This window comes from Malus domestica, chromosome 16, assembly GCF_042453785.1.
Source record: "Malus domestica chromosome 16, GDT2T_hap1".
Taxonomy (NCBI): Eukaryota; Viridiplantae; Streptophyta; class Magnoliopsida; order Rosales; family Rosaceae; genus Malus; species Malus domestica.
Window position 1 is genome coordinate 45,612 of NC_091676.1, and position 56,222 is coordinate 101,833.

The 56,222-nt window shown below is 39.7% G+C and overlaps 6 protein-coding genes and 2 long non-coding RNA genes across 11 annotated transcripts; 1 reads left to right on the forward strand and 7 right to left on the reverse strand.

The window, feature by feature from the left end:
• Nucleotides 1–6,398: 6,398 nt before the first annotated feature.
• Nucleotides 6,399–8,944, reverse strand: LOC114822020 (uncharacterized). Its single transcript, XM_029095893.2, has 3 exons — nucleotides 7,890–8,944; nucleotides 7,328–7,803; nucleotides 6,399–7,247 (listed from the first exon to the last, which is right to left on the reverse strand). Exons 1-3 carry the CDS (start codon nucleotides 8,878–8,880, stop codon nucleotides 6,594–6,596), a joined length of 2,121 nt encoding a protein of 706 aa, XP_028951726.2. The 5' UTR covers nucleotides 8,881–8,944; the 3' UTR covers nucleotides 6,399–6,593.
• Nucleotides 8,945–9,695: 751 nt separating this feature from the next.
• Nucleotides 9,696–10,172, reverse strand: LOC139192890 (uncharacterized). The gene is made up of 2 exons (XR_011577428.1): nucleotides 10,068–10,172; nucleotides 9,696–9,892 (listed from the first exon to the last, which is right to left on the reverse strand). It is a non-coding gene; the product is annotated as an uncharacterized lncRNA (long non-coding RNA).
• Nucleotides 10,173–14,514: 4,342 nt separating this feature from the next.
• On the reverse strand, nucleotides 14,515–16,495 carry LOC103419792 (uncharacterized). The gene is made up of 6 exons (XM_008357886.4): nucleotides 15,970–16,495; nucleotides 15,802–15,880; nucleotides 15,639–15,698; nucleotides 15,092–15,213; nucleotides 14,916–14,987; nucleotides 14,515–14,816 (listed from the first exon to the last, which is right to left on the reverse strand). The coding sequence occupies exons 1-6, from the start codon at nucleotides 16,428–16,430 to the stop codon at nucleotides 14,714–14,716; spliced, it is 897 nt and encodes a 298-aa protein (XP_008356108.3). The 5' UTR covers nucleotides 16,431–16,495; the 3' UTR covers nucleotides 14,515–14,713.
• Nucleotides 16,496–25,361: 8,866 nt separating this feature from the next.
• Nucleotides 25,362–25,769, reverse strand: LOC139192738 (uncharacterized). The gene has a single exon (XM_070815387.1). The coding sequence runs from the start codon at nucleotides 25,767–25,769 to the stop codon at nucleotides 25,362–25,364; it is 408 nt and encodes a 135-aa protein (XP_070671488.1).
• Nucleotides 25,770–34,549: 8,780 nt separating this feature from the next.
• Nucleotides 34,550–39,124, reverse strand: LOC103403377 (pyruvate kinase, cytosolic isozyme). 2 transcript variants are annotated; one of them, XM_070815769.1, is made up of 4 exons: nucleotides 37,803–39,124; nucleotides 37,311–37,685; nucleotides 35,776–36,237; nucleotides 34,550–35,630 (listed from the first exon to the last, which is right to left on the reverse strand). In XM_070815769.1, the coding sequence occupies exons 2-4, from the start codon at nucleotides 37,566–37,568 to the stop codon at nucleotides 34,818–34,820; spliced, it is 1,533 nt and encodes a 510-aa protein (XP_070671870.1). In that variant the 5' UTR covers nucleotides 37,569–37,685; nucleotides 37,803–39,124; the 3' UTR covers nucleotides 34,550–34,817. The 2 variants fall into 2 exon arrangements, with proteins under 2 accessions (XP_070671870.1, XP_028951278.2); XM_029095445.2 differs by having other exon boundaries at nucleotides 37,311–37,690; nucleotides 37,803–38,043.
• Nucleotides 39,125–39,211: 87 nt separating this feature from the next.
• On the reverse strand, nucleotides 39,212–42,284 carry LOC103403378 (lipoyl synthase, chloroplastic-like). 2 transcript variants are annotated; one of them, XR_011577429.1, is made up of 7 exons: nucleotides 42,166–42,284; nucleotides 41,416–42,027; nucleotides 40,989–41,146; nucleotides 40,225–40,396; nucleotides 39,809–39,919; nucleotides 39,518–39,681; nucleotides 39,212–39,426 (listed from the first exon to the last, which is right to left on the reverse strand). XR_011577429.1 is itself a non-coding variant. In XM_070815770.1 (6 exons), exons 1-6 carry the CDS (start codon nucleotides 42,175–42,177, stop codon nucleotides 39,595–39,597), a joined length of 1,152 nt encoding a protein of 383 aa, XP_070671871.1. In that variant the 5' UTR covers nucleotides 42,178–42,284; the 3' UTR covers nucleotides 39,212–39,594. The 2 variants fall into 2 exon arrangements, 1 of the variants encoding a protein (XP_070671871.1); XM_070815770.1 differs by having other exon boundaries at nucleotides 39,212–39,681.
• Nucleotides 42,285–43,069: 785 nt separating this feature from the next.
• Nucleotides 43,070–46,930, reverse strand: LOC103403379 (uncharacterized). Of its 2 annotated transcripts, XR_524153.4 has the most exons (7): nucleotides 45,955–46,541; nucleotides 45,697–45,795; nucleotides 45,213–45,390; nucleotides 44,709–44,806; nucleotides 44,230–44,615; nucleotides 43,894–43,955; nucleotides 43,070–43,733 (listed from the first exon to the last, which is right to left on the reverse strand). XR_524153.4 is itself a non-coding variant. In XM_008342191.4 (6 exons), exons 1-6 carry the CDS (start codon nucleotides 46,432–46,434, stop codon nucleotides 43,619–43,621), a joined length of 1,032 nt encoding a protein of 343 aa, XP_008340413.1. In that variant the 5' UTR covers nucleotides 46,435–46,930; the 3' UTR covers nucleotides 43,070–43,618. The 2 variants fall into 2 exon arrangements, 1 of the variants encoding a protein (XP_008340413.1); XM_008342191.4 differs by lacking the exon at nucleotides 44,230–44,615 and having other exon boundaries at nucleotides 45,955–46,930.
• A 4,744-nt stretch (nucleotides 46,931–51,674) lies between these two features.
• Nucleotides 51,675–54,020, forward strand: LOC139193182 (uncharacterized). The gene is made up of 4 exons (XR_011577588.1): nucleotides 51,675–51,924; nucleotides 52,101–52,238; nucleotides 52,858–52,915; nucleotides 53,736–54,020. It is a non-coding gene; the product is annotated as an uncharacterized lncRNA (long non-coding RNA).
• Nucleotides 54,021–56,222: the final 2,202 nt, after the last annotated feature.

The window sequence follows — 56,222 nt, forward strand, 5'->3', positions numbered from 1 at the left end:
GAAGCAACCAAGCGAAGGTCACAAAACCTGACACTTTCTGTTGTACCAAAGTCTTCGCTGATTTTGTGCATCAACATTTGGCGCCGTCTGTGGGAAACGACACTTATTCCTACTCTCTTCAGCTGTGTCAAGCTGGTTTCTATCATTCGTACACTTTCTTTTGATCAGGCATCCCTCTCCAGCATGGGAAGCGAAGGAAGCCACAGCACACAGAATGACACCCCCCTTGCACATAGTGCGAAACAACGAAAGAAGGAAGGAAAACGAGTTCTTCTTCAAGCTAAAGTCGATGAGTTGGAAGCTCAGAACAACAAGATAGCAATGAGGAATGAGGTCCTCCAGGAGCAATATGAGAAGCTCTTCGAGACACTCCACGAAGCTAGGCAAGCTCAGACACGCGAGCTTGTTGCCCCCGTGGAAGTCAACCATCAACTGGGTGCCCTCCAACATGGAGGGTCACATGCATTCGACATAGATATCCCTGATAGGGAACAGATTACCCCTCGACTTGATAATCAACATGAGGCTTCTCTTAACCCAGTTGCTTCGACCCGAACCATGAGAAGTGGAGGGAGACACCTCTTTACTGAAGGGGCAGAAGGATCGAAAGCCGTCTTTCGCGATTGTCGGGATTTCCTGAAGCAACGTCGAGAGAATTCCATCCATATAAGCTCAAAGATTAATGACCCAAGGATTTCTGAGAGACTCGGTCCCCTGCCACGGCCCAAGCCGGCCACCAATTTGGGGAAGGGGCAACAAGTCCCAGAGAGACATGAGGGTACAGGGGACTCAGAGGTGTTCCGACAGACATACCCTGGAAGCCAGTACAGCGAGTCCAGGGAAAAATCACATGCCCTTGATCAAACCTTCCTAATTCCAAGAGGAGATGGAGATTTACGAAAGAAAGCTCCAGTGACACATAACTCCGCTCAGGACCCCCTTGTCCTACAACTTCTTGAGGAAGTAAACAAGTTGAAGGCTGAACGTCAGGCTGAAATACCTGATTGGAACCAACCCAGGCCTGACCCTCTTACAAGGAGGATCCTCAACACCCCCCTTCAAGCAAAGACAAAGCAAAAGCTTGGCTTGCAACTTTATACTGGAAAAGAGGACCCGATTGAGCACCTTAACCTCTTTGAGTCCACCATGGCATACCGGATGCACACCGACGAAGAGCGATGTCTTCTCTTCCCCTCCACCCTCTCTGGTGGAGCTCTAAATTGGTATTGTCGTCTTACACCTGAGACGGTAGACTCATTTGAGGAATTGAGGAAACTATTTGTTTCCCAACACATTTTCCAAACCGATCGCTTGCACTCTGCAGATGACTTGTACACTATCCGCCAGAAGCCAGACGAGTCATTACGTATGTATGCTGGCCGCTTCAGCCATGAATACTCCCGGTGTGCCGAGGCAGATGACAAGACTGCCCTCAAAGCCTTCACGGCAGGCCTACGTGATTGTTTCTTTAAATACATGATCAATGCCAATACTTGGAAGACTTACTCTGAGGTGATGGCGCAGGCTTATAACCATGCCTCCGCCGAGGCAAAGACATATCAGGAGAAACCCCCTACAACCATCCTTTATCAACAAGTGGGAGGTGGAAGCCAGACTCACCTAAATGAGAAGACCTCGACTTCCCAAACAGCAGTGGCACCTCCCCATGCCTTGCATAATGCTTCACCGAATCAACAGACATATCAATTTCAAGGCAAGAGGAAGGATTTCCATCCTCACCACTCTCCTTTCAGTAAAAAGAGTAAGGGACACTATCCCGATAACCAAGGGTATCGCCACAATAACGCTCGCCCCCAGGCAGTCAATGCAGTGGGTCAAACCCGCGTCAAGATACCCCCTACCCCAAGGTATGAGACATACACGCCCTTGAATGCCACATGCGCGGCCATTTACCCCAGCATAGCTCACCTGATACCAAAACCAAAGCCGAGGCACCCAGATTACACGCCCCCGAATAACGCGGGCACGTTTTGTTGCTACTATGAGCATAACGGCCATGATAGCGAGAAATGTATCATCCTCCGTGATCGTATTGAAGCTTTGGCACGAGAAGGAAAAATTGATCAATTCCTTCTTCACCCTCAAAGGGATAACCGTAACCAACGCCAGGTGAATGTCATATATTCCATAAGCGGCGGCACACCCATATCTGAATCTTCCAATAGGGCCATGAAAAACAGTGAACGAAGTCTGAGGCCTGGTCACCAAGTGTTTCACGTGGAAGACATCAGGGGAGGGAAGTATCAAAAACCTAACTGGGATCCGATATGTTTCTACCCTGAGGAAGAAAGAGGCATCATCTACCCTCATAACGACCCATTGATCGTGGAGGCTCACATAGCCAACTTTGATGTTCGACGAATCCTCGTAGACACAGGGGCTTCGGTCAATATCATGTTTGCCGAAGCTTTCAGGGCGCTCAGTGTAGCTGAACACTTGCTCGATCGCTCGATTTCTCCTCTGATAAGCTTCTCCGGTGATATCGTGCAACCCTTAGGGAGCATACATTTACCCTTTACTATTGGTACAGGCCCTTACACGGCTACCATTACCACTAACTTCCTAGTGGTTGACTGCCCAACGGCATACAATGTCATCTTTGGGCGCACAGGCATCAATGATCTCAAGGCTATGGTATCCACGCATATGCTGTTGATGAAATTTCCAACCCCCCATGGCAACGGCTACATCAGAGGAGATCAGCTTAGTGCACGATCATGTTACAACACTTCAGTTAAGCAACAACACTTGCCCGGACCCAAGGAAACCCTGTCTGTACATGACCAAGTCACAAAGACCAGCCTAGATGAAGCGAACTTGGATCTTCCTGATAGCAACAATCAACCCGATGATCCTCGAGATGACTCTTTCACCCAGCAAGCCCAACCTGCTGAAGAGTTGGAGAAGGTACCTATCTCAAGAGATTATCCAGATCGCATGGTGAAGATTGGCACCACATTGTCACCACCCCTTCGGTTAGCATTGATATCTTTTTTGAAAGAGAACACTGAAGTCTTCGCCTGGTCATACGAGGACATGCCAGGCATCTCTCCCGATGTCATCTGTCATCGTTTGAGTATTGACCCCAAGATCAAGCCGGTGAGACAGAAGCGAAGATCTTATGACGCTGAACGATACGAGGCAATGAAAGCAGAAGTTGAAAAACTCAAAGGCATAGGCTTTGTCCGCGAAGTCAATTACCCGACATGGGTAGCAAATGTGGTCCTTGTTAAGAAAAATCCGACCAAAGAAAGTCTTTTGCTTCAAAAGGTCTTGTGGAGAATGTGTGTTGACTACACCGACCTAAACAAAGGGTGTCCGAAAGATAGCTTCCCTCTTCCTCTTATTGACAGACTTATAGACTCTACGGCCGGGTGTGAACTCCTGAGCTTCATGGATGCTTACTCAGGATACAACCAAATCCTCATGAACCCTTCGGATCAAGAACACACAGCCTTCACTACCGACAGAGGACTATACTGCTATAAAGTCATGCCTTTCGGCCTAAAGAATGCAGGAGCAACTTATCAGAGACTAGTCAACTCAATGTTCGCCGAGCAGATTGGGAAGAGCATGGAAGTTTACGTTAATGATATGTTAGTCAAGAGCAAACATGCTGACCAACACATCACCAACCTATCTGAAACTTTCACTATTTTGAAGAGGTATCGAATGAGGTTAAACCCCAACAAATGTGCCTTCGGCGTAGGCTCTGGCAAATTCTTAGGTTTCATGATTAGCCAACGAGGCATTGAAGCTAATCCCGAGAAAATCAAAGCAATCCTCGACATGAAGGAACCGGTAACTTCAAAGGACATCCAGAGCCTTACTGGCAAGGTGGCAGCCTTAACCAGGTTCATTTCTAAGGCCACAGACAAATGTGCTCCCTTTTTTAAAGCACTTAAGGGAAGTAGGAAGTACATTACATGGACTGATGAATGTGCCGAGGCATTCAAAAACCTCAAGGAGTACATGAGTAAAGCCCCTCTACTCTCCAAGCCCGAGGTAGGAGACATTCTCATTATCTACCTATCGGTATCAGCTTCAGCCGTAAGTTCCGTTCTCATTCGAAAGGATGGGAATATTGAGCGACCTGTCTACTATGCTAGCAAAGCCCTACAAGATGCGGAGACACGATACTCCAACATTGAGAAATTAGCTCTAGCATTGGTCATGTCTGCTCGGAAACTTCGCCCTTATTTCCAAGCACACGCCATCATCGTGCTTACCAATCACCCTCTTCGACAGATACTCCAGAGTCCTGACACGTCTGGGCGAATGATCAAATGGGCGATAGCATTGGGTGAGTTTGACATCTCCTACCAACCAAAACCAGCCGAAAAAGGTCAAGCAGTAGCAGATTTCATTGCCGACTTCACATATCCGGTTGACATTGCTTCTACACCTGAAGCAGTGGCTTCATTACCCCCGGAAGCTCAGAAGGTAGAATTAACGACCTCAGCATGGAGTCTGTATGTTGATGGCTCATCCAACCAACAGGGCTGTGGAGCGGGACTAGTCTTGACTACGCCCGACAAAGTAGCAATGGAGTATGCTCTTCGTTTCAAATTCAAGGCATCAAACAATGAGGCCGAGTATGAAGCCCTTCTAGCAGGATTACGTTTGGCCAAACACCTCGGGGTTAAACAAATTGATATTTTCAGTGACTCCCAATTAGTGGTCAACCAGGTTACCAACAACTTTGATGCTAAGGACAGCTCCATGGCAGCATATCTTGCGCAAACACAACTTTTGCTCAAGCACTTCCACTACCAGATCACCCAAGTTCCTCGAGCGGCAAACAGTCATGCAGACGCCCTGGCTCGCCTCGCCTCAGCTGTGGAAGACAAGATTGGAAGAAAAATTCATGTTGAACTGTTGGCAACACCAAGCACCATGGCCGCAGAAGTATGCAACTTACAACAGGGGGATAGTTGGATCACCCCGATCTATAATTTCCTTGCTCATGGCACCCTCCCAAATGATAAAGTCCAGGCTAAGCAAATTCGATACAAGTCTACCCGCTACCTGATCATCAATGATCAACTCTATAAGCGAGATTTTAGCCTGCCATACTTAAGGTGTCTTACGCCTGCCGAGGCGGAAATCGTCCTTCGGGAAATACATGAGGGAGTCTGTGGAGATCATGCTGGATCTCGGTCCCTAGCACACAAGACTTTTCGCCAAGGATATTACTGGCCAACACTCCACCAGGATGCCATCAAAGTATCCCGCTCATGTGACAAATGTCAACGATATGCAACTATTCCTCATTCCCCTCCAGAGCCTCTTACTCCTATGATCAGCCCTTGGCCCTTCGCCCAGTGGGGACTTGATTTGATCGGCCCAATGCCGGCAGGGAAGGGCAAAGTCTGTTACGCAGTCGTTGCAGTGGACTACTTCACAAAGTGGGCCGAAGTAGAACCCTTGGCAACCATTACTGAGGCAAAGATAGAAGACTTCGTGTGGAAGAACATCCTTTGTAGATTCGGCATTCCCAATGCGATAGTCACTGACAATGGGCGACAGTTTGACAACAAGAAGTTCAGGTTGTTCTGCTCTAAGTTCAACATCAACTTATGCTTTGCCTCTCCAGCTCATCCCCAGTCTAATGGACAAGTTGAGGCCATCAACAAAATAATCAAGCGCACTTTGAAAACCAGCTTGGACAAAGCTAAAGGCTGTTGGCCAGAATTTGTACCCCAAGTTCTTTGGTCATATCGCACTTCATATCGGACTTCAATAGGAGAAACTCCATTCTCACTTGCCTTTGGCACAGAGGCGGTTGTCCCTGTTGAGCTCGAGCAAGCAACATTCCGAGTCCAGAACTACATTCAAAGTGAAAATGACAAACAACTCACCCTCAACTTGGATTTAGTCGAGGAACACAGAAACCAAGCTCACTTGAGGAATGTCGCCTACAAGCAGCGCATCTCCAACTATTATGACTCTAGGGTCAAGCTTCGTTCTTTCAAAATAGGAGACTGGGTCTTAAAGAAAAGATTACTCTGCGACAGAGTCCCGAGTGAAGGCACACTTAGTCCAAACTGGGATGGACCGTATGAAGTCATTGGCATCAGTCGCCCTGGCTCTTACACACTTAGAAGCTCCGATGGCAAGACCCTTGGCCATCCATGGAACGTTGATCACTTGAAGTACTACTACAAATAGACTCACGATGTACAAGTGTTGAGCTATAGCCGTTCGGCATCCTATGTAATGAAGGTCATTTGGCAATGAATTCAATAAAGAGGTAATTTAGCCAACTCAGCCCTCACTCTTTTACATTCCTAGCAAGGGAACACTCAAGTGTTGAAACCTCAAAGCAGATATATCCAACACGAAACAAAATCTAAGTATGTGTCGACAAGACTATACAAAGAAAGGAACAACCAAACAATGGCTTATATCCAAACAATAGATCTATTCATACATAGCCAAACATGCATTAATAATAGTGCAAACACTCATAAACACCTAAAATCCAAAACTCTCAAGCTTATAACATGGGCACATGTTATACACACATCAGACTACTACATCCAGAATACATGCAGATAGTAAAGACACTGCTATTCATTCTCATCTGAAGCCGAACCCCTGGCAGTATCACTCCGCGTCCTACCATCATCCTCTGCATCCCCAAGATCCTCTTCACCATGCTGAGTCTGTGCATCAGCACTACCTTCATTATCAGACTCATCTTCGCTGCTAGGATCAACAGCAAGGACAAATGTCTCGCCCTTTCGATGATGCTCATCTATATCTTCGTGGTATTTTCGAAGAATGCTCCCATCATCATAACGATCAAGGACGGCCATCCATTTCCTTTTTTCAAAGCGAGCTTCTTGAGCACAGTAGGGTTTAATAGCAAGATGAAAGGTCGAAGAACTTAAGTATTCTTGCACAGCAGCCTCCCTTTCAGTTGGAATGCTCTTCTCCAGTTCAGAAATCTCAACTAAGGCACCATCCAATTCTCCCCTAACCTTGGATACTTCCAAGGTAGCCACCTCCAACTGTTTTTTAGTTGCCTCAAACAATTTCTTAAGCCTTAGGTTCTCACCATTTCGCCTTTTCAAGCTCTCCATGGTTTCGTCCTTCAGTTGGAGAGCCTGAGTCAAAAGTCCCTTATTCCTTCGGGCCTCGTCCACAAGCTGCTTATTCTCCTTCAGTTTTGCCTTGTACCGCTCAACCTCTTGCAGTCTGTCGTGATACTCGGCCATGACCTGCATGGCAAGACGATCATCACTACCTAAATAATGATAATAAAGAGGAAAAAGTAAGGAAATGACAAAGTAACACTCACATATGAAGACAGCTTCAACATCCGGTCGCAATCCGATTCATCCTTAGCTAAGGGCTCTCCGAGCTCATCGAAGGCGAATCGACGCCCTGCCAAGCAATTGTTGATATCCCCAAAATCCTTTGGCCGCGTGGCAACCCTCAAGTCCTTCCACGGGACACTGCCAACTCTTTCCTTGCCTTTCCCCTCATGGCGGGAACCAGGATCACTTTCCTGGACAGTGTGCTCCATAGTAAGAGGATGAGGCAACAGTCGGCTCCCTTCTCCTGCAACTACGGCAGCAGCATTTTCAACGGCCTCGACTCCAGTCTTCCTAAAGGCAGGCCCCTTAAGGACCCCATCTTGGGACTTAGGTCTAACGGATGGTTCCCCTCGGAACTTATGAATTTTCTTATGCGGTAGGATGTCTTCCGAAGGAACTAACACTGGTGCTTTCCTTTTATGGGTGTTAGTCCCTGTTTTCTTGCTTACCTTCTCCACTGCATAAGGAAAATCAAAATAAGAAATACAACTTTCCAAATAAAGTAAGGAATTGAGCTAAGTTTACATGAAGGATACAACTTACTCGATCGTCCCTGGCTCTCGGAAACTAAGGGTTGGAAACCGTACCGACGAAATAAGGGTCGTAGCTTGCTTAAGTGTCTATCCTCTTTGGGCACCCTCAACACCTTCTCTATGTCAGATAGCTCCTGCCCAAACAGTTGGATGGTGCCCCGCGTCACTACATGAAGCAAAGTGTTAGAAGCAAGAAAAGACCACAACAAATAGCAAATAGTACGAACGGTTGATACGTTACAACCTACAGTCTGGAAGTGAGTAAGCACACGTCGCTCAAGCGTGACACCCTTATCATACTCCCAATCATTATACAGAAAGCACCAACGGTTTTTCCATGTGTAGTATGCCTTTTTCTTACCATACACAATACGCTCTCTCTCACTCCGACATGCACACTCGGCATAACCAGTGCATGATTTTGCTGGGCGCATCTTGTAACAGTAACGCAACTGATGGAAGGAAGGCTCACACAACCCACACTCCATCCAAATGATATAAAATCCAATCAAAGTATCCCAGAAACCAGGATTGAGTTGCCCAGGTGCATATCCGATCAAAGATAACATCTTTTGCAACCACGGATGTAAAGGTAGTCTCACCCCTAAAGTCAGTAATATCTGGGTGTAGAACATAACATGACCCTGGGGAGGCTCAGAAGGCCATTCTTCATCATGTACCAAACGTATCCCTACACTACGAGGGATATTACATGACTGCCTTAGCGCCTCAACCTGCTTCTCATTATCTAACAAGTTATTCTTTAGATGGTCTGCTGTGAACTCAGAGCGAACTATGCGTATGGCATCAAAAACAACCCCCTCACCCAACGCCATGGAGGAAGAACTAGCAATAGCTAAAGTTTGACGGTTGGGAAGATCATCCAATGTTTCTCTAGTACCGGACTCTAACAAAGACCCTGAAGACTCCGACATTGCAGACTCAGACTTAGAGCTAAAGCTAGAAGAGCCCTCATCACTAGAACTTCCAGGCTCTGACATCTACAATAAGAAGAAACAAATTCTATCACTACATGCATGATCAAAACATAAGGAAGTTCCTATATTACCCACATGAAGATGGTGCAAAGCGATTCCGGAACCCTTCTCAATCAGAAAGCAATCCGTCTTCCACAGTCACTACAAAACAAGCAAATGAAGACCGTGTCAAGCGCCAAAAAAAAAAAAAAAAAAAAAAAAAAAAAAAAACAGCTTCATCCAAAAAGCTTCACCCGAAAAGCTTCACCTCCAAAGCTTCACCCACAAAGCTTCACCTAAAAAGCTTCACCCACAAAGCTTCACCCAAAAAAGCTTCACCCGAAAAGCTTCACCTCCAAAGCTTCACAAGGGCCCAAAGCTTCACTTAAAAAAGCTTCATCTACAAAGCTTCACCTAAAAAAGCTTCACCTAGAAAGCTTCATCTACATACTTTCACCATCAAAGCTTCACCATCAAAGCTTCACCTAGAAAGCTTCATCTACAAAGCTTCATCTACAAAGCTTCACCATCAAAGCTTCACCTAGAAAGCTTCAACACCAACGCCTCACCTACAAAGCTTCAACACAAAACCTTGCTCCAAATAAACAAATTTTGTTCACAAAACCTAAACATTTTTTGTTTTACACCCACAAGGGCCCAAAATCTTCCTTCTTATTTATTCACTTATATATGTTCCCAAACATATTATGATAGATCAAATAATAATTCAAAGTCCAAAATTTAGTTATGGACAAAAATACAAGCAATTCACCAGTACTGAAGTTGCTACAAAAACTGGAATCTTCCCCAGCCTAGAAATCCAACAAAGCTTCGCCTCCTTTTCTCTATCAAATTTTTGCAGCTGCTGCTTCTCTCCAATGGAGCTGAATTTTGGACACCCTCTAGTTCTTGAGCAGATGAACAACTTTCAAGAAGGAACCATTTCTGTTTGAGCCACGGAAATTAAAGTGTTGAAGCTCCAAGCATGACAGTCGGATTCTTGCAGATTTCGAAGCTGCTGTGATGTTTCGAAGATCTGGAAATATTTAACCATTAGTTCATTCTGAATTTTTGATATGTTATGAAAGAGACGATGAGGAACAACTTCAATGAAGAAAGCATGCTGATCTGAACAATAGAAAATGGAGTTTCGAAGCTCACAACAAATCTGATGGGTTGACAGAAAAATAATAACCAGTCATTCATCATACCTGAATTTCTTGAGTTATACAGCTCCGAGGGATCTCAATTTTGGATATGTTGTAGTTCACAAGTTAAGGAACAACTTCGCTGAAGAAAGTATGTTGATCTAAGCAAGAGAAAATGGAGTTTTTGAAGCTCACAACAGGTCTGACGTGTTGACAGACAAATGATGAACAATCACTCGTCGTACCTGAATTTCTAGAGTTGTACTGATCTGATGGCTCTCAAATTTGGATATGTTGTAGTTAAGGAATTAAAGAACAACTTTCATGAAGACAACTTTGTGATTCGAGCTACAGCTGATGGTCTTATATTGAAAACCAATTCAGGTTGTTAGGGGAAATGAAAACCAATTCCACCAAAGAAACATCATTATGATGTTTCATCATTATGGTGTTTTCATCATTATGATGCTTTCATCATTGTGATGCTTCCATCATTGTGATGCTTCCATCATTGTGATGCTTCCATTATGATTGTAATGCACCAACGGTTACACCCTCTATCATAGCAGTATGTGTGTGTATCTCCCTATAGTCATCATGTGCAAGACTATCGTAGTCAGATGGCTTTCCATAAAACAGCTACCAACCGTTACACCTTCTGCAATTCCACTTATTCGGGCCTAGCAACCTTCATAAACAAAATATATGAAGAAAAAGTCCGGGGCTACCACTTAGAAAACAAAAGAATGAAGTTTTGGTACTTACGACATGGACTATTAGCAAGACACCTCATTCGTCAACTCCCTCGACTAGAGACTTGGGGGACTCCCACCATATGCTACTACGCCTTGGTACTCAAAAGTTCGTGACTACTCAGTGACTTGGATTTTTCAAGTCTCCAACCGAGAAGTTTTCCTCACTCGGGAAATTAAGGGAACACTACCTCAAACTACATGCTTCACTCACAAAGCTTCAACAATACAGGTTTCAACAAAAGCAAAAATTCAAAGAACTTTATGAAGAAGGCTTTGGTGTATTTAACACAATATGTTGAAATGAAGCAAAGCTTATTTATTAATATTTTCGATAAGCCACAAATATGTACATATACATGAGTCAAAATAAACAAACAAAAGGGAGCCTTCACAAAGGTTGCTTAGGGGAAGTCTCAGCAGTCGGTAGAGCCCCAGAAAGAGAAAGCACCGGAGGGTGGTTATCCGGAGCCTCAGTACTTGACAAAACCCCAGAAGGAGGAGGCATTGGAGGTTCATCATTTGAAGCTTCATTACCAGGTACAACCCTAGAGGACGAAGGCAATAAATGCCTTTGGAACAAACCCACAAACCGCTGATGATCAAGTAAAACCTTACCATCAGATTCCTTCATCTGGTCAAGCTTCCTCTTCATGTTTGTAGCATAGTCATGGGCGAGCCGGTGCAACTGCTTATTCTCATGCTTGAGCCCTCTAATCTCCTGTTTAAGACTCATCACTTCAGCAGCCAATGATTCAACTTGGCGGGTTCTAGCAAATAGGCGTTGGGCCATATTAGACACAGAACCTGCACACTAAACACTAAGAGCCAGAGAGTCCTTAACAGCCAATTCATCAGACCGTTTGGAAAGTAGTCTGTTATCTTTGGGAGTGAGAAGGTTCCTGGCCACCACTGCAGCGGTCATATCATTCTTCATCACAGAATCCCCAACGGTAAGAGGACCAGTAGGGGATATGAAGGATGGGCGCCATATGTTGTCTGGAGAAGGCGTGGCTGTCTCTTCTCCAAGGTTCAAGTCAAAACGACGGTCGGAGGGTCCAGACATTTTCAAATGTGTTGAAGAAGGAAGAGGTCAGACAAATCAAGATCTTAGAAGTGCAAGAAATGAGCTTCTACTGGTAGAGATTCAAGTGTGCTGTGGAACTTAATGCCAGCCTCTATAAAAATCTGCACTCGACGGAGCTTCAGAAATCGAAGAGGCGTTTGCTTTCTCAAAAGCTGGGCTGCTCAGAGACCACGAGGGCCGATCTCAGAAATCGAAGAAGCACCTGCTTTTTCAGCCTCGTCAGCACCTGTCACATGCACACTCAGCTTTGCGGAAATTACGGGCAATCTGTCGAAGATTTCTGGTGAAGTAGAAAGCACGTGAATCTTACTGTTCAATCACCGCTCTCCATATGCACCATCAACTCCTCGGGTACCACATATAACTTTGTCAAAGATCTCTGACAAAGTTTAGGCACGAGAATTTCGAAGTTCCAGCTACCCTACTATTACCCATAAGGGTAAAGGAACAGCACCACTGCTTGACAACTGGAAAGTCCCTATGTGTGTCGACCTCCGTGTTTTGCGGCAAGACAGATTGGCAAGAACGTCCAACCTTTACTCACATTCGAGAAAAGACTCCCAACATAATTACTTTCTCAAAAACCGGAGTAGCACCGCTTTCCGAATCTCGAGAGTCAGATCCTCGACGGGATTGCTTGTTCGAAAACCGAAGAGGCACAACTCTCAGAACTTCGAGAGCCAGATTTCCTTAGATAAAGCTTGTCTGTAATCTTCACACGTAATATCAGCTTTCCAGATACCACATACCACTTTTTCAAAGTGCTCTGACAAAATTAAAACACGTGAAGCTGGCAGCTCCCACTACATTGCTGTGACCAAGAAGGGTAAAGGAATAGCATTACTACTTGTTATTGGGAAATCCCTATATACATCGACCTCCCTCCTCAACGGACAGGCAAACCTGCAAAAATGCTCAACCCTTTCTCGCATTCGAAAAGACACCCTCAACATAACCTCTCGAAATACTCAGCTTTATTTCCCCCCGATAATACCTCAGCAAATAAGCCACACCAAGAACAAGAGTATCTCATATCATCAGGGTCGAAAGCAAGAGTATCCCATATCATGCTTTCTCCCTGTCTTTGTCTTTGTCCTTGTCCACACCTGCAGGACAAGGAGAAAGAGAGCAGTCAGTCGGAACCTGAAATCAAACCTCCAATTTGGAACTGACTGCCTGGAGCCTTTGCCTGGTCGCTTACTTAGCATTGCTCTCGAGTACTCATCCTCAACTGCTGTCAAGGTCACGAATTCCACCGGCAAATACCTCATGACAGTTGATCAGATATTGGCTCTTTACACTGAAGCTGCCAAGCGTGAATGAGTTACTATGAAGGAATGTTCTGAAGGACCATTTAAATGCAAAGGTTGCACACCACTTCTGCCATGCAAAAGATTGAAGCAGAAGGTTCAACGGTGGGCTGAAACAGATCACTACAGCACGACACCTTTCCATACCACATTCATTATTCCGTCAACAGCAATAGTATCCCATATCATCAAGGTCGAACGTACTCTAGATTTGATGGACTTGTTTTGACCCTCAAATTTTTGAGTCGGCCTTATACTCTGAAGGGCACCAGAAAACCCTCCAGCACAGTTCAAGAATAAGCCTGTGGAAAGTTACTTCTTCAAAAGCAAAAGTATCTCATATCATCTCTTATCCATTTGTTTCTCCTTATCCTGGCAGTTGAATGAGAGACAAGGAGAATGAGAACAATCAACCGGAAGCCGAAGTCAAACCTCTGCTCCTGGGTTGCTTACTTGGAAGTTTGACTGCTTACCTTGTCTGTCACCTCTTTCGGCAGATCTCCTAGCTCGGCGACTTGGGGGACTCCTACTATAGGGTTTGTATTGCACTTGACCAAGCCCGAAACTACAAGTAAGCTTCAAGTGAAATTGATACATTACCTTGTGCGTCAACATCAGCTAAATACACCATTCCCGGATGGAGGAAAGGTACTTCCAGAGAAAGGCAGATGAAGATCAGACCACACTTCGGTACTTAGAAGTTTCGTGATTACTCAAGGGATTGGATCTTGCAAGTCCCCAACCGAGGAGTTTCCCTCACTCGGGAACTTAGGGGAGCACTGTTTGTACCATACTTGACCAATCCCGAAACTACCGAGCACCGGCCAACGCTATACTGTCAAGGACCCAGAAGAGTTCCCCTCCGACCAGGAGGCCAATCACTACTCGACACGTGTCAAGATTAGAAGCCAATCAGAGCGCAGCACGTGTCGACATCAAGAACCAATCACAACATGACACATGTCAATGTGACAAAGCTACAAGTTTTTCTATAAATAGGGGTCATTCCCCCATAATATTGCCTAATGCCATTTGTGTTAAATCATTCACAAGAACTCACTAAATTGAGAGCTTGATCCTTTGTACTTGTGTAAGCCCTTCACTACTAATAAGAACTCCTCTACTCCGTGGACGTAGCCAATCTGGGTGAACCACGTACATCCTGTGTTTGCTTCTCTGTCTCTATTCATTTACGTACTTATCCTCACTAGTGACCGAAGCAACCAAGCGAATGTCACAAAACCTGACACTTTCTGTTGTACCAAAGTCTTCGCTGATTTTGTGCATCAACATACATTATTCATCCACCAATTTTACTTACGTCCAAAGCAAGCAAAACAAGATAGAAGTGTTCACCAAAAAAAACAAAATAGAAGTTCATACTACTAAAAAAATGTATAAACAAAATACTCCCCGCCCCAACTTCCCTTAACTGTAGATCGTAGCTGGCTAGTAAATTCAGGGGAGGATGGCATTGAAAACATATTACGAACTTGTCAACCCCAAGCCCTCCAAACACCACAACTTTTATAAACATCCACAAGCGAATGATTATGGGTTTCAGATCTTGAAGTACTTGTATCCATACTCTGTGTTGGTCATCCCCTCTTCCCAATCACCCATGTTACGGCCACCAAAAACTATCTGTTGAATGCCCAGATATCTGCCACCAAGAAAGCAAGGAAACAATGCTAACGTAGTCAATCTCTGTCCAGACTCGATAACTCTCTTGTTAGTTTTACTTTAGATTATTCAAACTTACTCTGTACTCAAGACTGTCAAGCAATTGAGGAGTACATCCACAGAAAAATAGTCAGCTGTACCAAGGTCTACCCTGTTGTACATGTACGTATAAGATTTTTCAAGTATTAAATCTCATGTGGAAAAAAATTGCAAAGAACTGCAATATAAAATTCAGCTAAGTTCTACAACGCATACCAAACACGACCCCAGTTATCCTGAAACTCAACGTCGCTGATATCATGAAATGAAGATGGCATCACTTTGAAACCCTTATCCACATCATAAAGGGGATTGTACTCCATAGAAGAATTTGCCAGCTGCCATCAGTAGTTCGGTACCATACTATATTAGCATATTTCAATCTTTTTATACATAACAACAACTATTACTAAGAGGAGTGATTAAGCTCAATAACAATGTGATGATGCATAAACATTCAGCGTATGTTTTATAAAAGAAAAAGATTGCCTCTCGCATTAGGAAATTTAACTCTAGAGTCCAAACATTGTCTCGCATATTGAATTGAATAATTGCACCATACCTTCATATCTTGAATACACTTGAGGTTGTTGACTTTCTACGAAATTCTTTGTGTACGACAATTACCCAATTACTGCCCGTACGTATTTAAGATCACCAATTCGGCAAAATTACTCGGGACTAACTATATAGCATTTTGAAAATGGAGTAAAGCTGTAAGAATGTAAGGCGGCAGAGATATATAACAATGGAATTAGCCAACCTGCAGATTAGTAGAATTAAAGGCACCCAAGCGTCCCATGACATACCATGATTGAATAACCTGCACAAATATCACAATAAACCTGCAAATTAGTAGAAACAATGGAAGAGCGTTTAATGTTGGATGTTGAAAACACAGAAAGGAAGCAGGTGGACGGACATACACTGCCGAAGAGATCAACATCGCGATCAGATGGGGATCCATAGAATTCAAACCATATGTGGGAATCAAGAGGATTGAAGCTGTCAGGTATAAAACATAGTTACTGATTAAAGGAAATAAAAGTGTAAACAAGATATAAGATAGACAGATGAGAAGAAAGCTCACTCACTCTCTGAAAGTGACTTTGAAGGCAAGGACAGAACCGGTTTTGGATTTGGTGAAGTCCCTGCCCTTCTGGCGGATTCTTTCTTCGACCCTTTTCCTCATGAGCTCAGGGTTCCCAATGCTGTCTCCAAGAACCGCTCGCAGCTCACCATCGTCCTTGCAGGCGTCTTCCAACACTTTGGCCCAGGCTGGATACCTGTGAAGGCGGTCGTACTCGCGCTTCCTCTTCTCTTCACGAATTTTAACAAGTCTGCGTCCTCTGGCGGTGGTACCTGACCCTTTGGCCGCCTCGGCCTGGCATACTACTAGTGATAGGAGCCGAGGTGGTGGAGGTGGATGAGGTCGACAGTTGGTTTCTTCGTTTCTTCTTCTTCTTCCTCGTGTATTGTTGTAATTAATATTCTGTAGCGAGATAAAGCCTGAACCCTCCAGTTTGGCTCCTCCTGTGACCAAGGCCGCCATCATTTCTCAATCCTCTACTCACCTCATCCCTTCTAAATTCCATCATTTCTTTTCTTTGTCATTTATCTCCCGCAGCCGCAATGAGAGATTATTCCAACTGCAAAGCCCATTATCCATTTACCAAAGCCCAAAACCTCAATATCTTAAGACCCACCTCAGAATATATTTGTGCCCAGTTGAACTTTGGTGCAATGGGGGCATACGTGCCCTTTGACCTACTAGTTCAACTGATATCTGCTTTATTTTGCTTTTGAAATCAAAATTCTTTGCCAACTGTAGCTTAATTAAGTAGTCATCCAGTACTATGATCGGTTAGTATTCCTCTTTATTTAAAAGTGAGAGGTCTTAGGTTTGAATCTCGTATATGGCGAATTCGATACTAAATTAGGTTACCCATTATATGACTTAGTTGAACTCTCCTCCCCCTAGTGTAAAGTTATCGATGTACTCAAAAAAAAAAAAAAAAAAAAAAGCTTAATTAAGTAATTTATGATGCCAAAGGACTCTCTTCTCTTGGAACTGCTACTTGGTGTTTTGAATGAATAGGGAGGGAGTTGGGACGTTTCTCTCTTGTGATAAATTGAAGAGAGTTTGGTTTCTCTTGGAAGTTGGAATAAGACAAGGCAACATCACATTTGGATTTAGTTGTAGTGGCTTCAACTTCAAATTTATTATTATCAAATTTAAATTTGCTTCAATCTGCATGATATTTATTTGTTCTATTTTTGTAGTATTAATTGTGAGGTTAGATGTTGTACCGAATCAGCAATGCAGATGCTGAATCTTTTTCCTAAAGCAACAGTCATGTTAACTGCTAAGCTAACATGGCGGTAGGTCATAGACACACCACCATTGAAACAGATGAGATTTCACAAGTTTCACTCATTCCCTGGAGGGGAGGCCCTTCCGCCACAAAACACACACACACACACACACATAAATCAGCGGAGAAGAGGAACAAATTTGCTTCCTCCAGATTGTTATTGATTGGAAATCAAGTTTTGGCAAATGCTAAATAGGAACTCGTAGATTGTAAACCATGAATGCGCCAAACATTAATGAGAGAGATCGCTCATCAACACCATTAACATTCAAATCTGTTCGTTCAAATTTCAGAGTTACACTTGCACACACAATGACAGAAGTATTACGTATACATATCAAAAAAGATTTTCTGGCATTTTCATTTTTACCTCAAGATCCCCTAATGATCTGACCTTTTTAGCTTGGACGCCAAGTGGATCTGTTACAGTTAACCATCAAGAATCACAATTCCAAGTTGTTTTAGTGTAAACTTGATCGTTCACTCACTAGGAAGGAAAATTGGTGCTCGTCTGAAGCTTGTAGTTACCTTGGTTTACAGAGATAACCTCTTTATTTCAACGATCTCCATGGTATCTTTTGTGATATTCCTCACATCGCAACCAAGAAGAAGGGGAGCCTGCAGAACAGCTCATGTGTAACCAAACAGATGACCTAAAATTGCACATTTCATATAAAGAAGAGCATCTAGCAAATTAAATAGTGCCTTAGAAATGACCCATATGCTAAAATGGACTACATATTCATCTTTTATCATTCCTCCATTCCCCACTTCTAACATGTCGGGATATGTTCAAATTTTCAGCAGATAAATAAGATTAATCTCTTTGTGAAACATCAGCACTCAACAGTGTCCCCAACCCAAATGACGGTATATGTAAAACCAAGTTTTTGGTTGCATTAGAAAAATATTCACCATTCCAGCCACCAGGTCTGGCAAATTCAGCATAAACTTCATTCATGTCTGCTCTAGAGAGCATACTGCCAACCAATATGCCAGAAAACGGTGTTATATGTGGGACCCCAAAAACATAAGACCAATTTGAGAGTTAAAGGAAGCACGTGCATGTTTCCACCTTTCCCATGTATCAGAAATGTCATTATTAGTTCTCCAGCTATTTCCTTCTTTAGCACCCCATTGAGCAGGGTGCATATCTCCCCAAAAAAAAGGAAATAGAATACAAAACTACAAATTAAACCTCTTACTAAGGAAACCAAAAAATACATGGTTTTTGAGTATAGGCAAACAGGACCATTACCATTTACAAAGTGAAAAGAATATGAGACGACCTGCTTTCATTAGAGCTTGGGTCATTACAGGGTACCTACAAGAAGAGTTGAAATGTTTATCAATATGTATATCATATGCAGACCTTATCCCGGGAGAATTAAGGCAGGAAAGTTTGTGCTGTATCACCATAGAAATTCTAGGTATTTTACCTAACAGTTGGCTTGGTGTCGTCATTATTACAGTTATCATACTTCAAATAATCAATTCCCTGCAAAGAAAGTGCACGAGCATTTCAAGATTCTGTGACAACATATCATCATTGGAGATGTTGATTGAGTGAATCGATTACAACATATATATCATACCGAAGCAGCAAATGTTTTGGCATCTTGTTCTTCGTGGCCAAGTGAACCAGGCATGGTCTTGCTGCAAGTGAAGTACCTGCAAAGTATAAGTGAATGTACTACTTGTTTAGTTGTAGTTTATGTATATATCAACATTCAAGAGCAACTATACATGCAGCATATATTTGTATTGGGATGGGGTGCATGAGAGTTATTGTGTTACCCTGCATCTGAGTAAATTCCTAGCTTAAGACCCTTGCTGTGAACATAATCCGCTAGAGATCTAATGCCTGATGGAAATGTTGATTTCTTGGGCGCTAGATTGCCCTGCGTATGAAAATCTCATGCATGTTCAGTACTTTTACAGCCCAGCTGTTTGTAATTAATAATAGAAACAAAATACCTTGTGATCACGAGAAAATTCGGCCCAGCAATCATCTATAGATATAGATAGCATCAGCTTTTATAAAAATTGGGAAGTACCAAGTTACCGAAAAATAAAAAAGAAAGAAGAAGAATACCTATGTTAACATAGGTATATCCAAGTTTAGAGAGACCAGTGGAAACCAGTGCATCGGCTGTCAAACCAACCAGAGAAACTGAGCAAGCTTTGGAAACAAAAAATGGCTTTGATTATTAGGCATAAGTTAAGTTGCAAGAGTTACCGGTTGCTTTGATGATTTTCTCATCGATTTTGCAGTTGAAGTGATTCCAATTTCCAACTATTCCACCTATTTAAGCAAAAAGGGAAACAACTGGCTGTGTGGGTTGCGGCACATGTTGATATATAGCATTAGGAATTTAAACGCAAACGGTCTCTCATTATAATATCATAGATTCACCATTCATACATACTCCAAGTGTGTAAAAACAGCACAAGGAAAATCAATGGCTTCCCATTTCCTAAGTTTGCTAAAATATATATATTTTAGAATCTCATCTGAGTGGCTGTGACTGGCATCTATCAAAGGAGGAAAGAATACTAATTGTATGTAGTTAGTAAAAACCAAAATTGTACCCCGTGGGAGGTGTGAGTTCAAGTCCGTTGGCAACCATGACCACGATCACCGCCATCCCTCTTCCCCATATTGGCGGCTGCTGCTGCTGCTCCTTCTTTACTGTTCTCTTACTCTACCACTCTCTCCCCTCTACTGTTGACTCACTTGACCAGACTCCTAGTCCTCTGTCTGTTGCTAATACTACTACACACGCATTGATCTCTCTCTCTCTCTCTCTCTCTCTCTCTGACTAACCTACTAAAATTGAAAAGTGCAGCAGGTTTATTAAAAAAAAAGAAAGAAAAAAAAAAGAAAAGTGCAGCAGACAGAACGTGCAGGGAGAACGTGCAGGGAAATTTGGAAATATAGCCATTTTATAGATCACCTATTGCAATATAACCTACATTTTTTCATTAATTATAAAACTAACCAAATTTGAAGTTAAAAAAACTTATTGCCCTTAGTTTAAAACTCTCCCTGCTTCCAGAATCGTACATGGTGTTTTTTTTTCTAAATCTTCATCCCCATTGTGTTTTTTCTTAAACAAAATTTCCTCCACAAAATGCACCAAACTAGTCTTGAATAAAATACAAACAGTCTAAACACGGAAAATGTAGAGAAAGTCGTAAATGTAATCTCATCACTTGTCTACCTTAGAGACCTTTGTAGCAACTTGTCCTCTAAGACAACTAGTCCCCCTAGCAGCAATGAGACCAACTTTCTGTTGGATATAAATCAACAATCTGTAATTTAATTACATATGCTAATAAACAATAAATGCAGATATAAAAATTAACAGAGTATGAACAAAACACAATTATAAAACAAACAGCTTGAAGATCGAGGTTTGCGTACCGCAATTTCCTTGAAATAGAAATTTCGTTCCTACTCAGTGCTTGTAGTTCTATGGACGTCTGCTTCACCAGGATTCAACGATCTAAGTTAGAATTTTAACATCGGAAAACTAGACTTCTGGCGAATTTGTTTGTGGTACTCTCAGTATGTTTGGTATATGAGGATTGATGATTTTCTGTGATTTGAATGATATGCAGATGCATATATATATAGTGATCATATGTCTGTTCGCAACAGGCATGTTCTTGGGAGGCGACTGTTCAACGTAAATGGTGTATTGCTCCATCTGTTTCTCAGATACGCTCTCAGACTTCATTTGAAAAAAAATGAGTCTTTTCATAAATAAAAAATAATTTACTTAAATTCGAAATTAATTAAAAATAATTAATTAAAGAGTTTAATTTGCAGAGCCCTAATGCCCAAGGCCCATCTTTTGATAATTAATTAATATATATTAATTATATATATATATATATATTAAATATTAATTAATTATCAATTAATTATTACACTCCAAAGCCTAACCCTAAGGGTGAGCCCAATTTTACTCTCCAAGGTCTATCACCCCAATCACTTTCTATAAAGGACAAAGCCTTATAAAGTGAGGAAACCTTGTGATGGTGAGCAATGTGGGACAATGAAATTCTACTCAAAATTTCTAACAATACCCCACATTTGAGTTGCAATTTCATTCAAACACCACCAATATACGGATAACACCCCACATTTGAATGCAAATGTATGACTAAGCTACCTAAAACTGAGAGAGAATAGACATGATATGCATCGAGTGAAGTGTCTTTTGGACTTGAACTTACCTTAGTGAAAACATATCGGGTGTACTTGGTGATGCAGTGGATGTGGAAGATCTTGAACTGTTCACCGCAGTAGTAAACCGAGACAATATGCTACACACATATCATGTCTGCCACACGTCAATTTATACGATTGTGTTCATTTTGGCTCTGAACAGATCCCGGATTTCATAGGAGTTTTAGAGAATTTAGCCATGTCAATTATCATAAATGCGACCCCATTTACTCCTATATAGGTGACATTAATTAAGAATAGTCTGCCATATTCCTCTTGATAACAAGATATTAATGTCATTAAATGTATAAAACATAACCCCTTAAACTTCAACAGACAACACACATTATATCATAAGAATGGGTAAGTTGTTTGTTCAACTTTTGAATCAAACTCAACCAGTTTGCCTATTGAACCTAGACCATGGGATCTCCAATCAGCTAGGTTAGGTTTCCGCCCAATTTGATTCATTGAATTGGCTTGAGACCCATTCCCCTAGATGTAAATAATATTTGCTCTCTTGGTAGGCCTTTTGTCAAAGGATCAGCTATATTTTCCTTTGACTTCACATAATCAATGGATATTATTCCATTGGAGAGCAACTTCTTAAGAGTATTATGTCGATGCTTGATGTGACGTGACTTCCCATTGTATACATGACTTTTGGCCTTTGATTGCACGGCCATATTGTCACAATGTACACATATAGCCGTTACCGGCTTTGGCCACATTGGAATATCCTCCAGGAAATTTTTGAGCCACTCGACTTTTTCGCCAGCCAAGTCTAAAGCTATAAACTCGGACTCCATGGTGGACCGAGCTATACATTTCTATTTAGAGGATTTCCAAGATATTGCTGCACCTCCCAAGGTAAAAACATATCTACTTGTCGACTTGGATTATGTAGTGTCAGAAATCCAATTGGCATCACTGAAGCCTTCTACAATAGGAGGATACTTTGTGTAGTGTAATCCGTAGTCAAATGTATTTTTCAAATACCTTAACACTCTTACTAAAGCATCCCAATGCTCTTATGCCGGATTACTTGTATATTTACTAAGCCTACTTACTGCATAAGCTAAGTCGGGCCTAGTTGAATTCATCAAGTACATTAGACTTCCAATTACTTGAGAATATTCAAGTTGAGATATGGCATCGCCTTTATTTTTCTCCAACTTGCATCCAGCATCAAAAGGAGTTGCAGCAGGTTTGCAGTCAAACTGACCAAACCTTCATAATATTTTTTCTGCATAATGGGATTGTGCGAGGACATATCCTTCACTATTTCTCTTAATTTGAATTCCTAAAAGGACATCGGCTTGACCTAAGTCTCTCATGTCAAAACTTGAATTCAACATTTTCTTTGTGTTGTATATTACATTTTTATCGCTTCCCATTATGAGCATATCATCCACATACAAGCAGACAACAACACAAGTTTTATCATTACTCTTAATGTAGACACATTTATCAGATTCATTTATTTTGAACCCATGTGTCAACAAAGTATGATCAAATTTCTCGTGCCATTGTTTTGGTGCTTGTTTAAGTCCATATAATAACTTAACTAATTTGCACACTTAGCTTTCTTATCCTTTAAGCACGAACCCCTCATGTTGTTCCATGTATATTTCTTCATCTAGTTCTCCATTTAAAAATGCTATTTATACATCCATTTGATGTATATCAAAGTTGTATACAGCCGCAATTGCTATTAACGTCCTAATTGACGTTATGCGAGAAACTGGAGAATAGGTGTTGAAATAATCTAACCCTTCTTTTTGGCGATAACCTTTAGCTACTAAACGTGCCTTGAACTTATCAATGGTTCCATCCGCCTTAAGTTTCTTCTTGAAAATCCATTTATGACCAATTGGTTTACTACCCAGAGGTAAATCAACCAATTCCCATGTGTTATTTTCCATAATGGATTCCATTTCACTTTTAATTGCTTCTTTCCATAAAGGATCCTCAGAAGAAGACATTGCTTCTTTAAAAGTTATAGGTTCATTCTCAGATAAGAAAGCAATGAAATCTGGTCCAAAGTTTTTAGAAACTTTGATTCTTTTTCCTCTTCTTGGTTCCACATCATTTCCTTAGACACCAGAAGAAGAGGCTTCATCATGACTATGATCATGAACCCTCTTTGTATTAGAACCAGATTCCTTTTCTTTGTAAGGAAATATATCCTCAAAGAATTCTGCATCGCTGATTCTAATATAGTGTTAACATGTATCTCAGAAATCGAAGATTTTACAACAAGGAACCTATAAGCAGCATTATTATTTGCATATCCAATGAATACACAATCAATAGTTTTAGGTCCTAGTTTCGTTCTTTTTGGTAACGGAACTTGCACCTTTGCTAAGCAACCTCACACTTTGAGGGTTTGATAAGTGGGTCTATGTCCTTTCCATAGTTCATAAGGTGACTCGTCAATCTTCTTTAGAGGAACCTTATTCAATATGGTATTTGCAGTAAGTAAAGCTTCACTCCACAAACTGTGTGGAAGCCCTGAACTATTTAACATGGAATTAATCATATCTTTGAATGTTCTATTTTTTATTTCAGCAACACCATTTTGTTGTGGTGTGTATGGAGTCGTTGTTTGATATATAATTCCATGTTGTGCACAAAAATCTGAGAAGGCAGTAGACTCATACTCTCCGCCTCTATCGGATCTAAGTGCTTTGATTTTTCTCTCAAGTTGATTTTCAACTTCGGCCATATATGTCTTAAACATATTCAAAGCTTCGTCCTTGCTATGAATCAAATAAACATAGCAATACTTACTGCAATCCTCAATAAAAGTGACATAATAATTCTTTCCTCCACGAGTTGGTGTGGATTTAAAGTCACAAAGATCACTATGAATTAATCCAAGTAATTCATTTGATCTTTCCAGAATTGACTTTCTCGTTTGCCTAGCAATTTTCGATTCAGTACATGTTTCACACTTATGATTAAAATCAATTTCGAATTTAGGTAATAATTCTAATTTAACCATTTTATGCATGGAACGAAAATTAACATGTCCTAATCTAGCATGCCAAATATTAGAAGACTCAACAATATAAGTAGAAGCATTTATTTTATTAGCATCATCAATGGCAATTACATTGAGTTTCACGAGGCCATCAGCCGCATAACCATTTCCAACAAACATCCCACCCTTGGTAAGTACACATTTGTTGGATTCCATTACAAGTTTAAAACCCTTAGCAATCAGAATAGGTCCAGAAACCAAGTTTCTCCTTATTTCAGGAACATGCAGCACATTCAGCAAGGTGAGACTCTTTCTAGATGTGAATTTGAGTACCACTTTGCCTTTGCCATCAACGCAGATGAGGCAGAATTGCCCATATACAGCTTTTCTCCATGGGCAGCAGGATGGTATTCAGTGAATAGATTTCTGTCAGCGCAGATGTGCTTAGTAGCACCAGTATCCAACAGCCATTCACTGACATTTGAGACCATGTTGACCACGAATACAACATCAGCCAATTCTCCATTGGTGGTTGCCATGTTAGCATGGTTATTGTTGTTTCCGTTGGCATGATTTCCATCATTGCGATGATAACAATCTTGTGCCTTATGACCAGATTTGCCACACACATAGCATGCGCCCTTAATCTTTTTCAGATTCTTGCCTTTGGGAGCAAGGGCAGATTGTATAAACTGCTTGGTTTTATGAGCCTTATTATTCTTCGGCTTGGCCTTGGAGTTTCCTCCCTCAACATAATTTGCATTGACTTCAATGGCAGCAAACCCTCCAGAACGGTCTGTCTTTCTGTGGTCTTCTTCCACTAGTAACCTCAGGATCAAATCTTCCATATTCATCTCACAACGCTTGTGTTTGAGATAAATTTTGAAGTCATTCCACGAAGTTGGGCAATTTTTCAATTATCGCCCCAACTTGGAAATGCTCATTGATCTCGCATCCCTCGGAGTGCAGTTCATAGATCAATTTCTGGATTTCTTGGACCTGAAAGACAACAGATTTTGAATCCACCATTGTATATTTGAGAAACTTATTGATAACAAATTTCTTTGAACCAGCATCATCAATCTTATACTTTTTCTCCAGGGATTCCCACAATTCCTTTGTTGTCTTGCACAGAGAATAAATGTCGTAGAGATTGTCATCCAAACTATTTAGAATATAATTCCTGCAACAAAACTCGGAATGATTCCAAGCTTCAATTGCCATGACAGTCTCTTTCGTCATTGGATTCTCATTAGACTTCGGAGCTTCTTCTTTGACAACATGAGCGAGATTCATTGTTGTCAGGAAGAACAAAATCTTTTGTTGCCATCTCTTGAAGTCCAGCCCTTTGAACTTCTCAGGCTTTTCAGAGTATTTTGGCACAGCGCCATTCACATTTACAGATTGTTAATCCATAAAATTTTTGTTTCAAGATTGTTGGATATAAGTCAACAATCTGTGATTTAATTATATATGCTAATAAACAATAAATGCAGATATAAAAATTAACAGAGTATGAACAAAACACAATTATAAAACAAACAGCTTGAAGATTAAGGCTTGCGTACCGCAATTTTCTTGAAATAGAAATTCCGTCTCTACTCAGTGCTTGTAGTTCTATGGACGTCTGCTTCACCAGGTTTCAACAATCTAAGTTAGAATTCCAGCACCGAAAAACTAGACTTCTGGCGAATTTGTTTGTGGTACTCTCAGTATGCTTGGTATATGAGGATTGATGATTTTCTGTGATTTGAATGACATGCAGATGCATATATATATAATGATCATATGTATGTTCGCAACAGACATGTTTTTGGGAGGCGACTGTTCAACATAAAGGGTGTATTGCTCCATCTGTTTCTCAGATACGCTCTCAGACTTCATCTGAAAAGATGAGCCTTTTCATAAATAAAAAATAATTTAATTAAATTCGAAATTAATTAAAAATAATTAATTAAAGAATTTAATTTTCAGAGCCCCAAGGCCCAAGGCCCAAGGCCCATCTTTTGATAGTTAATTAATATATATTAATTATATATATAATATTAATTAATTATCAATTAATTATTACACCCCAAAGCCCAACCCCAAGGGTGAGCCCAATTTTACTCTCTTAGGTCTATCACTCCAATCACTTTCTATAAAGGACAAAACCTTATAAAGTGAGGAAACCTTGTGGTGGTGAGCAATGTGGGACAATGAAATTCTACTCAAAATTTCCAACACCTTCTACCCTGGAGGAGCGTCACGCCTGACTTTTGTAGCATGTCAAATATGTGGTGATTACCTCCTCCGTGAGGATGCTTAACAGCCTCGACTGGGTTCATAGCACACCACGGATAAGATTCCATAATACTTTTGTTAGTTTTGGCTGTTTCTTCATCTAGTATTGTGACTACTGCTTGGCGTGATCATTCTGACTTGATTTCTTCTTTATACATATATTATTTCCTATCTTCCTCCATGATAATGCTTGACAGCCTTGACTGGGTTCATAGCCACACCACGGATAAGAAGATCTGGCAAACCGCTTACGACGGTGTGGCATGTTCTCTTTAATGCTACCACTCTGACTTGATTTCTTCTTTATACATATATTCTTAATGGGGGTAGATTGTAACAACCCGTCCCGATATTTATTTTACGAATTTTTTGAACGAGGGCATTTTTGTAATTTCATTGGAATTGAGCTAGATATTTTTTATTGGTTGCCTTTGACCTTATTTGGTGTGTCAAGGGGGCCCACCCTCTGATTTCCTGTTCCCGGCCCATTTTCCCTCTCCCGTAGCACTCCCTCTCAGACTTTACTCTCTCTATCTTTCTCCCTTACTGCATTCTTTTCCCCTGAGCACCACACACACACACTCACCCACTCCACCTACATGACAACAAACCACCACCACCTTTCACCACCGCAAGTGAGGAACCTAGCTTGAGACCTTAAACCTTGCTGCGATGGTGGTATTGTTCATCTTTGTCCCCAAGCGAACTCCGACGAGTTTCTCGACCTCCGACATGGAAACCACCTCGGAGAACTAAACCCAGATTCCGACAAGAAACTGTGATTTCTAGGCTATTTTCCGACCAACTCCAGCCACCACATGTCTTGAAATTGGTGCAATTGTTTATGGCATTTTCATCATCTCTTGTTTGCACGGCTCTTCGCCAACGATGTAAGGTGAGTAGACCCCTTCAAAAATGCATATTTTACTATTAGAAATGCATACATGAAAATCATGATTTATTGATTACATTTTATGAAATGTGTTGATGCATAAAACCGGAGGTCTTAGAACAATGTAAATCCGTGAATCTGCAAGAAAGTAAATAACACAAGATGTATCGTGGTTCACCCCAATGTTTGGGCTACGTCCACACTGATTTTGTATTTCTGAGAGGATTGTGAGGGAGAGAGTGTGAGAGCCTCTGTAATGAGAGTGAGGCTTTGAGAGAGGGTGAGAGGGCCTAGGAATTGGCCTCCCTTAATTGTGAGGGTGAAGAGTCCTTTTATAAAATAAGGGCTCCTCATTTATTACATATTTGCTCATTCCTTTATTTCATAATTACATTTAAGTCCCCCAAGTATTTGTACGAGATCTAAATACAGAGGCCCTAAGTATGGTATAAACAGTAGTCCCCCAAGTCTTCAATCAAGAGAGTCTTTTGGCTGAAGACTTGAAATTAAGTCCATGTGTGGGCCGAAGTAACTAGAGGTCGTCTAGGACTGATACCTGATATGAGGCGGTGCCCAATCCGAAATGATGCTCAACCAGAAGTAGCACATGTTGCGAGGCTGCTCTGTTTGTGGCTTATGTTGTCTTGGTTGTCTCGGCTTGTGGCGTTGGAGGTGAGGGAGTCCCTTTTATAGAATAAAGGCTCTCTCCTCAATACATAAATGATGGGCTAGAGTCAATGCTCGTGGCGAGCCGGTTGCTCAGTAAGCGGTGATGCTCTCTAATAATGGTGAGGGAGTCCCTTTTATAGAATAAGGGCTCGCTCCTCAATACATGAATAATGGGCTAAAGTTGATGCTCTCTAATGATAGTGAGGGAGTCCCTTTTATAGAATAAGGGCTCGCTCCTCAATACATAAATAATGGGCTAAAGTCCCCCAAGTATTTTTCATGAGGCCTAGTTAAGGCCCAATATATGGTATATAATGTAGTCCCTCAAGTCTTCGGTCAATAGAGTTTGTTGGCTGGAGACTTCAAATTGAATCCATGTATGGGCCGAAGTGGCGGTTGTTCGGAGGCGATATTTGTATACCCTGCACTGAAGCTTTGTAGGTGAAGCTTTGTAGGTGAAGCTTTGCAAGTGAAGCTTTGAAGCTGGAGCTCTGTAAATGAAGTTTTTGAAGCTAGAACTCTGTAAATGAAGCTTTTGAAGCTAGAGCTCTTGTAAATGAAGCTTTTGAAGCTAGAGCTCTGTAAATGAAGCTTTTGAAGCTAGAGCTTTTGTAAACGAAGCTTTTGAAGCTAGAGCTTTTGTAAATGAAGCTTTTGAAGCTAGAGCTTTTGTAAACGAAGCTTTTGAAGCTAGAGTTGTGTACATGAAGCATTTTGAAGCTGATTGACATGGGTGATGCTCATGAATGTTTATGTTGATTGATATGAGTGATGCTCATGGATGTTGACATGAGTGATGCTCATGAATGTTGACATGAGTGATGCTCATGAATGTTGACATGAGTGATGCTCATGAATGTTTATGTATGATTGATATGAGTAATGCTCATGAATGTTTATGTATGATTGACATGAGTAATGCTCATGTATAATTTGAAGTACTGGGCGTACTTTTAATCACCTGGTTAGTGATAATAGCGACAAGCAGCCGAATAATTTGGAGTACTGGGCGTACTTTTGATCACATGGTTGGTGCTATTTTGGGCTTGTGGGCCTTCACCCTCCACACAACATTTCAGCCCATTTATTTTGGGCTTTGCTATTTTTTTTATTACCCTATGACGGGGTTTATACAGATGTCTCCAAAAGATAATAAATCACATCATATAAAAACAAGAAAAGTAAATCACATCATTCTGGTGGGGTGTTTATTCATTACTTTTGCTTTCTCTTTTGCTTTCTCTTTTCTTTTCTCTTTTCTTTTCTGCTTTTGTTTTTTATGCTTTTCTTGATCTCCCCGCTTCTTTTCTGTCCACCTTGTTTTGTAAGGTATCTTTTGCTTGCAAACCCACTTGCTTTGGTCATGCCCATCCATTCTCACTTCTCTTTTTCCTTTTTTTCTTTTGCTTTTCTGTTGTACTGCAGGTTTAAGCATGGGTGAGCTGCGCAAATGCCATCCCACATTCACCATGAGATCTGTGTAAAGTCAGTATACTTATCCAATTGCTTTCATTCTTCCTCTTTTTCCTTTATTCCACTTTTGCTTTCTCAGAAAAGTGGATTTCTTCACAGTTGTGCTGGGGGTGATCATCTTTCCTAACCCTGACTTACGATTTTGACTGTTGTAATGAAGAATTGTGATCCGTTGGTGTCTGGCCCAACATTTGTCATAGAAAGAATACCTGGCCCGGTATGCTGTATTTCATCTGCAAATTTATCATCGTAAATTGATTCTCCACCTCGTCCATCACTGAGAGTGAAATCACCTCCCTATATCATAAAGCTGGGGATCATCTTATGAAATGTACTGCCTTTGTAGTGAAGAGGCTTCCTACTCATTTCCGTTCCTTTTTCTCATGTGCAAAGTGCTCGAAAATTCTTTATGGTTTTAGGAAACGATTCAATTGAAGCAGCTACACAGACGGAGGGCTTTGACCCACATGCATAAACCTTGTACGAGTCTCCCAAGTTCATCGGAGGGCTCTGACCCTCGAATGCCATGGCCGAGAAAAGACAGCTGTGTGTCGGTGCCGTCGAGGACTTCGTTCCCAACGTTGATGCACGTGATTTTGGTCTGAGGGAGATGGAGCTGCACGTGCTGCTGAATCCAGGATTGGGCTCTGAGAGGGTCGGTGGACATGCTCTGCAAGTGGGATCAATGGGGAGTCCGACATCAAAACCATAATGGACCCATAAAGTAGTGACAAGAGTCTTGGCGTTATTTCGAGCAGCAACACATACGGGATCATCATACACAATTTTATCTACAATGATGTGGTTACAATCGGATGAATAGTGGACAATATCCTCTCTGTCGCAATCTACAAGCTTAGATCGAACCTGGTGCTCGTCAACGGGGTCGGGTATGTCTCGGACTGGCTCTGTCTCAGGTCTGGTCGGCACCGACCCATTAGAAACATTGAAAGACCCAAAAGGAAACCGGTGAGAGGTCATCCGTCTAGTAGTAGAACTCTGACAAGTCGAGCTCTTAGAGCGACTGACAGGCCGAGAACAAAAGGTCGAAGTCGGCACCGAGAGGTGATTGAGCTCTTTGATGCCAGCAGACGATCTTGACGTGGCGCAATCCCGACCACAGATGGGAGATGATCCGGACGATAGAGGGCGATCGGGAGTAGGCTGTGAGTGAGGTGATGAATGGGAATGTGTCACATAGGCGTTGGGCAAGGAGAAAAGGGGCAGTGTTGGCGGTGGTATGGACGATGTTGTTCTTTTTTAGGCTTTTGAAAGTTTTTCGAGTATAGACCTTGCTCTCCGTGAACCTTTGTTTCTCTCTGACTCTATCACCTTCTCCTACTGTAGGCCTCGAAGCCATCGCCTTGATAGTATAGATATGATGGATGGCTGAGATCAGTTGGAGGTCAATGCCCAATTGGTTGTGTTGTATGTCTCTGTGATTTGCTTGTGGAATTGGAGGCTATTGGTCAGCGGATTCAAGAGAGATGCACCTGAGTTTCTCTTTTTCTCTGTAGATTGAATAGGTGTGTCTCTGAATGTGCGTGTTGGGTTTCTGCAAATTCACGGCGGAGGTGAAAAAATGAAAGAGAACCAACACAACTTTTTGTATCGTTTCCCACAGACGGCGCCAAATGTTGATGCACAAAACCAGAGGTCTTGGAACAATGTAAATCCGACTGTGAATCTGCAAGAAAGTAAATAACACAAGATGTATCGTGGTTCACCCCAATGTTTGGGCTACGTCCACACTGATATTGTATTTCTGAGAGGATTGTGAAGGAAAGAGTGTGAGAGCCTCTGTAATGAAAGTGAGGCTTTGAGATGGGATGAGAGGGCCTAGGAATTGGCCTCCCATAATTGTAAGGGTGAGGAGTCATTTTATAGAATAAGGGCTCCTCATTTATTACATATTTGTCTCTTCCTTTATTACATAATTACATTTAAGTCCCCCAAGTATCAAGATCTAAATACGGAGGCCCTAAGTATGGTATAAACAAAACGTTTATGAGTAAATTGGTTTCACACTTTATGAATTATCATGCTTTAACGACTTTACATTCCTTGTGATATATATAATTAATGACTATATACATACTTGTGAACGTGGTTTTACGATATGATGTTTTAACTATAATTCTTATAGACTTAGGACAACTCATCATGGGCTAGAAAATCCCAACAATCTCCCCCTAAACAATGAGGAAGGTATACCAAAATAGGATTGCTCCTCTTGATCAAACTCTCATTGATCGAACTTCTCATAACCAGGCTCCTTCTAATTAAACTAGTCATAACCAGAATCCCCTAATCGAACTAATCATAACCACACTTCCCCTGATTGAATTACTCATGATCATTTCCTTTTATTGAACTACTCATAATGAGGCTCCCCTTGATTGAACTACTCATGACCAGACTCTCATTGATCGAACGCCTATGTGACCAAGATCCTCTTGATAAGACTTTGTTTGACCAGGTTCTCCCTGATCGAAGTACCCATCTTCATTGGCACAGGCAATTATAGATTTCTTTGCCATAAAACATCCCTCATGTTTATTTTGGTCCGATAAGCATCAAACATACTTGTTGACTTGCTCTTAACACCTTCAATAAAACATATCCTCCATTCTTGATTTCCCCGTAACCTAATTGGAGCGAGGTGAGTTCCATCTTGGTACTAATCGAAGCCACCATTCTAAACAGATATCAGATAACCAGACTTTGATACAACTTGTTATGGTTATCGCGTTAAGAATGGGAAAATTTGAACAATATTGGAAAAAACCGAAAACAAAATAGCCAAGTTCAACAATACTAAGAATTAAAGTGGTTCGCCTAGATGTGCCTACGTCTACGAGGTACCAACAATAATCTTTCACTATATCAATAATGAGTATGATGGATAACCTTATTAAGCCTCTAAGATTAAGACTTGACAAGAAACCTGAAAGAACAAGAATATGGAGTACAATCTTATCTCTTTTATTTTCTCTAGCACACTGATTGTGGCATTAAACAAAAAATCCCAAGTGTCCAAACAAACATCGGCCATTATAAAAGACCTGACACATGTTCACTAGCTGAGCTAGTGTTCCCCACAAATAAAGACTTAACACATGTTCACCACTAATTAACATATCACACATGGCAAAAAACTCTCTTGAGTTAATGCATTTTGGTTTTGGGAAAAGATAATCAATGCATTTCTGATGTATTTCCCTTCTTATCCCTAACATTCATTATTTTATTTCTCATAAAAGAATTTGTTTGATTAAAGAAAAACAAATTAAAACCCCAGATTTCTCCCCCACAAGACATCACCTCCGCCGCCGCACCCCTTACCCTAACCCACCATCCATTCCTTCTTCCTCACCACACTCTCTCTCTCTCACCTCCTCTTTCTTTCTCTCTCTTCCACTTTTTCTCTCCTCTCTTAAGCCGGTGAAGGAAGTAAATGCTGGCAAGTTGGCGAACTCACCAACTCTTGAGTTGCCGCCGACCATCCCTCGGGTTGATGTCGAGGTAAGAGTGGGACAAAGAGAAGGAAGAGGAGAAAGAATAGTAAAATAAATCGCCGGTGAAATTGCCAACTGGTGGTGAAGGTGGATGGTTGCTCTGTGATGGGAGCTTTGCGTCAATGGCATGGGGTGTGGGGGGCTAGCATTTTCTGAATTTTCTCTTGCAATAGGTTAGGGGTAACTTAGGAAGTTTAGTCTAAACAAATCTAGTTGGCATATTTTTACCTGAGAAAAATAAAACAACTACATGTCAAGCCTTCATTTGTGGGGAACATCAGTTCAGTTAGTGTTCCCAGTATCTTGAAAAATTTCCCCTGAGAGACCACATTCATTTTTGGTGCAGAAAATTTGAACAATCTTCCACTTTGGCTTTGAAGGGAATCTCTCTTGCTTATTAATGTAAAGTCCGTTTATCCTTAATTAATCCGTTTTACATGACTATTCAGCAATCAGGAGAGAATGTGCCAACAGGCCCAACACCTAACATGATCAAGACCAACCACAACCACAAAAAAAACTAAACGGTACACTTAGGTGAGGGACTATAGGGTAATCTTTGAAATGATTCATGGAAATGTGTCAGTCCAAATCCCATTTTATGTTTTCTAGTGTTCTTGTAGTGTTTTCACAATTGATTTGATACTTAATTTGGTATTTTAAAGACTTGTATGGTATTATATTCGAATTTTTTTTATCATTTCTCAAAATATTTCTTGAAAACAAATTTTTTTAAACTCAAAAACTTGATTGGTTTGCGATTTAAAATTTTTAAATCTTACAACTTAAACTAGACAAAGAGATCTAAAAAGAGGTCGCAAGAGAGGAAGAAAGATGAGAGAAGAGGAAAGATAGTAATCTATGATTAAAGAAAAGAGAAAGAAGAGAGGGGTCGGACGACATAGAGAGGAAGAGGAGTGAGAAAAAACCGAGAGAATAAGGAGAGCAGATTGAAACGGAAACGAAAAAGGTAAAGAGAGAGAGAGAGAGAGAGAGAGAGAGAGATTTGGAGTGAGAGGGAAGGAGGATGAGAAAAGAAATGAGTAAGTTTAAGTTTAAAAACTCTAAAAACTCACTTTTTATGTTTTTAGATAATAAACTATATTTTTAAGTTAGTCTTGAATTCAGTTTTTTAAAATAGTTCTACCGAACAAGTTTTTAAGGTCTAAAACTTGAAAATTGTTTTTGAGTTTAAAAAGTTAGATTCAAATAGAGTACCAAACAGGTCCTAAGTCCAATCATAGTGGTAAAGGTTTCCCAAGCCTTATTTCTATACCAGGGCAAAATCAAGCATACACTCATAATAGCTCATATAGCCTGTGAGGCATAAAGCAATAAAAATCTAGAGGTACCATAAGCTCTCACATAGTTCAGAAAAGAAATAACAACGACACTTTTCAGTTCTGAGCTCGCTAAAACATAATAAGGTGCTAGAAAGCAAAACGCAATTACTCCATCTCGGCTACATTGCCTTACCGTGCAAATGTTGGTATTCTGCAAACCTCAGTTTCACTTTACCACGCAGATCTTAATAACAGAGGCGACTCCAATACGATGAAGTGCCACCACAGCATCCCCAGGCGTGCACAATCCCCTCTCTGTTGCTGACTTCAGAGCAGCTTCCAGGATCACCTCTGTGGATTCTGCATCAGTAGCTTTGGCAGATCCTTCAGCCAATAGAGGAATCAACCCCCTGTAGATTAGGCTATGCCTTGCCGGAGTCTCATCACTGCAGGTCCAATCAAATGAGTCTGTGGTCAGAACTGGAACCACCACCGACAGGATAGGAACAGCAGGCCGGTACTTCGCCACCAATTTGGCTGTGCTCCCACCACGTGTCAACACAACAATGAGTTTGGCTCTGGCCTTGTTGGCTGTTCTGACAGCAGAGGATGCAAGACTCTCCAAAGGGCTCATTGGAAGGGGTGTCGACTTTATCATCTCCTTAAAGATTGCCCTGTAATCAAGGGAAGATTCTGCCTCAATACATATACGAGCCATAATTTTCACAGCAAGTTCTGGATAGGACCCAGCTGCACTCTCACCACTAAGCATGACACAATCAGTGCCATCAAGGACAGCATTAGCTACATCTGTGGCTTCAGCACGGGTTGGCCGAGGAGACTTGATCATGGATTCAAGCATCTGAGTGGCAGTGACCACAGGCTTGCCCACAAGATTACACTTATATATCATCATCTTTTGTGCCAGAAAAATTTTCTCAACTGGGATTTCCATTCCAAGATCACCACGGGCAACCATGAATGAATCTGTCTCTCGCAATATCTCGTCAAAGTTGATAACTCCCTCCTGGTTTTCAACCTATAGAAACCACAGCAAACTTTAACTGGTTAATTAATTAAAAAAAACAATTAAACATCAAAACCAAAATAGTAAAGCTATGAATCATCTTACGACATCAATGCTGGTACGATCAAACATTGAAAGCGAGGGTACTGGTGCATACCTTTGACATCAATTGTATGTTCTTGGCATGGGGTCCAAGAACTTTACGGACATTAACAAGATCTGATCCCTTGCGTACAAATGAAAGAGCAATCATATCAATCTTGTTGGGCACGCCCCATTCGAGAATATCTTCCTTATCCTTCTCCGTCAGTGTGGGAAGATCCACCACAACACCAGGAAGATTGACATTTTTTCTTTCACCCAGCATTGCAGTGTTCTCACAGCGGCACCTAACTGTACCAGCTGCCGGATCACAAGATAATACAGTGAGAGTAATGGTGCCATCTGCACATAAAATGGTATTTCTAGGCTTCAAATCCACAGCAAGCTTCTTGTAGCTCATGGAAATCATCTCTGCATCCCCCTTGATGCTGTAATCAGTAGTAATAGTAATTTCCTGCCCTTCCTTAAGTTGAATCGGTTTTCCACCCTTGAGGAATCCAGTCCGAATCTCAGGCCCCTACGAAAAGGAGATGGAACTTTCATGGGTAAACAATTCTAGTATTAGTAGCCATGTTCATAAGTCGCATAACAAAAAGAGAATGTTTTGCAAACAACATCATGAAATCATCCCTTGAGTTCAAATTGTATTATCTGATTAGAGTGTAACATTATTGTAACTACCAGCATGGTAGGAAAGAAATGAAAGTAACAAGCGCGCAGTTCAATAATAGAAAAGTGAAACATTATTGTAGACCAGACCATCTTTAATTGTTGTTAGAGTTTGTTAGAATGTGGATTAACAATTTTAATATTCTTACACTTCCTGTCATATGTAGGCTCTTTCCACCGGTAGAGCCAGCTTGTGGACTCAACTTGATATTGAGAGGATTGTGATTGCAAGAAATTGAACTTAGGATCTCATGCTCCAATACCATAATGTAGTAGTTTGCTTTCTAACAGTTATATATATTTTTGTAGCAACTTCATCTTGTAGCAAGTCTTTCTGTTGTAATAATGACCAAGACTATTCCCAGTGTTATTTCTCTCAGAAACATGGGACAGAGGCCTAGGTGATAATTATTCGTATTCATATTCATGTATGGGGCAATTTACAGGAACATATCTCTCCTAGTTAATAGGAAATGTACTACTTGTCCTCTTGATAAAAGTCATGTATGAGACAATTTACAAGAATACACCCTAGTTTGGATAATCCATTTGACCATATTCATATTATTTGATTTATGAAAAAAGTATCATATAATAAATAGGACAAACACAAGAGTTGCATTGGCTAATAACTAAGACGACGATAATTAAGACTAATGGTGAATAACACAGACAGAGACAATAAGACAAAGCTACTTATTTACTTATTCCTTCATTCATTCAAGTAATTCGCTAAAAAGCAAAGCAGGAAAACCAAAACAAACAAACAAACAAAAAAACAAGAGTAGGATGAAAATTACAAAGGAAAGTGAGGGTATACATATATATATATATATATGTTTATGTGTAGCTGCAGAAGTGTGTATGTATAGGAAAGAGAAATTGAGAAATTAATGAGGAAAAAGAGGGATAGATAGGGACCTTTGTATCAAGCATCACGGCGCAGAGGATCTGAGTGTTGTGCATGGCAGTGCGGAGATTGTCGAGGGTCTCCTGGTGGTAGTCGTGGGTGCCGTGAGAGAAGTTGAAGCGGGCGACGTTCATGCCAGCCCTGAGAAGCTTCTCGACCATGGGGACCGAGCGGGAAGAGGGGCCGAGGGTGCAGACGATCTTGGTCTTGGGGATGCGGCCGTCGTTGGGGAGCTCCTTGAGTATTCCTTCTATGTCTATGTTGGCCATTCTTTGAAACTTGAATTTGATTGATTTTCTTTTCTTCTGTTCTCGGCTAGATCAGATAGATAGATCCTTGATCGGTGATGATGATGATGATGATTGATCTTCCGATTCGATTCGATTCTGAGCTGAGATTGATTAGAAATTTGAAATTTGAAACTAAACAAACGTAGCACTTCTCTCGCAGATATCAGCCTTCAAATTCATATAAAAATGAGAAGAAAGAGAGAAGTAGCTTACCAATTTACTTATCAAGCGTTGCTCGTGGCGGCGACCTGGCAGCGGGAGTAGCTGGTGTGCTTGGTATTAACCTAGACACTAGAGAGTAGCAGTAAGAAAGAAACCAGTGGACTATGACTGGACTAGACGTTGCACCTGATAGGAATTTGGGAACCACCAACCCTTTACCAACCCACTGCGCTCTCTCTTTTACTGTTTAACTAACATAAGGCTAAAAGTAAAATTAAAAGTAAAAATATTCAACCCATCAGATCGGTCTCACCATGACACCATGAGAAATATGAGAATCTTACCAGTATCTTTCTTTTTCATTTTCTTTTTCATTATCTCATTGAATAAAAGCACTCATCGTTAAACAAAAGAGATTTTGTAGTATATCTAAAATAAGACTTTGATTATCGTCAAAGATGAAGGTTTATTCATCCTTTTTTTTAATATAGATAATTTGATTTGTTAAAAAAAAAAAAAAAAAAAAGTTAATACACTGCTTATCAAACTATTATTTTTTCTGAAGTAGAAATATAAATTATGGTATTCAAAACAAGAGTTGCACTTTCTTTCGAATTATTTTTAAGATTAAGGTCTATTAAATTTAACATAAAGGGCGATATGTCTGACAAAAAAAAATAAAGAAATTATTGCTTGGATTTGTTACTATTTTCTAAGTATTACATAGTAACGTTCTTCCTCTTTTAACCAAGAGATATTCAATATTATTATTGTTATTATTGATATCTAGGCTGTAATTTTTTTTTATATTTTAACCAAAAATTAAAAATAAATAAGCAAACAAATAATCAGCTTTTGGCAATTGGCAAATAAGGAGGCAGACAGCAGGCAGGCAAAATAGATGTACAGAACTTTGAAATGCCGACAGTCAGTCACCACCCAAAAGACAGTGTCCCTTGCAGTAATGGACGCGCAAAATTCTTGAGGTGCTCAAGGATTGCAATTGTTGCATCTTAATTTTTAAATGGTTAAAAAATTAAACTACTGAATACTTTGAAACAACCCAAAAAATTCTTTAATCCTTTCATTGAAAACACAGTATATATTTTGACCAAAACAAGAAAATAGGACACAAAGCCGCAACATAACATGTCTTACTAATAAAACTTATACATATATTTTGGTTATCGCAACAGTGTGCTCCTATGTACTTGTAATTTACTGAGTTAAGTTTTTTATTTTTCAAATTCTTAGACAACATGTCATGATACAACAAGACAGATGACTCAAATCAAATGTGCCTTGCCATGAAAAAATTTGCTACTGCTAATAAAAAAAACGAAAAGGTTAGGTTGCTTTGCTGCTCTCATCATGTCCTGCCCTTGACTCATAAATATAAGCTCCACTCGAAGAAAATAAGGTTTTCAATCAAACATTTTGAAAAAATAACATGCAAATCATTGGCCCAAAAACCTATCATTGATTCAATATTATCCATATTTATTTAAAGCAAAAGCAACTGCAAATGTTCATCAAAGCAGCTACCATCGTACTAGTCCATCCACTTGAAATTGCAAGTTTGCAACCAACGTAACTCTATTTCCTCTCCTAATTTGAAATGAAATGTTAACAGAAAGATGGGAAAATCCTCGTTCCGACACAACCGTGTTCGCAACTGGAATGCCAAAGTAAACTATGATTAATAAACAAATGATTGCGGCACATCAACATTCTCAATTGATCCAAAATTTATATATATGGCAAACCTTGGAAATTCAGACCCTCTAACAATTTATGGTTATCAGCTCATTGCAAAGTAGCCATCCATATTGAAGTCCATAAGTTACTGAGGTACGCCAGTAGAGCTGTTAGCCATTTCCCTGACCATTGTTTTAACAAACAGTTCCCCTGCCCTATACGAGGACCGGACCTGAAAAATTAATGGATGCAAAGATTTTTTTCATCAAGAATGGTAAACTAGATAACTGCATTCAATCAAGAATAGCAACGAAAGATAATCCACAACATCTGTAAACCTGACGTTAATTTCATCTTACCAAGGGGCCACTGGCTACATAACGAAATCCAATAGACTCCCCATATTCCTTCCAGAAAACGAATTTCTCAGGGCCGACATATTCTTTGACAGTCAAATGTAATGGAGTTGGCTGCAGCAATTTAAGCAATTTAAAATCAAAATCTTTATCACCAAATTCTACTGGAATGTAACTTAGTCTCATCTGATGTTTGCCTCAGAAACAATAGAAGCGGATTGCTTATGGAAAATAAAAATTACCATGGGCCAGATTACAGCCCTTTTTCAAGCATACAACAAGAATAGACTGTCAAAAATCCAAGTCCAACCTTGGACACTCAAACACAATGACACCAGCCTTACAGTCTGTAAGTTCCAACGTATTTGCATGAAAATAGCCAAAGCTAAATACATGAAAGCTATGCTGGTTTAACCAACCTGTAAATATTGTCCAAGTGTCAATATATCAACATCTATAGCCCTTAAATCAGCCATGGTTTCCTTCAACTCATTGTCTGTTTCTCCCAGGCCCAACATTATAGAAGTTTTTGTTATCATCCCCTTCTTGCTTTGCTTTGCATGTCTTAGAACAGATAAGCTTTGCTCATACCTGCATTACCACATTAAGCAAACTTCTCCAGGCCATTGACTTCATTTCCTAGTATACAACAAATACATATGAAGCCTCGACAAGTATTGTTATGGTCCCTTTTGGCTATCATTTGTGTGACTTACCTTTATGATATGGAACTGTTACCTAAAGTACATGAAAGTTTAACCCTAGGTGCATTTTCTATCGTTGAATGTTAACTTAAACTTGGAGCATGCATAGCCCATATGTGTCAAGCCATAGTTCCAAACATGATTTTAGGAGGGAAAGATGGTATGCATGCAAATGATTTATATAATAGGTAATCCCAATTTTTAAATCAAATTTTGTAAACTAAATGATGAGGTCGTTGATGATTGAATTATTACCTAAGTGTTGATTAACGTGCTTATTTCCTATTGGTGACACATGGTTTAAAATTTTGGTTTACTTAGCATTACCCTTATATTATATGTTCGCACAAAAGCATGTCATATGGTGCAACCATCCAAGTCGGACAACGCGTGCACTTCACTACGAATTACGAAATACATAACCGAAAGACTTTAGGAAAAGAGATAAATGAAGATAAGGGGGAGTGCAGCTAGCTTACCCAGCGCGAGGGTCTCTGACAATTCGCTGGAGGCGTTTGACGGTCTCAATGTTGTGTGCAAAAACATCAAGTCCAGAGTAAAGCAGAGTGTGTACAGCCGTCAAGTCACCGCGAAAGTCGGAAGTTAAACACTCAACCATGATGTCAGGCTTGAGAGTCTACAGAGCGAAGAGAGTATGTAAACCTTGTATTGTATATTGTATTGATGAATGAAGAAGAAGTACAACAATCAATAAGTCAATCAAGCAATTAAGAGATGATTATTATTATTGTTATTCTAAAAGAAAGAAGTTGTCTGTTTCGCATTACTCTATGCTCTTATGAGAGTCTTACGTTAAAAGCCAGATCATCAGACATATAATGCATTCAACCAATCAAAGTAGTGAAACTAAAGCAAGCAAGCTGATTAATTAGCAAACCAACCAACCTTGAGGGCTTGGACGGTGCGAGCAAAATGTCCGCTTCCACCATCGGCCAGGTCATCGCGATCAACACTGGTTAAAACAATATAATCGACGCCCCAGCTGGCAACGGCGGTGGCAGTGTGGAGAGGCTCCATGGGATCGGGAGGTGGAGGAGTCCGGCTGGTCTTGACGGCACAGAAGCGACAGCCGCGGGTGCAGGTGTCTCCGAGGAGCATGATGGTGGCAGTGGAAATGCCATCGCCACCTCCATTCCAACATTCGCCGATGTTAGGGCACTGGGCCTCCTCGCACACCGTCTTGAGATTCAGACGGGACAAGGACTCCTTGACCTCCCCGTACTTGTGTCCCTGGGGGGCTTTCTGCCTTAGCCATTCCGCCTTCTTCGCATCTGGGTCTCTCCCCGTGTAAGGCCCCATTCCCACCGCCACCGCCTTACATCGTATTCCTCGTCGTCGTCCTCCTGATCGTACATTCAAGGCAGACATCCGGCCTTTCGGAACCTCAAATGAGATTGGGCCCACTGGGCATGATGATGATGATGAAACTTGGGATTGCAGCTGAATCATCATCGTCTTCAATTCTTCCTCAATTTCCTGTCTAGAATATCTAGATTTCTACAACGCAACAATCCAATCCAATCCAGGGGTTTAGGAGTTTGGACTTACGACTCTTCAACTGCAATTGCAAATACAAGGTCCAGGTGCGAGGGTGAAGGTGTGAACTGTGAAGGAGGAGGGAGAGCTTGTTAGTACCTCAAGGCGCATTCCAGTCCAATGTTCTTGTAACTGTGCTCAGCCTCACCCTTGTAACTGCCGTCATGCGTCCATTTGGTTTGGCAGGGGCCGTTGCACTTGCTATTCCTACTAATTATTTCCAGTTGTGATGTGCAAATATATATTGTTATATAAAAACTAAAATAAAATTCGTAATTCACTTGACCTATCTAATTTACTATCTTGTCATCAGTATAAATACTATTTTTCATAACTTTGTAAGCAAAGGTCCCGAAATTTTGTCATTATAAGAAAATTATCCATAAACCTTGTGGCTTAATAATATAACTTTATTAATTTTGTCTTTTTTAATTGAAATTTATTATTTTTTGGATATTTTGATTTTATTTGAAGAAAAACCTTAATTTTACAATTTATGATTATAAAAAGAGTTAAAAAGAAATGGTTAGTAACTCCCTCCACGTGGTGTTGTTTTTGTTTCGACTCTTTTACTAATTTTCTCTTATTTAATAAAATTGTTCATTTTAATAGTTGTAAAAAGGGAGTAAGATTTTTTGGTATTATGAATGTTTCATTAAATTTGTCTTCTCTCTTTATATACAAAGAGCTTATAGATATAAACCATACACGTACAATATGAAAATCCATATTATACAAACCAATAAAAAGGCCTAAAGTGGAAATTTGAGTAAACAACGATCCCCCTTTCACTTGTCAGGAAACTATGAGCCCTTAATCACCAAATTTACAACTGCACGGCAAAGTACAAAATTAAAAAATTACCAATATTTGAATGTAGCTAGCATGGACTCATTAGGAGTTACTGAGTCTGAGTTAGCCTAGTAACGTAGGTGGGTAAGAATAAGAAGAATATCAATAGGCTAGTCCTTGATTCGAAACTTGAAATGTCAAAAAAAAAAAAGAATAGAAGGTGAAAGTTCATTTAACCCAAATGACCTTCAAACTTGTTTGATACATTGCTGGTAAGAGTTGTATCCACCATCGAAGCTTTAACGTTCGGCGTCACTGGTATTGCATGGCATTTTCTTTGTCTTTCACAGATGGACTCCCATCAGCCATTATGGACGGTAGAGATTACGGTAGACTCGACGAAGTTGGACTGCAGGTCGATGATGCGGTCTCAGTCTCAAAATTATAATGTGAAAAAAAGGCAACAACTGACCTGGTCATGGAACAACAAAACAGACGGTGTGCCCAAGCAACTTGTACATCGCCACCTTATATTACTCCGTCCCCACATATATAAGTAATTTCCAAGTACATAAATCCAATAGTATCACATTTAAAAGTGAAGTTCAAACATAACTCTGTGACAAAATTTGGATTTTGAATTCCACATGATCATGAAACCAAAGAGATTTACGTTTATAAGGCGCGCCTTGAGGCTCCGTCCTCCTCCTTCACAACTTTTCTTTTCCGTGCCAAACGACGTGGATACGGTGCATGTGAATCAAGGAGAGCCGTGACCAGAATCATCTGAATCTGAACCATCAACCATCTTTTCTAACGAATCTATATCCCCTGCTTCAGAAAGTGTATGTATCCGTAACTTATCCGCATCTTCACTGGGAACAAGAGAAAATAAAAAGAGAAAAAAACATTAGTTATTAGCGCTGAAAACAGCAATCGTAAAGTTTTGTTCGGATCACAATGGAATGGACATTTCTTTTTCCCTCATTCTTTTACAAGAATTCAAAGAGCTGAAGATTAGGGATAGAGGCCTACTCAGTAACGCCAAATATTTCTTTGACAATTAAGGAGCTATCCCTCGAACAGAACTCTGGAAGCTGCAAAAATTTCCCATGAAGGTTATTGACATACTAAACTCTAAAAACCCTAATTTTCCATGAAAATAATTAACATACCAAACTAAGGGTACATAATTTACAAAATAACCAAGATGTAACAAACAAAATCATCATAAAATGCCTCAATAACAATGGAGCTTTTTTTGTGATTATCCGCAGATTTCTCAGAAAACTTTTCTGCTCTTGTATAAATTTGAGTTCTACCGATGCAGCCAATTTAATCTATAAATTTCCAGGCCAAACACTAACTCACATCATGCTTCAGCAAAAGTTCAGAATCTTGAGGCTATGGTACCAAAATGACCCATTTCTGTGCCCACAATTCATATTCAATCACTAGAGCAGTGTCACATGTTTCAGCCATCCTCATGCTTCTCACAAAACATGTTTGACCACTCCAAGGAGCATTTGAGGGCAGAAAATTTTTCCAGACAGCCCTCTCATCACAGTATACCAGTCACGCAACCAGAATTTCTCCAATGTGCAAAAATTGGTAAGGCCGTATTTGGGAACTTAAACAAAATAAGTGCAATATTTTTCTCTTATCACGAGGTAGGTTTCCACGATGTCTGACTGGACATAACCATAACTGGAAGATTACCACAATATAACCATCATGTGACCATACGAGTAAGATTTCTAGAGACAAAAAAAGAAAAAAGAAAAGGTGAGAAAAACTGAAATATACAAAGAGTATGTCAAGCTCATAATTTTGAGTGTTCAATCCCTTACCTCTGACAGATAGAAAACCTTTCCAAAAAGGGATTGAACAGCTAATTTTCTCTTGAAACCTCTTTCAGTGTAGCCTGAAACATCCATTACAACTGGGCCTGGAAGTTGAAAACACGTTGTCAGCAACTGATAGCAAAGTCTTGGAAGGAATTTCTCCAACTTTTTATGGTATGATTTTGTTAAAAGGTTAAACAGTCAATTAGTTGAATGTATTTTGGAAATCCATGGATGAAAAAAAACCAGTACGACACTAACAAGATGGACAACAACAAATAAAGAAGATAAAATGGCAAAGAGATAACGTCATCAATAGAGTAGTATTGGTAGAAAAAGCGCTATTGGAGCGCACTAGGAGCATCCATCTTTGGTAACTCATAGGTAGGAGGGAGTGGTTTACTTTCCCAACATGTCCTCATCAGATTATATATTTTCCCATGGAAAAGGCGATATTATGTAATTAGACCATACAAGTTATGAGAGCAGTTCTTCGATGAGTCAGCTTACCCTTGTCTCGTACAATTCTTCTTGAAATTTCATTCAGAATTTCAGCAACTTGAGAATCATCGAACATTGAAGCTTTTCTGAGCTGAATTAAGTTGGAAACCACGTCTGGGTTGAATGGTTTTTCATTCAAAGTATACCGAATGTACTTTCGCAAAATTTCCTCCATGCTAAAACCAGTCTAGAAATTATTAAGCAGTTGTTATCAAACTCAAAGTGGCAAAGTGTAACACAAATGAAAATTAATAGAAGGACGCAGTACTCATTCATTGGATAAACAATTTATCAATGTAAGAAGAGATATACAGCTGAACTTGAAAGTGCTTCCCCAGAAAAACCATCAATCGAATTGAATGAATAAATAATTTTGAAGAATAAGACAACAAACGCAATTGCTTGGTTCAGCAGTTGACAAAAGTGTAATCATGATATGGCAAATTATGACACTGCATCTGAATTGCATATGTAATAGTAGAAGATATGTCACCTTCTGCACAAGCTGGTGCAAGGCATCGGGTTTGACTTCATCTGCACCCCTCTGAAACAATTCGTCTATTGATTTGCATAGCATAGCATTTTTATTCACCTGTTTGTTTGTCATCATTAGACAATGAATCAATTAAGACGAAAGCAATTAGAAAATACCAAATTAACCACCATTAATTTACTTCCTAAACCCTAAACCCCAATAACCAGTGGACAGGAAAATAATAAGAAGATGAAGAAGACGAAGAAGACAATTGACCAGTTTCTTGCGTTTATGTCGAGGGGAAGAAAACTTTTTGATGGTCTTGACAAGGGCAATGACGAAAGTGAGACCGGCATAGGTGAGAGGGAGAGCCAGAATCCAAGGGAGAGAGCTGGTGCCCACTCTGGGTCCAGGAATCGCCTGTGTGACGGAGCCCGTGAACTCTACCACGTCCAAGGCCTTCTCCTGAATCCACGGTAAATCCTCTTCCACCTCTTCCACTACTTCCTCTTCTTCCGCTGCTGCTTTACTGGTTTTGATTCCAACGGAATTTGAATTCGAATGCGAATTACCCTTCGCCGCAGCCGATACAACGCCGGAAAAGGGTCTGCTTGCTTTGAGTGTCGGACTGAGAGGTCTGAAACGACGACTATTATAAGAAGGAAATACCAATAGGGGACTGTTGGCGGCGAGGCCGCGGGGAAGCAGTTTCAGTTCGAGTTGGGAAGAAAAGCAAGTCGCAGAAGCAAAAGCCATGAGCAAGTCCCTTCACTTCGCTTGCCGCTCGGAGCCAGGCCCGCAACCTTATTCTTTCGAAAATTGCAACTCTGGCCGTGGTGGGTGTGGTTAAAGTGATTTTTCAATTTTTTTCCGTTTAACAAAGTGATGTTATAAATAGGTAAAATATAGAGAGAAAACCACATGAGCGAAACAGTTGCAAAATATTATACCAACATAAACTGTTGTAGAAAGAGTAATGTATATTATTGCTATTAATTGTTTTTCTCTTCCAAGTCTAATTTGATCAAATGTAGTGCTCTATTTATAGAGCAACCTCATAGGAAACAAACAAATGACATTATTAAACTTGTGAAAGAGTTACTATATACATGTGGGCAAACATACCCACTATTTTACAACAACAGATTTTTTTTTGCCCTAATATGATAAACGGTATGGTAAGGTAATCGGAAAATAACTTCAGTGGTAAAAAAGTTCGGATTTAAAATTCGTTAGCAAATTTAATCCAAATATGATTTTTCTATTAAATATCCCTTAAATACAAAGATAAAAATGTACATTAACGTGTACATTCTCCTTCCTCGCTCCTTCCTCGTCTCTCTACTCTCTACTCTCTCTGGAAACAAAGTACAACTGAGTGGCTATCCGCTGTTGCTGCCTCGCCCACGCGTGTTATTCTTCTATGAAAGAAAAATGCTATACACGTAAACGGTTTAGAAAATATGTTTGCACAAACTGATACATATCCTATGGTGCAATCATTGGGGTCGGCCCATGCATGCAGTTCACCTGGTGTGATGATATGAATTTGGTGTGTACGTGGATAGTAAGAAATGTGATGAGTTAATATTATATTATATATTTTATCTTATTCTTAGTATAATTTGGTAATTATTTTGGTAGAATTTTGATATTTTGTTTTATATTTTCAATATAAGACATTGGACTTTTCCTGGAGCAAAACATGATCAGACGGACGAATTTTGAAGTGATTCAAATTGGAGGACGTTTGTGCGTCTCTTGGCTTGTTCGTGTCAAAATTTGGGATTTTTCTACCGAGCGGTTATTTTCTGACGATTAAATAAAAAAACAGTGCGCGTTGTTGGAAAGTGACATTTTTGGGCTTAAATTGCGTTTTTGGAGCCCAATATGACCTCATATGGGTTCGTGGCCTTCTGGATAAGTGTTCAGAATAGTTCAAGCTTTAAATCCAGTTATTTTGGGCCAGTTTTAGAGCTGATTTGGGTCCACAACGTGGTTGTGCAGATTTCTAGATGAATTTACCAAGTCAATTTAGGATTATATTTCCTATTTTATTTCAATTTATTGAACTTCCTAGTCTTATTCTAAGACCTTTTACTAGGAGGGTTTTATTTAGAGTAGTATAAATAAGCCTTTTGGCAGACTTAGGGTCTCTCTTCTACATACACAAGATTTGAGAATAATATTTTAGCTAAAACTTAGAGATTTCAAGACTTATATTTTTAGGTGTTTTCATTCTTTTTCTAGTTTAATACAAGACTTATATTTTAATTGTGAATATGCGTAACTAATCTTTTTTGCTAGGGTGAGGTCATAATCCTTAGCAAGAATATGTAGTCTCTTTTTAATTTATTTATGAATTTATGCATGCAAGTTTTGGATTGTTAATCATTGTGCTTTAAACTATATATTTGTCTTAGTGATTCGCAACCATTAAGATATTTAGAAAAGTAATTTGATGCAATTTTGGAGGAAAGCTGCCCCTAAAATTGACTAAGGCTTCTTGTGGTTAACATGTATAACTACTTAGGATAGACGACACATCTTAGGAGTTATATGGTTTTTCAAAAGGTTTTCACAAACTTAACGAGTCTTACATGTTCACATTCGACATGGACGTCACAGACGGGTTGCATGTTAGATATACGTTCTATGTTAGGGGTTCCAACTTCCAAGTAGGGCATACTTTAGGAAAACCTAACCTTCAAAATATGCATGTGTAATTCATAAGGAATTAGAATAACTACGTAGGATTGTTAAGGTGACGGTGGAATCCTAGTGTTTTTCCAAATTTGTTTCTCAAAATCTTTTCTCTTTGATTTGTTTCCTTTTTAATTGGTTATTAGTTGCTTTCCCTAAATTACTTTTATTAAAACTAGTATATGGGCACACAAAAAGTGTGTGAGAAAAATTTTTGTTTTTGTTTTTGAAATAGAAGAAAAGAGTGCTAGAGAATGTGGGAGTGATAAGTTTTTATTTTTTATTTTTTATTTATAATTAGAGATATGTTAAGATTACAGGTAGGTGAGGCTTTGAAAAAAAAAACAGCAAAATTTGGTTGTGTGAAATTACATTTATGCTCCATATTTCTTATTCATGTTATGTTTTAATTAGAGGGTTAAACTTGTAATTTTATAGGATTTTAGTTGACAATTAGTGTTTTATTAATTAGTAGATATTCGTTTTTATTACTTTTAAATTCAAAATCAACCCTTTCCAATCTTTACTCTCAAATAATTAACTAGGATTATGGTTTTTTCATAAATTGTTTTAAATAATTCATGCGGAAAACGACCTTATTTGAGCCGCTTATACTACAATTACCTTGTTCTCTTGTAAGTATTTTGTGTGATTTTAACCTATTTGCATAGATTCCTAAAATCCTATCAAATTGCATTATCCATTTCCCCTCCGTGATTTCTTTTTAATTAAAAGATGAAATTTTGAAGTGGACAAGTATTCCACTCTGATAGAAGAGAAAATATCTCATTTCTCCTCCATAATTCTAGCTTTGGTTAGATTGTTAGGTTAGTCGAAAGCACACACATACACATGCACGTGCAGGTGTGCACTCGGATCCAGTGGTTATGGTTGTGAGATCTAGTGAAAATGCATATAGTGTGTTGGATGCAGCATCAGATATAAGTAAAAATGTGTGTGCATGTGTGTGCCTTGTTATTGTTTCCTTTCGTTTAACCTTACATGCACTTGATGATATCAATTTTGTCTATTAGTGGCTCTTCTGCAGGGTTATTAAGGAGAGATTTTTCAGTGTGACCGTCACACAATGAGGTACATAACATGTCAATATATAAATTGTGGAATATGTGTGTTAAAAGGTTAATAACTTAAAAAGTAAAATTTTCCACTACTTATATAAAAACACATGGATCCATGTTCTGTCACAATAAAAAATTTATCGTTATTAAGGCTTCAAAAAACACTGAACTAGTCCATTGGAAACCTTCAGCTTACACAAGGAGAAATTGTCCCTGATGTTGATGGTACAGTTCCCACTCAACCGGTGCTGCAACATATAGGCATGTCTCTGTGGCCTGTTAAGTGATTGTATTCGGGAAGGTGGATCTTGCATTAGTAAATTCAGTTTTTGCCAAAACTTTAGAGCTAATAATTCAATTTGGAGAATGGTTTACTAATTATATGATAAGAGAAGAACCTTCTGGAATGGTCTACTAATTATATGATAAGACAAGAACCTTCTGGAAAATATTATTGGTGGGAGGATTTTCTACGAGTGATTTTGCTATAGACAAGGATTGTCTACCCTCCTTGTTCCCGTGCCCTCTCATGTCTTCCTGTTTGTGTGGTCACGGTTAAACCACGTCAACATTTTATATTACTATTCATTTTTGTCTTATTATCTCTATTAAAAAACAATATAAAATGTTAACGTTTCTTAACCGTGACCACACAAAACACGAGGACACGGGAACAAGGGGGCAAACAATTCTTGTCCTTTTGCTACAACCCCTCATGGCCAAGGCCAGCTTTAATTTTTTTTTCATCTTTATCTTTCTATGTCTTTATCTTTATCTTTCTGCTTTCCCCAATTTTAAACTTGTAAATATTTTAAGCAGATGCTTTATTCTAGGGGTGCAACTTTGGTTTGGTCAACCCGAACCCGCTCATGTCCAACCCGACTTTAAATCCGAATAAGCGAGTTTTTTTTAGTTATAATCCGTCCAAACCCAACCTAATTTCAACCCATTTATTGATTGGGTTGAGTTTGATTGATCATTTGCCCGTTCGAAACGAACCTGATTCAACCCGACTTTCTAATATATATATTTTTTAATAAATTACCCCTCTAAACCCTAAAGCTATATATTAAGTTGTTAGTTTCCAATTTCATTATGCGGCTATACAACTCAGTCTCTCTGTCCTAGGTCTCAAGGCTACAAGTCTTCATCTCTCTGAAAGCCCAAGAAAATTTGCAGCTGAAGTATGTTAAGTGGTGTTATGCCAAATTTTATGAAAGTAAAAAGGTCACTGATATAATTGTTAAGGTTCAAGATTTGAAGCTTTATCAATTTTATTTATTAGAGCACATACAAGCATTGGATACCGGTTTATCTCAAAGTCCAAATGTCTCAAGAGTGAATGAAGTGGAAGAACTCATTGAGGAAGAAAACTCGGGTTGGGACATTCATATTGTATTTTAATTCAAACTTTGCATGGTTGAAACATTCATATTTAGTTTAACTTTATAACGGATACAATTTGCGGGATTGAAATTTAATTTTGAAAAAGTTGGGCAACCCAAACCCGCCCATGTCCAACCTGAATCCAATTCAACCCGAACTTGATTAATACCCAACCTGAACCCGAGCCCAAATTGTAAAAATTGGGTTAGGGTTGGTTGACCTTCAAACCCGCCCGAGTTGCACCCCTACTTTATGCTATTTTCCTGCAAACTTCTCTAAACAGGAAAAGGATCCTCGCCAGATCTTTTCCTGAGGATCGTAAGAATCTTATGATCGTAACCGTTTATCGTACATCGTGCAGTAAAAAATCATTTCAAAATTTAAAATTTAAAATTAAATATAAATAGTACCTAACGAAAACTAATCGTATGATGTACAATGAACGGTCACGATTGCTAGATTCCTAGGATTTACAGGAAAATGATCCCTGTGACAGCCCGTCCCTAATTTTAAGAATTTTTAAAGTTTTAATAAAGGATTTTACAAAAATGCCATTCGAGACACACACATCATTCGAGGTTAATCGTTGTGTCGTGCCATCTAAGATTTGTTTTCTTGACATATCCTCGTAGTACTCGTCGTTACGGACGCGTAGGCGCAGACGGTTCGTTATTTGGAGTTATAACGAAAAAGATTTTAAAGTTTGAAGTTGGACATTTTATGAATTTTATTATTAAAATTTGGATGGCCCAGATTAAAGGATTTTGAAATGGATGGCTGGGATGAGAAAAATGAAAGTTTTGTGTGGGTGTGTGCGTGGGAAGAACCAGAAAACAGAAAAGAAGAATAGAGATTGGGCAAAAACTGCCCAATCGGAGAAGAAGGAGAGAGAGCGAATCAGAGGCAGAGAGAGGAAGAAACTGACCAATCGGAACAGGGAAAGGAGGAAAGGAGAGAGGGTGAGAAGCGGAGGAAAAGAGGAAATGGGTTGGGGAGAACCCGTGGGTCGTTTCGACCCGGCGGTGCCCACGCCCAAATTCGATGGATTTCGTCCAAATTTCCGACGAATTGAGTCAAGGTACCACTCCTAATCATCATCTAGGCCTTCCCTCTTTACGTTTCACCCCAAGAATCATTGAATTTCGTTGTGATTTCGCGAAGAACACCCCTACGGGTGCCGCGACCCTTTTGTTTAAATTCTCCAAATTTTGAAATGTTTTCTTTCAATTACTAACACCTTTAGCATTCCTTTAGGACCTAGAACAAAGCCCAAGAGGTAATTGAGGCGTTGGAACAAGTTTGAAGGTCGAATTGGAAACACCCAAATTCTAGGGTTCTTCACGGTTTTGGTGAAATTGAAGCACTTCCAGGCCAAATTGGCCTTGGCCTCAGGTATGAAAGTTGTTCTAATCATTGAGATCTTCAAATCTGCAAATTTTGGTAATTTTTGGAAATAGTTAAATTTTCCGGCGAGCCGGGGGCGGCCAACCGCCACCCGCGGCGGCCCGCGAGGCGGCGCGTGGCCAATGGCTCGCCAATGTCATTATTAGCATGTGATTAAGGTTCTAGGTTCAGTTTTGTTAATTGATGGACATAAATTGAATAATTGAACTAGGTTGGTTACGATTCGTGGTTAGGTGAAAATGTGAATTGACGATCCGACCGTTGGATCGTCACCAAACTTTGATACGTTGTAATACGTAATATTTGAGGATTATAGGAACTTACGGATTGGGAATCCGATTTACGGATCTTCCGGAATTGGAGTTGTAAGTTCATAAAAATAGAATGTTAACCGTCACTTAGTTTTGGAAATTGACGGAGATCCGACCGTTGGATGGTAATGAAATTTTAGGATGTTGTCCTAGAGGTATATTGTGGACTTCTGGAAGTTTTGGATTTGAAATCTGAATTGCAGATCATCCGGATCGAACTACGTAGTGAAGTGTCTTATATAAGTTATGTATTCTATCGGCAGAATTTCTGAGGTTGGATTTGATTGTTGTTCTAGGCGCTAATCGTCATGACGCCTTGATGTACGGTGCTAGGGAGTTGTGGGCGAACTCCAGGTGAGTGGGCAGTTTTGTTTTCGTATTACCTATATACTATTGATTTTTCCCAGAAAATGAATTTATATGAAAATATGCTTTAAAAATGCCATGCATAGAATTATTTGAAAATGTGAATTGTTATATGAATTACGTGATTGAGATATGATGCATACATGTTGCATGGTGCTGTGGAGGCACAGGTAAGTCAGGTGAGTTCATTATTCATTTAATTGAATTGATTGATATCGATATAATTTGAGCTCATAACCTGCACCCTAGGTGTTAGTGCTTATATTATTCACCACACCGCACGCTCGCCTTGGATCCAAGTAGGTGGATGTCGTACAGACCATGTGAGGGTTCCGACATGCTAGTCGTACAGATCACTAGGCGTGATTCCGACTAGTGGGTGACCTTAGTTATGCGCGCTGATGATATGATGAGAGAAGCACTAGAGCGTATTTTTACACCTTTCATCGTATAGACTACCTTACGTAGTTCCGAGTGATGTGCAGAGTAGGGCCGTATAGGTCACTGTGGTGACTCCGGCTTAGTGAGATATTAAGCTGTTGAATTAATCGTATAGGACCAACTGCAGGGTCTCCGATTGATTCCTTATTTCACCTGATTTATATTTTGATTTATGGCATGTCATGTTTTTCTTGAAAAGCGTTAAAGATTTGAGATTTGAATTTTGAGATTATATATGGTTTTATATATACTATTTTCTGGGAAAGTATACAGGTTTTACGGTGAGGGGTTATAAATGTTTTAAATGAAAAGTCTTCGAAAAACTTTGTTTTACTGACCCACTCAATTTTGTTTTGCGCCCCTCCAGGTTCAAGTTAGCAGAGCTTTGGTGGCCACGAGGAATCCAACGGTGTTCTGACAGAATTCACAAAAGTATGACTCACCCTCGGGTGTCTCATCTTAGTAATTGTAATTTTTCTTAAAGCTTCCGAACTGTGTAAATGGTTACGTCACTCTCACGTGATGGCCAGCACGCCCTCCTTCGGGATGGGGTGTGTCAATCCCTCTGAACAGGCATCACTAATTCAGATCATGATCTCAATTGTAGAAGGCTTCGTTTTGTTATATATCAAAATTAAATTGCCTTATAAAACTGGAAGGTGTGACTCATCCAATCTTTGTTTATCTAGGACGGTTGACACTGACCAATTCTACACTGTACTTTGAATAATTGGGAGTTGGTTTGTATGAAAAAGCTGTCAAGTACTATCTGGCAACCGATATGAAGCAGACCATTGGGTGCTCGGCTTTTCGACAAAGCCATTATGTACAAGTCAACATCTGTGTATGTGATACACCTCATGTAGCCTATATGGAACTTGTTTTACTCTACGGTCGCGAGCTGACTCAATTTTTTTATTTGATTCTTTTATAAATTATTTCCAGAGATAAATAAAGATTGGATATTTGGAGTTTCCTGAGTTTAAAGGCAATTCTCGCCGGGACTATTGGTTGGATATTTGTCTTGAGATCTTGCGTGCACAGAATTTCATTCGGAAAAATAATCTTAAAGAAACTAAGAAATCAATACTACTGGCAAGAGCTATTCTTGGCATCATCCGATATCGTGCAGTTAGAGACGCCTCCCACTTCTTTTCATCCCGTTATAAAACCTTACTTGCTTTTTAACCTTGCTGAAAGTCTTCCAGGGGGGGACTTGATTTTGAAAACTTTGTCGAGTCGCTTGTTTCTTTTGAAATCCAGTGCTGCCCTACGTGATGTTTCTGGGAGTCCGCATGCAAAACGGCAGCCAAAAATTTCTCCAGTTTCACTTATAGCACTTACTCAACTTGGATTTTTATTACAAAAAGATGTAGATCTTGATGGAAAAGCAATAATAGTGGGAGATGTTTGTGTTGGTGAGATTAATCCCTTGTTCAATGGCAGTGAAGCAGTCAGTACTGGACACAGGGAGGGCTGAAGCTGCACGGGCAACAGTGGAACAAGTGAAGGTGGATGGAATTGATACAAATGTTGCAATAATGAAGGTTAATATTCAACTTCACTTGTTAAATTGGGTTTTCCACGCCAATATAACTCTTACCATTCTTACAAATTAGTGAAGTTGACAAAAAGTGCATAGAAACATCTGAAATTTCCTTTTTAAGAATGAATCAATTTGCAGTGCTTTTAGTTAGTGACGTAGATAGCTTTTGCTTTGTTCTTCATTGCTGAGGAAAAAGAGAGCCGTTTCTCCCTTCCCTAGCTGCTAAATATGATCTTGAATAGGCGACAAGCATATTGCCACTCCTGCTCAACCAAAATATGGAAAAATTCGTTGAACCAGTGCAGTAGTTCCAGAAACAAGTATTGACGTGAGAACAAGTGAATTTGTGAAGGGATTTTAAAAAGAGTATTGTTATTAGCACTCCAAAATTCTCATTTAGCATTCAAAACTTTATATATTTAGAAAGTAAAATACAGTTGTGATGAGTGCCAAATGAAAATTTTAAAGTGCCAATAATAGTTCTCTTTAAAAATTCGTTTAAGATTAATAAGAAATTTTAAAATGGCGGAAATTGAAATGACGAGATTTTATTTTCTAGAATTTGTGAGTTTAATTGTTTGGTAAACCTAAAAGAACAATTGAATTGAATATAAAATTTGTTATTTTCAAACTCTTTTTTTTTTGAGAAGAAAAAGTATAAATAAATAAATGAAGTTATTTTCAAACTCTTAATCATATAAATTGGAAAATGACACATACTTACATGGAATTTAAACTTGAAATTTGGAGGTCTCAAATTCCAAGTTTTTTTCCACGCGGAAATTCTAAATTTCTACATTTATGAATTAAAACAAGGGAATTGGTGTATGAAAATTTTTAAATTCTGATTTTATCCAAATTCCAAGTTTATTTCCTTTATCCAAACATAGTGTTAGAGTAAAACTCAAATTTTAGATTCTAAAATTACCCCAATATGCTACAACCCTTGGGGCAGGTACGAGTTTTAACCCAAAACTCATTTTTGACAAACTTAAGCTAGAATTCCCCTAGGTTTGTGGGTTGGTAGATCATACATGTGTATTTTTTTTTAGTTTTATATTTATAACGGTCCAAATTAAAAAATAATTGATTTTTTTTTTATTTCATGGGGTTCATATTCTTTCATAGTGTTTCTCGAGTTTATACTAAAATGTTCATAAAATTAAATTAGGATAAACTACATAATTTTTTATTTAAAAAAGTTACTTTAAGAAAAACTTTATCTTAAATTCATTCTTTAATAATATCAGGTTAAAAGTTTAAGTGAGAAGAGTTAGAGTAAAAAAATTGTTTCTGAGTTAAAATCTA

Bases quoted from the DNA above. Each gene is read 5' to 3' on its own strand.
- LOC114822020 (XM_029095893.2), bottom strand. From the start codon at position 8,880: ATGTCAGAGCCTGGAAGTTCTAGTGATGAGGGCTCTTCTAGCTTTAGC. The intron at 7,804-7,889 runs GTAAGTTGTATC...TTCCTTATGCAG, and splicing joins CGAGAGCCAGGGACGATCGA to TGGAGAAGGTAAGCAAGAAA. The intron at 7,248-7,327 runs GTGAGTGTTACT...CTTGCCATGCAG, and splicing joins TGTTGAAGCTGTCTTCATAT to GTCATGGCCGAGTATCACGA.
- LOC103419792 (XM_008357886.4), bottom strand. From the start codon at position 16,430: ATGATGGCGGCCTTGGTCACAGGAGGAGCCAAACTGGAGGGTTCAGGC. The intron at 15,881-15,969 runs GTGAGTGAGCTT...TATACCTGACAG, and splicing joins TTCAAAGTCACTTTCAGAGA to CTTCAATCCTCTTGATTCCC. The intron at 14,817-14,915 runs GTAAGTTTGAAT...TCTTGGTGGCAG, and splicing joins TTGACAGTCTTGAGTACAGA to ATATCTGGGCATTCAACAGA.
- LOC139192738 (XM_070815387.1), bottom strand. From the start codon at position 25,769: ATGAATCTCGCTCATGTTGTCAAAGAAGAAGCTCCGAAGTCTAATGAG.
- LOC103403377 (XM_070815769.1), bottom strand. From the start codon at position 37,568: ATGGCCAACATAGACATAGAAGGAATACTCAAGGAGCTCCCCAACGAC. The intron at 36,238-37,310 runs GTCCCTATCTAT...TCCTTTTCGTAG, and splicing joins CCGTGATGCTTGATACAAAG to GGGCCTGAGATTCGGACTGG. The intron at 35,631-35,775 runs GTATGCACCAGT...TGGTTTCTATAG, and splicing joins ACATACAATTGATGTCAAAG to GTTGAAAACCAGGAGGGAGT.
- LOC103403378 (XM_070815770.1), bottom strand. The intron at 40,397-40,988 runs GTAAGCTAGCTG...GTGGTAATGCAG, and splicing joins GTCAGAGACCCTCGCGCTGG to GTATGAGCAAAGCTTATCTG. The intron at 39,920-40,224 runs GTTGGTTAAACC...AAATTGCTGCAG, and splicing joins CACTTGGACAATATTTACAG to CCAACTCCATTACATTTGAC.
- LOC103403379 (XM_008342191.4), bottom strand. From the start codon at position 46,434: ATGGCTTTTGCTTCTGCGACTTGCTTTTCTTCCCAACTCGAACTGAAA. The intron at 45,391-45,696 runs GTGACATATCTT...AATAATTTCTAG, and splicing joins TGCACCAGCTTGTGCAGAAG to ACTGGTTTTAGCATGGAGGA. The intron at 43,956-44,708 runs GTAAGGGATTGA...AAATTTTTGCAG, and splicing joins AGGTTTTCTATCTGTCAGAG to CTTCCAGAGTTCTGTTCGAG.